The sequence below is a fragment of the Lissotriton helveticus genome, chromosome 3_1, assembly GCF_964261635.1.
Source record: "Lissotriton helveticus chromosome 3_1, aLisHel1.1, whole genome shotgun sequence".
NCBI classification, from domain to species: domain Eukaryota; kingdom Metazoa; phylum Chordata; class Amphibia; order Caudata; family Salamandridae; genus Lissotriton; species Lissotriton helveticus.
The window spans coordinates 1,256,278,535-1,256,350,623 of record NC_136061.1 but is presented as its reverse complement, the minus strand read 5'-3'; positions in this window follow the sequence as shown (position 1 = coordinate 1,256,350,623).

Below are 72,089 nucleotides of genomic sequence, written 5' to 3'. Positions count from 1 at the left end.
GTGACTTACACTTATGCGATAGTTAATGGTGCATGTCCCAGATTCCTGCCATGGTGCGCCATACTGTAAATTCAGCACATCCATGGTGTTTAAAATGATGCAGTGAATCACAAATCATTTTGACACATCCCTGCCGTAATGCAGCAATGCATCAGTTCCTGTAAATGAGGCCCTAAATCCATTGGACTCCTATGACAGGATACCTCTTGCGAACTTGGGATCATAATTCCCCTCTGAGTATGCTTCACATTTTCAACAGCGAGGGTTCTGTGGGTGATGTCCTTCTATACCAATTCACCATAACGCTCTCTCTGCTTAGACATGGGCTGCTCTCTGAGGCAAGCATGGGGAAAGGATGTTGCCTTACGGCTGGAGTAGTCGACCTCGAAGCTGGGGAACCGGGTTCGAGTCTCGGCAACGATGCTCAATATCCTGTGATTCTGGGCAAATCACTTAATCTCCCTGTGCCTAACAAAAATGAATGTGTCCTTCTGTAACAAAACTGGTGCTATGTAAAGCGCTCTGATACCCGAGGTCACGGGCCTAGTTCGCGTTATATAAAAAATTTTAAAACAACATTTTTAAAAAGCATGGGGCCAGGCCCAAATGCTTCTTCCAGTGCAGTTGCCGAGAGTTTGGGGACTCTCGTCTACGTATCCTAGCTCAACACTGAAGTGCTGCACACCGCCAAACTCAACACATGGTGCTCCTTGGTAGGTGAAGGGGGCTAGTAGTGTGATGTATTCCTATAGGTTCTGTATCGATCCCCCTATTCCTGACCCTATTCTGGTTAACAAGTTAACTAGCAGCCATCCCGTGATGCAGAAAGCCCCCATGATGCAGGAACCGTTATCTGATTAAGCCACACTAAGGCACAGGAACGTGTTATCTGATTAGGTCATAACGCTTGCCATCTAATTAGACAAGCGATATTCCTCCAGCCCCTGATAAGGCATACGGAGTTCTCAAAACAAATCAAACCTATGACAGACCTGGGAAAAACCCTGCGGCCATTGTTTTGATTTCACCGAGAACTTCAGCAAAAGAATGTGCTAACGACCAGGTCGTATGACATCCTTATTGACGTATCTATGTCCATCCTTACGTCAATCTCGGCACCTTAAAGGTATAAATATTACCGATATTGCCCTATGCAAACACACGCGGTGGTGACGAGATCGGAGCAGCCAGACTTGCCGAAGCCCAGAGCAGAGCAGACCCCGCTGGCGCAGCCCCGCCTTCCTGACGCGCTGAGAACGAGACGCTGTTTTCTCCTGCCGAGAAATCCAGCTCCGGCGCTTCCGGGTAGCCCTCGCAGGCAGCCTGGAATATCGAGACCAGAGACGAGAGATACCATCCCTCATTCATCCTAGATTCCAGGTACAGAACTGAATAACCCCTCACAGAGAATTCTTGAGTCAGTCACTTGGCAAAACAAACTTAACTTAAACTGCTACTTTCTACTCCCGCCCACGTATTAGGCTTAGGTCAGGTACATCTGGGGTAGGCGTAGTTAGAAACACCAGTTGAGTACGATTAGTCAAATGTATATGTGTATGTATCTATTTTATCCATTTTAAACCATCATATGGCTTAGAAACCATATCAATGTTTTTACAGTATTATTTTATACTTCTGCTTTTAATGTATGCACTTTACTTAACCATAAGTATTGCAATAATATCGATCCATTTCTCTTGTATGAGAAAAGAGACTGATCAATAAATAACATCTTTTATTGAACACGCCCGTCTCTTCCTTTTCTCTACAATCTGGTGAGACTAAGAATGCACGTACTGACTGAGTAAAATAAGTCGTCTTTTGTTTTCACACGACTCTAGAGATACACTCTTGATTAGGGGAGAGCAAAGTTGTCATGTTCTATGGTTGTCAGAAACTAAATCCCTTCTTGTCTATCCAGGGAGGTTCAACTCCTCCTTGCCTATTCGAGAAAGTTTCTAGTGAACTCTGAGCTAGCTGGCAAACCCAAAACTTTAAGTCTAATATCGACAGTAGTAGACCTAGTTAACGTCTGGTCTAGGCCTATACTATTGAAGGTATTATTCCAATGCGCAGAGCCTATTGGGATAATAGGAACTACACTACATGGCGCCCAACGCGTTTGGATGGGCGATAAAACTAACGTAAGACATTTAGAGTAACTCAGTCGTGCTTTTTCACTCAGACCCCTTTTTTTCCCATAATACTCCAAAGACGTCTGGAGTGGGTGAAAGGTAATATCGCCAAACCTCGCAGGAGGAAACTCCTATGTATGGTCCTTGGTTTAGTCAACGTTGAAGGATACACTGTTCCAAAATATTGTGCATCTAATCTTTGTTTCCATAAGAACCTGATCTGCAAACAAACAAAATAACCTTCCTGTCGGTAAAATGGTAGACAGTGATGAAGAAAGAGAGACAGCTAGATTAGCAGCTGAACTAGTAGCGGCTGATAATACTATGCAAGACGCAGACCCGGATATAATACTCATCCCGGTCAACGTAAGAAAATCTATAACTTTAAAACTTATAGAAAATGGACTGACACCTAGAGGTGGCACAGTCATATTCGTAATTGAGGCACACGAATATCGGCAGACAGATGTATTCTATTCATGGATACACTTTCCAGCAGCGAACGCTGTAACAAAGCACTTCCACTATTACAAAACAGAGGATCCTCCTAATGAATACACTCCTTTCGAGGAGGTGGAAGTACCACTTAAATTTCAAGAGCACCTGCTCTTGTTTAATGGCGCCCTAAAACATAATAATCACATCACCAGGCTCGGTCCATTAGGTAGACCAGGAGCAACGTGGCCGGTCCTAGCCGGATACACACCACATCCAGACATTGAAAGAATGCCTGCACCAGAGCTTTTAACACAGCTAAAACAATTAATAAAAGTACATAGACAATTAGTCCAATATGTAATGCGGACTTCAACAATCCAACCAGCAATTAAAATTCCACAGCTGACCCCTCATCAGGGGAACACAAATAAAATTACACCACAAAACATACAGTCCTGCCTAGGTAAAGTACCAGCTAAACGGGAACGAATACCATTCTGGTTAGCACAAAAAATCACCCAAATAGAGGCGGTGTTTCCAGACACCACCCCGTTAGAAAAACACAGGATTCTGACTATCTGTCTTCCAATGGGAATCGCACCACACGTGGAGGACTGTGACACTTGGGGTACAGTCTTTGCTTCCATCTACACAAAAACGCACGGTGTTCCATCCATTTCGGTAATACCAGATGTGCTAAAACAAATTCAAGACGAATACGGTCCAGAACCCGCTTTAACTCTTGGTATGAAATTACTGAAAGACTTCAAGCAGGTCTCGGCTATATTATTAGCCAACATAAAGGGAGAAGCAGCAAACGTGGCGATCCGCCAGAGGTTAAAGGAGACAGATATAGCAGACCAACCAGCTGAAATTGCCAGAATTATAGAAAAATCCTATGAGGAACTAGGTAGAGATAGTTTAGGTGGAATACCAGTAAAACCACAACTGATTGAAAGTCCTGAAAAAATATTTTTTAATAATAATTCAACATCACAAAAAAAGAGCTGGGATGGAAACAAACAATACAATCCTGAAGAAAAGAAATTCCAGTCCAGAGGAAGGTCTCCTCGGCGGAGAGAAAAATCTCCGAACCAAAGACACAGGTCACCCCAAAGTGACCCCTCTGGGAAAAGATATAACCTTAGAAATAGGGATAATATAAAGAAGCCTGATAGATATCAAGACATTGATACACGTCCCTCTCAATCTTTTCAGACTTCCTCGCAGAAATCGGAAAGAAGAGGACGATCAGAACAAAGAGAAGAGCACGCCAAGTCCAAAGACAAGGAACCTACTCATCTAAAAAAGAAACTACAATTTCCAAAAAAGAAGGTAGCCAGTATCAAGGTAGTTAACAATGCCGAGAATACTGAGGACACAACTGAAAAACGGAGAATGGGCTCAGACAATGCTAGACAGCGCAGCAGAGGTGAGCATAGCTCGCAAAGTCCTTATGAATCATCTGGAGACAGTGGACACGAATGAATATCTTCAAGTGGAAACTGCAGACACCAGAGTTAGCAAACCTCACAAAATATATGAAATAACTTTACGTATAGAAGGGGATAAGACTAGAAAAATAAGGAGCCTTTTTTGGGATAATCTCTCCAAGGGCTATGACATCCTTCTAGCTGAAAAAGATTGGCCACCAGAGTTTGTCAGGGAGTGCCCACATGGCGAAGAAATAATTATGCCTGCCTTCTCAAATCATATTCCAATTCATAAAAAATATACACTTGCAAGAAAGTGGGCAGTAGCTCTAGCTCCTGCTTTATATAAAAATCATGTAGGATGGGATGAGGACTCTCCTCCTCACAAAATCCAGTTAAAATCACAACCTACTGCACAAAGACAGTACCCAATTAAGCAAGAAGCTAAAAAACAGGTAAAAGAAATCCTAGATCAATTAGAATACCAGGGGGTGATTGAAACTTGCACCTCACAAATGAACAACCCTTTGTTTCCGGTCTCCAAACCAGACAATTCATATTGTCTAGTTTTGGATTACCGACACCTTAACTCATGTTGCAAAACTTTTGTAGTGCAAAACTCGCATAGTGCTGCACTAATGAATAACATAGTGCGCAAAAAATACAAAACAACATTAGACATCTCTAATGGATTCTTTTGTCAAAACATAGCACCAGAGAGCAGATATTTGTCTGCGTTCTCAATAAATGGCACTCAAAAACAATTCTGTTGGTTAGCCCAGGGGTACAAGAATAGCCCAGGGGTATTCTCAGCGAGAGTAACAGAATTACTACAAACATATGATGACGAAGCATTATCTTATGTCGACGACATATACCTAACAGATGATGACTTGGATACTCACTTGAAGAGAGTGAACACCATAATACTTGGATTCGCAGCAGAGGGTTACAAATTCAACTTTAAAAAATCTAGAATTGCCCATCTAACAGTCCTGTTCTTAGGATACGAATTATCAAGTGAAGGCAAAAGCCTGGCTGACAATTTCCTAGAGAAATGTGCCGTACTCCAAGCACCTAGAACACTAAAAAACCTACAGTCAATTCTAGGCTTCCTAAATTTCGGAAGAACATACATTGCAAATTACGCAGAAAGGGTCAAACCCCTTTATGATCTAATAAAACCAGATTTTAAAAGAACCAATTGGACTCAAATACACACAGAAATTTTGAGATCCTTACAAACAGACATGTTAATTAAAACAAAATTAGAAACACGTGATAACACACGCAATCTTGTGATTCGAGTCATCCCAGGAAGATGCGGATTCACATACCTGACCTCTAATGAGGGAGAGAAGGTACCAATTGCATTCAAATCACACTTGTACACTAAGGCTGAAATGAAATTTAGCCCAACGGAAAAAATTCTTACTGCAACACAGACAGCTATAGCAAAAGAACGAGCCCTGGCACAAGGTAAACGAATAATAATCGTGACACCAATACCAGCCCTAGAGGCTGTAACAAAAGCAAGCATTCCAAATGCTAAAGCGCTCCATCCGAGATGGATACAATGGGCTAATTCTCTTGCTGCAACAGACGTGGCATACGAATTTGATCCTAACTTAAAAACACAAGAATTTCTCCAATATGAATTTGAATGTCCTCCGCCGACCGAGATTCTGCCTCTAGAACATTACGGCTGTATAATATATACAGATGGATCAGCACAACCCGCAGTAGGGGGTAAACAAGCTTACAGTGCTGCGTGCGCGATTGTTAAAGGTCGCTGGCACGAAGGAAAATTCAAACCAGCTATCACTAAGACACAATCTCTAGGAGATTGTACAGCTCAGCGAGCTGAACTACTGGCGTTTAAGATGGCGCTTGAAAATACCGATCGAGAATTCCCCACACTCATAGTGTGCGATTCGTATTACTGCGTTCAGTCTTACAATGAATACTTGCAGATCTGGCTTCAGAATGGCTTTAAGGATGCAAAAGGAGGCACAATCAAGCATAAGATGCTCTGGGAACAAGTAGTTCTATTACAAAAAGAACTACCAAAGACTCACGTGATACATACGCTGAGTCATCAATGTGATGGCGTTCACGTTGCAGGGAATTCATTGGCTGATGAGGCCGCGAAGGCAGCTGTGCAAACGGCTTCCGTAGCTGCCATCACACGGTCAAAAACAAAAATAGACAGCGAAATATTGCAGGCTGTCAGCGCTACAGAAAAGGATTCAATAGAAACACTCCCGAAAGGCTTTCCAGTAAAATACTCATACATAACTGATGCAAACAATGTTCCTTTTGCTCGAATCCCTGGAGTGGGGGAAAGGGCAATTCCAAACATGGAACATAGGTTAGGACTTATAATAGCGGCACACGAAGGGCTTGCTTCTATACATGCTGGCGTCTCAGCCACAGTATCATTATTAAAACAGAGATACTGGTGGCCACAAATGAGAAGACAAACAAGGAACTATGTTTTAGAATGTGAAATATGTCAAAGAATGAAAGTATCAACGGTGAGACGTCCAGCGCAGACGCCCCTTCTAATCTCGGATAAACCATTAGCCTGTGTTTACCTAGACCACTGTGGACCCTTACAAAGGGATGGTAACTATAAATATATCTTGGTTGCAGTGGACTCATGCACGAGATTCATATGGATGTGGCCCCAGCGAACGGCTGACGCCAGAACTGTTATAAAAGATTTGCGAGTCTTTATCGGCACATACGCAATTGGCATGCTGCATTCGGACCATGGTCCTGCTTTTAGCTCTAGAGCTTATAAGGAGGCCATGGTCAGCATGGGCGTTACATTGCGGTACTCTTGTCCATTTCACCCTGAGGGGAACGGAATTGTTGAAAGAAAAAACCGTGACATAAAGCAATCTATAACGGCAAAGGTATTAGGTTCGGGAGCTGGGTGGGTCAAACACCTAATAAGTGTCCAACGTAGTCTAAATAACCTGCCAAGAAATTCTCTGAAGGGATTCAGTCCGTACGAATTATTATTTGGAACTAGGATGTTAGTCTTAGACCTCGACAGTCAGACTTCAGTGGTGAAGGAAAAATGCTTTGATATCAAAGATCGTTTGGCTATTTTGCAGGACTTAAACGAAACAAGAAAAGACCTGAGCAACATAAAGTTGAAACAGCAGCCAACAACCACTGAAGAACCACCACCTGTCCCAGCAAGACCTGTCTGGATTCCAAAAGTCGGGGATCTAGTCAGAGAAAAGATCGCGGTAAAGAAGGAATTTGGGCCTTCTTACAGAAAAGCAGTTCCTGTCTTGTCTATCAACGGGACAAGATCAGTTGTACTACCGCCGCTTGCTGGTAAAAAAGAGAACCGAGTTGTATCCATCGACCTGGTAAAACCACAATCATGTGGCCGATAACAAATAGTAGGCCAAGTGGACTCCCGATAAGTAGTAGAACACCAAGATTTGCTACAAACACAGAGGTTCAATCTAAGAGGCTAATCACATTCGAAACGCCTACAGAACTACAACAAGGACTAAGCAACAATGCAATGGAACTTAGACCTCTGAAAACCCAAATAAAAACATTTAGCAGAAACACACTAATCTATACTGAAGTAACAAACGACTATGCAAGAAACAGTAATCCTGAAACAATTGGAACAATTGACAGAACTGCATCCGGCTACTTCATAAACTTCGATGATTCCTCTGAAGGCTTCACTGAATCAAAAACACAGCCATCAACAAAAACCTTTAAAGATGAAGTTAAAGTTCTTTTGAAACAACTGAAAGAAACTTATCTGATTTCTCCATGGATTGAATTTTGGGTGGGTTTTGGTGCATTTATCCTCATACTTTGGATCATCATGGTACTAACTTTGGGACAACTTCACAGCCAATCCTATACCGGGTGGGGTAGCATGGGACAACACTGACTATGAAATGTATGGTCCGGTTGAAATCCTGAAATATCCACACCAAATTAAGATCTCGTTGAGTGACTTTGTAAAACCAAGCTCATTTGCTGATGATTGGGACTTTGAAAGTATAAATAATATGATGTCTGACTTAGTGATGTCTGCTAAATTTACCAAACATGATTATTTGCAGGGTTCGACAAATTATGATAGTATGTACTGTTATAACCACTATGGTAACCATTTTCTACATAGATCTGCACAACCTAGAAATGTTTTAAATTATAATCAATGGGAACATTGTGCAACCCCTCCAAAAGGAAGCTCAAGAACCGTTTATGACAAATATTCATACTATTCAGGTTTTAACACAAGTAATGCTGAAACATTTTATTTCAAATTGTCAAATAAGACAGGGACAAAGACCATGATAACAAACACGAAATTGATATATTCAGACTCATTTTTTGAACAAATGAATACTTTTGGTTTTGATTATTGGGACAAAAACGTTGAAGTAAAGAGTGTTTGGGGTACAAAAGAATGGCAAGTACAGGGTATAGAATCTTTGTTTAGAGCCTGCATGATCCCAGAACAAATTATATTTTTAAATGACACTGTTCAACAAACTACCTGTCTTGGACTAGCCAAAATCAAAGACTTAAATAAACCGTCTATTCCAAAACCAACAATGAACAGCAATAGCTCTACAGATGAAGAGATAGACGTAAATTATGTATTGAACCAAAACAGAACACATCCTGATTGGAAAAAGTGGTTGATCTGGCCCACAGATACTAATAACTGTCAAGACAGATTCCTGAACAAAACACAGGGGTTCAAAATGACCAGGCCAGACCCTAGATATTCCCAAAGACAACATCCAGGAATAATAACCACCTACAGTGTGTGCAAATTATGCCTTCAATGGCTAAAAACTTCCACACTGGCAGAAATTAAGCAACACCTAACTTTACTTACTGATGGTGCTGACTTGCGTGATTTCATTATGGGACCGCGCAAACAGCGTCAGAAACGTTTCATAGCAGCCTCTGTATATGCAGCATACAACGAGGCCTGGAAGGTGACTCAAATTGAGACAGCAGAAAGAATATGGGAAATTGACCGTATTAATTTGGAAAAATCACTTTCTGTAGTGGACAATGGGTTAATGACTCTGTCCTCCAGAATTTTTTCTCTGGACAGCATTGTGTCTTCAGCAATCGACATATTATCGCAAGACTTACTGTTGTTACAACACGGTCAGTCTCAATTGCGTTCTATTGTACAGCTAGGCTGGACGTTACAAAATCTGCGTTCAGGCTATGTGCCTTGGCGTTTAATCAACACAACGTCACTATTCAATATCTTTAACCTTACTGATAAACAAACCAGTATGGCACAAAAGGGTGCTGATTATACAATCCTGAGCATTGAGAAACTCGAGAGATTACCAGTGACAATGTCAGAACGACCTGTCAGTGAATGGATAATACATGGGATAATTAATATTCCAATATCAACCTTCAGGTTTCAATACTGCCAAAAATATATACAGGCTGGCATGTACGAAAAATTGGGAAAAAGGTACATTAAAACAACATGGAACTTGCCCTATTCACATGCATGTGTCAGTAATAAAGGACAGAAAGTGTTTCTTAGTGGCAATAATTGTGCGATGTCACTAAGCGGTACACTTCTGTGTAATGGAATTAGTTTGCATGGAGCCTGTGAAGGGAACTCAAATAACCTTTCATGTCACCAGCTAGGCGCACCTGCAACAGAGATAGAACCATTCTTTCAAAGACTCTATAATGGGAGTTACATTCTAATTGTGGACCGCAGATGCTGTAGTCTTATGCCCGGGACTCCTTATCTCGTAACTACGACTGCGAAGGTCAAGTGCTGTGGACGCTTATTGTTCCCCAGCTCCTTTCCAGACAGGGAGGCAAGGGCATGGCCCAACTTGAAAATTACTTCTATTCGAATAGATACTTTAAGCAGAATGAAAACAGTGCTTCTTCAGACGCCGACAAGGCTCACGTCATCAAAAGAAACGTATGATCTCCTAGTCGCAAGGACGACTGCAGAGATTCATTCATTGTTATCAACTAATTCCCCCATACATTTCGCAGAAATCCTGAATGAAATCTTAAATATTTCTAATACCAGTGGAGTCTCAAAAGTATTTAAGACAGTATTTTCGATGGCATTAACACCATTCAAAGCCATACTGGGTATTTTTCCAGATTTCGTCCATTCGATTTTTGGCGGACTTCCCCTCATTTTGGGACTAATTGCAGGAATCCTATTCTTAGTCCTAATATTTCGTTATGGCAAACCATGTCACAGACAAAAGACCTGCGACAAGGGAAGAAACAATCCTAGCCATTGGATACCGGGACCGGATATCAAAAATCCTGGGACTATCCCGGCTTAGAGACCTGAACATGACTTGGTTTCTTTCTTTTCGACCAATGTGGCAACGATGTGTTTTACCTGTATTGCGGTGCTTGCTATGCGGAGAAGAATGCGTGTTAGACACCTGTCTGATGCTACAATCAGATGCGCCAATGGATGCAGAAACATTGTTGAGTCCAATAAAGGCTCATGCTTTGTGCTGCCCTCAACGGCTACCAATCCTGATGACGGCATTCGTGGAAGCTTCACCACTACGATTAAGGGGTAGTGAAGTTCAAGATGAAAGCAGCATTGATCAGGTACGACCTTCGGTCAGCAATACTAATCAAAACGTCAATGGAGACAATCATGCGCACGAATGCATGGTTACATCTTTTTCCGAGTTAGTGGAACTCTCCCAGGAAGCTGTTGACAGCTTTTTCGACAGTCTAAATGATATGATGTTCTCACCAGAGCAGAAATAGAGACTTTTGAGCAAGCTCGCACACGGCGTTCCCTGAATTTGGCCTTCAGCTAGAATATCAAATTTACCATGAACAATTTCCCTCCAGTTCACGGACAGCAATTTTTTTCAGCAGCCCAAAATTTATTTTTACATGTTTTTCGGGACACTTATCTTCTGCTTAAAGTAAGAACTATTCTTAGAGAACTAAAATTTCTTATTTTAGATAGTTTATAGACATTAGCTGCCCGCTGGTATGTTCATTATTATTTTATTCTGTGATGGAATGGTCTCGAACCTTTTTTCTGTATTAAGAGCCATTTCATGTGTAAATTCTCGTGATTACTTTAGCATTATTCTACAGCTTGAGTGTATATATTACATATGAATGTTTTTTCCGTATATTTGATAATTTCAAAATGCATTTATGTATTTTGGGGTGGTAAGGTATACACGATACTCTACAGTATGTTTTACTATGCATAGATTCGTAAATATGTCCATAGTTAGCGTGGAGTGAGTGTGATGTATTCCTATAGGTTCTGTATCGATCCCCCTATTCCTGACCCTATTCTGGTTAACAAGTTAACTAGCAGCCATCCCGTGATGCAGAAAGCCCCCATGATGCAGGAACCGTTATCTGATTAAGCCACACTACGGCACAGGAACGTGTTATCTGATTAGGTCATAACGCTTGCCATCTAATTAGACAAGCGATATTCCTCCAGCCCCTGATAAGGCATACGGAGTTCTCAAAACAAATCAAACCTATGACAGACCTGGGAAAAACCCTGCAGCCATTGTTTTGATTTCACCGAGAACTTCAGCAAAAGAATGTGCTAACGACCAGGTCGTATGACATCCTTATTGACGTATCTATGTCCATCCTTACGTCAATCTCGGCACCTTAAAGGTATAAATATTACCGATATTGCCCTATGCAAACACACGCGGTGGTGACGAGATCGGAGCAGCCAGACTTGCCGAAGCCCAGAGCAGAGCAGACCCCGCTGGCGCAGCCCCGCCTTCCTGACGCGCTGAGAACGAGACGCTGTTTTCTCCTGCCGAGAAATCCAGCTCCGGCGCTTCCGGGTAGCCCTCGCAGGCAGCCTGGAATATCGAGACCAGAGACGAGAGATACCATCCCTCATTCATCCTAGATTCCAGGTACAGAACTGAATAACCCCTCACAGAGAATTCTTGAGTCAGTCACTTGGCAAAACAAACTTAACTTAAACTGCTACTTTCTACTCCCGCCCACGTATTAGGCTTAGGTCAGGTACATCTGGGGTAGGCGTAGTTAGAAACACCAGTTGAGTACGATTAGTCAAATGTATATGTGTATGTATCTATTTTATCCATTTTAAACCATCATATGGCTTAGAAACCATATCAATGTTTTTACAGTATTATTTTATACTTCTGCTTTTAATGTATGCACTTTACTTAACCATAAGTATTGCAATAATATCGATCCATTTCTCTTGTATGAGAAAAGAGACTGATCAATAAATAACATCTTTTATTGAACACGCCCGTCTCTTCCTTTTCTCTACAATCTGGTGAGACTAAGAATGCACGTACTGACTGAGTAAAATAAGTCGTCTTTTGTTTTCACACGACTCGAGATACACTCTTGATTAGGGGAGAGCAAAGTTGTCATGTTCTATGGTTGTCAGAAACTAAATCCCTTCTTGTCTATCCAGGGAGGTTCAACTCCTCCTTGCCTATTCGAGAAAGTTTCTAGTGAACTCTGAGCTAGCTGGCAAACCCAAAACTTTAAGTCTAATATCGACAGTAGTAGACCTAGTTAACGTCTGGTCTAGGCCTATACTATTGAAGGTATTATTCCAATGCGCAGAGCCTATTGGGATAATAGGAACTACACTACAGTAGCTGGCGTGGATAATGGTAGGAACCAGTCTCACAGTAATTTACAGCATTAGGAGTTGAGAGATCCGAGCAAGTACCACCATAATTTTTTGCCCCCTTTGGGTTTACATTTCATTCTTTAAAGGAATGTTAATGGCAAGAAAGGGAAGGCCAGACAGCTGAGCCTTGCAGCCTTCTTTGGAGAGAGCCTCTCCTCCAAAACACACTTCAAGCCTCAAACGACCCTATGTCAATATCTACACGATAATGCCATGCAGGGCTTAGCACTGACTTCATTAGAGTATTAGGCCATTTTTAGCAAACAGGGTAGGGTGCACCAAGTAACAAATATGGAACAATTTATTGGTTCAAAAGGGGCAGCACTTTTCACAATAGAAACGGTAGTATACAATGTTTACTAGATGAATGAGACTCATCAGGTCAGTGGATAATTGGGAAATTTACCTTTATGCAGATAAGCTTTACCTGTGCAGAATTTTATGGTCCAAATTGTAATGATACTCTCCTCTCAGCATTTTAGGCTTGAACTTATTAGATTTCCCATCCCCAGTTAAGATCAGAGGAGATTTCAAAAACTTGGAAATCAGTGAGCTAGGTAGTTCAACCAAAAGCCGGTTGGCCAATACCTTCAAGCTAGGGAAGTCCAAAGAAATCTGATGCAGGATCTTGGTCTGTAGGATGCCTGGAGTAGAACACCTGATATAAATAGAGGATAGGTGTTCTATTGTAAAAGAATAGACCTTTTTCTCATAGACAATATCCTGGTTCCTAAAATAAAAGTAGGCCCGGATGAAATTTTTTATTCCGCTTGAAGACTTGGAGAAATTTGGCAGCTCTGTGTTGCTCTTGTAACATAGAGTCCCTGCCAAATTCCACCAATTGCTGCAAGGCAAATGATCTTCTCATTCAAGCAATGTGATGCCAGGATGTGGCATCTTCTAGTGCAATTTCTGTACATAGTAGAACTTCTTGAGTGATTTTCAGATGCGGCGGGTCGTGAGCAGTCACATTCATGGGGCTGCTTCTCAAGTAGATTTTCTACTCGAGAAGTGGCAAAATCAACTGGCCACATGCTTGCACACTGTGTTATGCCATTTGCTCTGATTCTTCAGTTAGGAACACACTACTGGCACTAAATCAAAGTGCAAGCAGTGCAATATGCATTTTCCACCCATTAGCAGCACTCATCAAATCTCACTGAGATTTGCTGTTACTGCAAAGATTTCCACATAGTGAAATTCTGCAAGTTCCACCCAGGCCTAAAGAAAAGAAGTCAGACATATACCATCACATTGTTTGGACCACTTAGATATCTCAATATCACTGCAATTCACTGAAATAGGGATTTCGTCTAGATGGGCAGTAAGCCAGACACTTCTTCTGGATCCGGAGGTAATATTAGAACTGGGGCAAAAAAGTAAACAATACTTCAGGAATAATTCTTGGACTGCTCCCCCAACAAAGGTCTTGGATGCCTTCAAAGCATATATACATAGGACACTTTGTAAACAGGGATCAATTAAAGCAACAAAAAAAAAGACACAAGAATTGGATCGGAAGTTGGAGGAAGGAATCTGTGAGCTAGTAAGGGATCTATTGGAGTCAAGTTAGATGAGGAAATGCATGCAATTAAGCAATAATGTTGGAGAAACAGGAAGCTTTCATGCAAGTTTCGGATCGTAGGTATTTAAAAAAAAATATTGTTTACGTTTTTAATTGAGGCTTCAACATAAGTACAATAATACTTACAGTTCAGCATTGTCATCAATCTGTTACAGAGGGTTTAACGTACATTCATGGCACATTGGCAATTTGGCGGAATTAGAAATGTTTCTGAGATGTGCGACAGAATGAATCAGATCACACATAGTGGAGGTGGTAGTTCTGGGAAGGCAAATAGAGACATCACCGTAATCATACATGTGGATTACCTCATGTTCCCATTCTTGGCATCTGTCGCCCGCGCAGAAGTGGGCTCCGGTGTATTTACAGGGGTGTCGTGATCCAAGGTGTCGTCTGCTAGGCTTTGTAGGTATGTGACTAGAGGTCCCCAAATATCGTGCGGCCTACTAGCGCTCGGCATAAGATTCCAAAATGATGTCAGTTTTGTCTGACAATATGCTGCATCGGCAATCCAAAGTTTGAGCGTCGGTGTCAGTCTTCGCCCCCAGTGTATTGCCACTGTACGTTTGGCCATGACCAGCAGCATTGCCACAAGGCTTCTGTAGGTATTGGGTACCGCCCTGACGGAGCCAAGCAAAGAAGGGGATTAGGTGTAAGGGTGATCGATTTGATAGCACTAATGGATGCGCACACTTCCAGCCAGTAGGCAGTCACTTTAAGGCAGGCCAATGCTAAATGTATAAACGAGGGGCCTCATTTATGAAAAGTGACGCATCGCTGCGTGAAAACAGCGATGCGTCACTTTTCATTACGCCCTCCTTGCGACACCAATGATGCGTCAAATTTACAGTATGACGCATCATGGCACAAGGAGCTACAGATACGTCAGTATTTTTGACGTATTTGTATGGTGCAAAAGTGATGCATTGCTGGAGTGTGTCATAAAAGTGACGCAACTCCAGCAACGTGTCCTTTCACATGGGGCAAGCCCCATGTGAAAGCCCCATGTGAAAGGGCCTGCGTCAGTCTTACGCCTGCTGTGAGGCAGGCGTAAGAAATTGACGCATTTACGTCCTAGAAGTGGCGCAGTGAAATCTATAAGATTTCACTGCGCCACTTCTATGATCCTTTCCTGCATCAGAACGCCCCCCCTGCATACGGTTTACAAAGTCACGCATCTACCTAGATGCGTCACTTTGTAAATTTGGTAAAACAAGGCACATTTTTTACGCTGCTGGTGTGTCACAAAAAGTGACGCACCAGCGGCGTAAAAGTGACGCACGGCCTCATAAATGAGGCCCGAGGTGTCGGGCGCCACGCAGCGCAGGCAGGGTGCATCAATGGTGAGGCCCATCCTGCGCAGCACTATTGGAGTGCTGTATAGCCTATGGAGGAAATTGAAATGTATTTGACTGATTCTGTAATTAGGGGAGAGTTTTTCTGTTTGTGTGCAGTACTATTTCCATTGCTCGGGTGTAGGGCTGTCAAGCAGGTCCGCCCACCATGGCCCTCATGCCAGTTCGGCGCTAGTAGATGTAGCCTCCAAAGATAGTGAGTAGAATCTGGTGGCAAGCTTACAGTGTTTAGTAGCTGTGTGGATATATTCTAAAGCCACGTTAGGGGAGGTGGCACCGGGAATGACTTGTTAGCGCTTTTGCATGTCGCCTGCATCTGGTGATATAGTAGGCTGTCTAACAGCCGCGGTCGGCAGTGGGAGTACCTGCCGAGCAGTGACGTTGGGAGGGGCTGGGTGGGGGGTAGTAAACTATGGATTACCGAGGTTTACAGGTAAGTAAACATATAAATAAATAAAACTAATTTCGTTGCGTGCACTGAATCCCCATATGCGATGCAGTATGCATAACAAAGTTCATTTAATATATTTATATGTTTATTTACCTGTAAACCTCCGTAATCCATAGTTTACTACCCCCCACCCTGCCCCACCCGCTCCCCATGTCACCGCCCGGCAGGTACTCCCACTACCGACCGCGGCTGCTGTCTAATAGTGTGAGTGTTCCTGTGCCGGTGGAGAAAGGAGAAAGGGGGAGAAAGGAAACAGCCGTATGGGTATAGATCAGTATTTATGCTGATACTGAGAACTTTCATGCGGCGCACCATGCCAATGTTTTGTAGCGGGGGAAGGCAGAATTTGCAGCAAGTTGCTTGGATTGAGCATATAGGGTATCAGTGCCACTGTACTTACAGAGTCCCTCCCATGCCCAGTGCAAGCATTCAGTAGTATTTTTCTCTTTCCGGGGATTCTTATGGGACAGGAACAGTGCAGTGCTAAGCGGCCAGGTGGTGGCCAAATCTGCCTCTACAGCAGTGTGCGGCTGGAATGTCATCAGGTGTAGCCAAAAATGCAAGAAACAAGCCTGGGCACTGTATGCGTATAGTTGCAGGTCAGGGGCCCCAAGCCACCACGTGCAAAAGGGAGCATCAGGATATCATAGGCTATGCACGGTTGGCACCTGGCCCATGCCACAGATATTAAGTTGGATCGGAGTCTGTTAAAAATGTGCATGGTGAGCAGGAGAGGTATATTTAGGCACAAATATAGGAATTTTGGCAAGACAATCATTTTCGCAATTGCGATACGACCGAATAAGGAGAGTGGCAATTTATTCCATATTGGAATTTTAGCTTCCAGCCATTCGATGGCCCTGCCGTAGTTAGCGGGCCAGAGGTCATCAGTGCTCCATTAGAGCCAGACGCCCAAATATTGGGTTGGCTCACTTGCCCATTTGGGCGGAAACTCGGTTGCGCCAGGTTGAGTGACATCTGTTAAGAGGAATAAAATGGATTTGCTCCAGTTCACTTGTATGCCAGAGAGTCCCCCAAAGCATATGACCTCACTGTTCATAGGGTCTAAGTTCATGTGCAGCTCTCAGACAAATAATGAAATATCATCAGCATACATAGAAGTGACCAAGGTGCAGGCAGATAATCCAATACGCCGGTGTGTATGGTGCTGGCGGAGCCGTGCCGCCAGGGGTTCCATGGCAATGGCAAAGAGCAACAGCGAGAGTGGGCAACCTTGCCGTGTGCCCCTAGTGATTTTGATGGGGTTGGTGATCTGCCCGTTAAGTTTGATGCGCGCCATGGGGAGAGTATAGAGCAGTTTAATGTTCCGAATAAAGCCCGCGCTGAGGCCCAGGCGAGCAGGCGAAAACAAGAAAGGCCATTCAAGAGAGTCGATCGCTTTAGTAGCATCAAGAAGTGCGGCGAGTGGGGTTAATTTGATGTATCAATGAGAAGATGGTGTGGAGAGTTTGCGAAGTAGCGCAACCAGGAATAAAGCAAGATTGGTCCGGGCGCACTATTAGCGGCATGAGGGTAAGCAGCCGATTCGCCAACACCTTGGCCTGTATGCTATTGTCCGTATTGATAACTGCCTTTCTTATACCAAGTCTGTAGCCCCCACACTCAAACTGTACAGCTGCAAGGTAGTGAGTAGTGTCCTTTATGGGGCAGAACTGTGGGGTTCAATAAATGTATACACTCTTTCAACAGTGGAAAACAAGTTCCTTAGGAGCTTGGTATCACTTCCCAAAGCACTCTCCTTCTCACCTTGAAACTTGACCTGGGTGTCAAGTCTATTAATGACCAGGTGAGCCTATGCCCACTGTTCTACCCCTGACCTGGCCCCCTATGCCGCTGCTTTCACCGAAGTTTCTGCTTTGGACAAAAAACATAAAATCGGGTGGATTAAACACAGAGACACCATCTGGGCAGGCACAGGCGTTCCTAAGGAGCTTGATGTCTCCCGTCCACATACTCTAGGGATCAATAAAAATTTCAGTATTGGGTATGTTTAGAACAGAAGAATTTCCTGAAAATCCAGCAGGGCTGCTTAACTGATGTTTTTACTGACATGAAATCCATCAGCCGGCTAGAGTGCTATCTTGATTTTATTAAGGTGCCAGCAGCCAGGAAACTACACGGAATTCAGACATGGTGGTCTATCCATTAATGCCTTCACTACTTCCTGGCTGACAAATAAATCACAGCCCAAGGGCTGTCCCTCCTGTTCATGCCTTATGAAACACTAGGCCATGTCTTTTGTGTTTGTGTTGCCTATGCTAGACCTAAAAGGAACTGGCTAGCTCCGGTATGTAGACAACTTGGTACACACAACCACAAAGATGCCCCACACATTGTAAAAAAACAAAAATAGAATGCCAATACTGATATAAACAATTTAGACCAACAATGTGCTAACCTGAACCTGAAAAGACAATTCAAGGACGGGAATTGCTAGTTAATAGCTTTTTATTTGCAATATTTTTTAGAAAGATCAATTTTTATTTTTTCAAATGATATAAGAAAGGCTTATTTACAAAGAAAGGACAAGTACAATTAGGAAAAACGAAACATTTGTCTTCAATCATTCACTATTCCACCCATATCACAAGCATTCAACACACTTTCATACCATTCAGGAGAAAGACTATAGAAGCATACAAAATATTTTTTAAAAATATATATACATTTGCAAATTTGCTTCACAAAAGAACAGAATGCCACAACCTGCGGGCAAAATACTACATCAATAAACAGAACGTTTTTTTTGACAAAAGTACATTCGTCTCAAATGATTATGTGAATAAACTTTTCAAGGTTCTTAGTAATGTACAGACGGGTTGGAAAAATAAATTAAGTAACCAAGCCGTTCTTCGCAGGTAAAGTGTGGCCAGGAGCCTACGCGTTTCGAATCCCAATTGTTTTCATAGGATTCTCTTCAGGGCCTCAAGCAGTATCTAAACAGGGCACAATCGGGGGTTAAAACACAAAAAATTAATAACTCAAACATACCGTGTGACAACAAAGAACAACTTAGGCAGATCAGGGTTTGGCTTTTAGTCTTATTTTAATTTTAATTTGGACCACTTGTCAAGAAACCCAACCAGGCTGACCATCCCACACACACTCCGGGGCTTACCAGTTGGTGAAATGCTCCAGGATGGAGGGAAGCAGAGAGTTCGTTTCTACAGGATTAAACAAACAAGTTTTAATTGGGTGTATTCGTGGGAGCTTATTTTAACAGGCGACCTCTGCGGCGTGGGTGATACTTGCCTTAAGTCAGTTGTGGTGGTGTTTATTAGTTGGACTCGAGCAGCGTGGTAAGTGCATTCAAGGTGCAGCTCTCTGTTAATGTAAAGAACTGAGAGTGAGCATTTTAATTTTGACATGCCTTTACGCAATGTAACTAGACAGTGTGACTGCTTAAAAACGGGCTGTCGGTGACGACCTCCGGCGGGGGAGTAAAACTCTACTAGTTGCCCTAATACCCAGACGGGGCTACATACTTTTACTCACCCAAAGGCGGATTTGCCGCTGCTGGCAGTCGGGCGGGAGCCGGATCGCTCGCGCTTGTATTCCGTTTCTCTCACGGCAGAATGAATTGAATTTAAGGGCCGAACTTAAGCCACCTTGTTGAATCCTGTAACAAGATGCAATAGTGGTTTGAAAGAGCAGCGCTGCACGGCGAAAGACGCGACTAGGTTATGCCTTTAGTATGGATGCTCACCATGATATATATGGGTTTCCGGCCAGCTGGCTCAATGGAGACCTTTGGGCGGCTCTTCAGCAGTTACTAGACTAAATAACAGAGAGGCACATTTTAGCGTATCTATTCTTGTCAAGTTAACGGCATAAAAGTATATGCCGCCGGCTCACAGTACTTACTTTGCTCTCGGGTCGGACGATGTAAATCAGCTCGCGTTCCAGTCGGCACTAACTTAAAGGACATGCGCATAGCATGCCGAGGTCAGACACTAGCCGGTATTTAAAGGGGCAAGCATGTGCACAGCCGCCTCCTTCTTAAAGGGATGACGTTAGTCAATAGATGATACCGCTTCCTAGGGAGGGAAAATGACCTACAACACCCACAGGGGCTACAATCTCTCACCTGTTTGTCGACCTCTATGAGTGAAAACCACAGATTTCACATGTCTACAATTACAAATAGACCAAGTGCTAACACGGAGTCAAAGTTCCATTTAGATGGAATGATAAATGAACTTGGTGTTTACAGTTTGAAAATTTCACTCAATTCATTGAGGCCAGAGATTGCCGTGTCAAATTTTACAATTAGAAGGGCTTCTCGTTTTGAAAGTTGTAGATCCAGATCACCTCCACGGGGGTTCTTCTCAATTCTTGAAATCACAGTCCATTTGAGATCACTAATTGCATGTTGCATTTTTGTCCAATGTAGGACTAGAGGGGCGTTCTCCACTTTATTCTTCAGTCTCGATTTATGCTGAGAAATACGTTGACGTACCTCTTGGCTAGTTTTACCTATATACAACTGTAGACAGGGACATAGAATTCCATAGACGACTTGCTTGGACTTACAGTTACTGAAGGTGTTGTGTTTCCAGTAAATCCCATTATGCTGGAATAGGGAACCCTCAATCGTGGATTCACAGCACAGGCAGGTTCCGCATTTATGATGGCCAGTTATGGGCGGTAGTCGCATCATTTGGCGCAATGAAGGTGGACTCGGGGTGGGCATCGCTGCTCGAACGATATGATTGGCAATATTGTTCTCCTTTTTAAAGGCAAACAAGGGAAGATCTTTAAGGCTTTCATCTAGATTCTTGACTAGATGCCAATTTTGTCCAATAATTCGTTTTAACTGGTTTGCGTTGGGGCAAAATGTGGTAACGCATACCTGACGTTTCATACTGTGTTTTTCTTTTCGTTCTAGTAAAGCCTCACGTGGGGTCCAACGTGCTCTTTTCATACAGTTTTTTACTAGTTTTTTGGGGTACCCCCTGTCGCATAGCTTGGATATTAGATTGTCAGCATGATGGTTGAAGTCTTCTTTGAACGTGCAGTTCCTGCGTACCCGCAGGAACTGCCCGTACGGGAGATTTTCTTTGAGACTTCTGGGATGGTTGCTGTCGAATAGTAAAGATTTATTGCGGTCAGTTGATTTTACAAATAATGTAGTAGCCAACTTCCCGTCTTTTGGAAAGACCTCAACGTCCAGGAAAGCGATTTTGCTGGTGGACTGGGTTAAACTGAAACTGACCGCAATAAATCTTTACTATTCGACAGCAACCATCCCAGAAGTCTCAAAGAAAATCTCCCGTACGGGCAGTTCCTGCGGGTACGCAGGAACTGCACGTTCAAAGAAGACTTCAACCATCATGCTGACAATCTAATATCCAAGCTATGCGACAGGGGGTACCCCAAAAAACTAGTAAAAAACTGTATGAAAAGAGCACGTTGGACCCCACGTGAGGCTTTACTAGAACGAAAAGAAAAACACAGTATGAAACGTCAGGTATGCGTTACCACATTTTGCCCCAACGCAAACCAGTTAAAACGAATTATTGGACAAAATTGGCATCTAGTCAAGAATCTAGATGAAAGCCTTAAAGATCTTCCCTTGTTTGCCTTTAAAAAGGAGAACAATATTGCCAATCATATCGTTCGAGCAGCGATGCCCACCCCGAGTCCACCTTCATTGCGCCAAATGATGCGACTACCGCCCATAACTGGCCATCATAAATGCGGAACCTGCCTGTGCTGTGAATCCACGATTGAGGGTTCCCTATTCCAGCATAATGGGATTTACTGGAAACACAACACCTTCAGTAACTGTAAGTCCAAGCAAGTCGTCTATGGAATTCTATGTCCCTGTCTACAGTTGTATATAGGTAAAACTAGCCAAGAGGTACGTCAACGTATTTCTCAGCATAAATCGAGACTGAAGAATAAAGTGGAGAACGCCCCTCTAGTCCTACATTGGACAAAAATGCAACATGCAATTAGTGATCTCAAATGGACTGTGATTTCAAGAATTGAGAAGAACCCCCGTGGAGGTGATCTGGATCTACAACTTTCAAAACGAGAAGCCCTTCTAATTGTAAAATTTGACACGGCAATCTCTGGCCTCAATGAATTGAGTGAAATTTTCAAACTGTAAACACCAAGTTCATTTATCATTCCATCTAAATGGAACTTTGACTCCGTGTTAGCACTTGGTCTATTTGTAATTGTAGACATGTGAAATCTGTGGTTTTCACTCATAGAGGTCGACAAACAGGTGAGAGATTGTAGCCCCTGTGGGTGTTGTAGGTCATTTTCCCTCCCTAGGAAGCGGTATCATCTATTGACTAACGTCATCCCTTTAAGAAGGAGGCGGCCGTGCACATGCTTGCCCCTTTAAATACCGGCTAGTGTCTGACCTCGGCATGCTATGCGCATGTCCTTTAAGTTAGTGCCGACTGGAACGCGAGCTGATTTACATCGTCCGACCCGAGAGCAAAGTAAGTACTGTGAGCCGGCGGCATATACTTTTATGCCGTTAACTTGACAAGAATAGATACGCTAAAATGTGCCTCTCTGTTATTTAGTCTAGTAACTGCTGAAGAGCCGCCCAAAGGTCTCCATTGAGCCAGCTGGCCGGAAACCCATATATATCATGGTGAGCATCCATACTAAAGGCATAACCTAGTCGCGTCTTTCGCCGTGCAGCGCTGCTCTTTCAAACCACTATTGCATCTTGTTACAGGATTCAACAAGGTGGCTTAAGTTCGGCCCTTAAATTCAATTCATTCTGCCGTGAGAGAAACGGAATACAAGCGCGAGCGATCCGGCTCCCGCCCGACTGCCAGCAGCGGCAAATCCGCCTTTGGGTGAGTAAAAGTATGTAGCCCCGTCTGGGTTTTAGGGCAACTAGTAGAGTTTTACTCCCCCGCCGGAGGTCGTCACCGACAGCCCGTTTTTAAGCAGTCACACTGTCTAGTTACATTGCGTAAAGGCATGTCAAAATTAAAATGCTCACTCTCAGTTCTTTACATTAACAGAGAGCTGCACCTTGAATGCACTTACCACGCTGCTCGAGTCCAACTAATAAACACCACCACAACTGACTTAAGGCAAGTATCACCCACGCCGCAGAGGTCGCCTGTTAAAATAAGCTCCCACGAATACACCCAATTAAAACTTGTTTGTTTAATCCTGTAGAAACGAACTCTCTGCTTCCCTCCATCCTGGAGCATTTCACCAACTGGTAAGCCCCGGAGTGTGTGTGGGATGGTCAGCCTGGTTGGGTTTCTTGACAAGTGGTCCAAATTAAAATTAAAATAAGACTAAAAGCCAAACCCTGATCTGCCTAAGTTGTTCTTTGTTGTCACACGGTATGTTTGAGTTATTAATTTTTTGTGTTTTAACCCCCGATTGTGCCCTGTTTAGATACTGCTTGAGGCCCTGAAGAGAATCCTATGAAAACAATTGGGATTCGAAACGCGTAGGCTCCTGGCCACACTTTACCTGCGAAGAACGGCTTGGTTACTTAATTTATTTTTCCAACCCGTCTGTACATTACTAAGAACCTTGAAAAGTTTATTCACATAATCATTTGAGACGAATGTACTTTTGTCAAAAAAAACGTTCTGTTTATTGATGTAGTATTTTGCCCGCAGGTTGTGGCATTCTGTTCTTTTGTGAAGCAAATTTGCAAATGTATATATATTTTTTAAAAATATTTTGTATGCTTCTATAGTCTTTCTCCTGAATGGTATGAAAGTGTGTTGAATGCTTGTGATATGGGTGGAATAGTGAATGATTGAAGACAAATGTTTCGTTTTTCCTAATTGTACTTGTCCTTTCTTTGTAAATAAGCCTTTCTTATATCATTTGAAAAAATAAAAATTGATCTTTCTAAAAAATATTGCAAATAAAAAGCTATTAACTAGCAATTCCCGTCCTTGAATTGTCTTTTCAGGTTCAGGTTAGCACATTGTTGGTCTAAATTGTTTATATCAGTATTGGCATTCTATTTTTGTTTTTTGATAATTTGGCTCAGCCTTGCTGATTAGAGCCCACCCGTAGTTGTTTTCCAGTTATTATAGCGGGCGCAGGCCCGCGAGGTATTGTGTTAGTTTCATTCACTTGGAAGTGAAGGTTGAAGATTACTCTCCTTCTATCAAGTATCCACTTGTTCCATTCTGTGCACATGTGTGATTATGAGTATTATTTTTCTTTGATGTTATTATCACTTGGTTTATTGTTCTAATTTGGGTTGTCTTTCCCTTTTTTGTATTGTGAGCAAATGGCAGAGAAGGACACCTTTGCATATTCAGAAGACCACATCAGGAACCTTCTCAGTGACCCTCCCATATTCACATCGGTTACCTTGAGTGAGACTGCGACAACATCTAATGAGGCTGAAAAGCTGCTCCGCTTAAAAAAGAAACAGATCAGGACAGACCTTCACGGTCATTTCCTACTACAACATCTTAAAGAAGGTACGATCCCAGGTGGGTTGCAGATCAAAAATATACCGGTCATCTTTACAGAAGACCCTATCTTTAAAAAAAGGTTTCTCATTTATAGAAACCAAGTGCAGCAGAGACCTTATGGTCTTAACGGTCGAGACGGCTGTTAGAATTTCAAAAGAAGAACTTGCGGAAATTGCAAAATTAGAGGCTGAGATCAGTACCAATCCCACCATAGCTGACGCAAAAATTTTGCTAGAAAAAGTAGCGAAAGAGATACAAGAATTTAAAGATTACACTATAACACAGAAAAGTAATCAATTCGAAAAGGACAAAAAAAACTTTGCACTGGAGAATATATATCCGTATCTCCAGGTGGACTTTTATTCTAAAGCAGAATCACGACGTTTTCTACCTGATAACCAAGGGAGATCTAGGAAACAGTTCATTTCTTTCTCAGATACATCATCCTCAGGGACAGATAGTGACACTAGTGGCAATTACAACCGCCCAAGCCGGAATAAGAATTGGAACGCCAATCCACAACAACAGGGCCAACCATCTAACCCTCATTTTTTAGGAAGAGGCCAGACACGCCCGAGAGGCAAGTCGAGATATCAAATCCCATGGGAAATGAAAACTCGGCGCCAGCAGTACAAAAATTAAAAGCGTCGCCCATTTTCAATCTGTCAAAAAAGGTACTTACACGTGAAGAAGAGGACATTTTGGCAAAAGGTTTGTCCTTTGTACCTTCAAAAAGAACCGACTTCGTGAAAATGAAGTCTGAGTTCATTGAATTTTGCAGAAAATTACGGCTCACCCTATTTTTTTGTGATAGTTCCACACTAAGACCGGCAGAAGTCACGGGTTTAAGAAATAGATCTACGTTCTGCCCCCCTGCGAATAAAATTCCGAAAGAACTTGTAACTTTCGAAAGAAGTGTCCTTTCTGCCATTTCAGCCATGGAAAAGCAAAGAAAGTTCGTGAAATTTAATACCACCAAACAGCAGATGACTGCATTAAACAATCTAAAGAATGACACCTCGGTAACAGTCAAACAGGCCGATAAAGGTGGTGCAATAGTGATATGGGATACCAACAATTACACCACCGAAGTAATGAGGCAGCTAGACGACTGTAATTGCTATCGCAAGATAGGTAAAGACCCCACCACAGACCTTCAAAATGAATTGTTTAATATAATACAAGAAGGATTTGACCTAGGATTTGTTGGTCCCAAAGAGTTGGAATACTTAAAGATCAAGCATCCCAAAACTCCGATGTTCTACGTATTGCCTAAAATTCATAAAGATCAGAACCATCCGCCAGGCAGGCCCATCGTGGCAGGATGTGGCTCCCTGCTTGAGCCGATTGCAAAATACGTGGACTGTTTCTTAAAAGAATTTATGAGTCAGGTGAGATCCTACTTACAGGACACCACGGACTTCATAAATAAATTGGCCAACATGAATTACCGTGACCACAGTGATATTTTAGTCACCTTAGACGTGACATCGCTGTACACACAGATTCCACAGGACGAAGCGGTAGCAGTCCTGTCACACTTCTTGGACCAAAGATCACGTCCTATGCAAGTACCGACTGAATTCTTGATAAAACTTGCATCTTTCGCCCTCAAGAGAAATTATTTTTGTTTCAATGGAGAATTTTACTATCAAATCAAAGGGGTGGCGATGGGCTGCCCCTTTGCGCCGGAGCTAGCAGTTCTCTTCATGTCCATGTACGAGGAAACATACATACATTCCAACAACCCGTTTCATCAATATATCGGAGCATGGCTCCGATTTATTGATGATGTGTTTATGATCTGGACGGGAGATGAGGACACTTTAACATCTTTCCATCAATGGTTAAATTCAAGGACCGCTGACATAAAGTTCAGTTTAACCCAGTCCACCAGCAAAATCGCTTTCCTGGACGTTGAGGTCTTTCCAAAAGACGGGAAGTTGGCTACTACATTATTTGTAAAATCAACTGACCGCAATAAATCTTTACTATTCGACAGCAACCATCCCAGAAGTCTCAAAGAAAATCTCCCGTACGGGCAGTTCCTGCGGGTACGCAGGAACTGCACGTTCAAAGAAGACTTCAACCATCATGCTGACAATCTAATATCCAAGCTATGCGACAGGGGGTACCCCAAAAAACTAGTAAAAAACTGTATGAAAAGAGCACGTTGGACCCCACGTGAGGCTTTACTAGAACGAAAAGAAAAACACAGTATGAAACGTCAGGTATGCGTTACCACATTTTGCCCCAACGCAAACCAGTTAAAACGAATTATTGGACAAAATTGGCATCTAGTCAAGAATCTAGATGAAAGCCTTAAAGATCTTCCCTTGTTTGCCTTTAAAAAGGAGAACAATATTGCCAATCATATCGTTCGAGCAGCGATGCCCACCCCGAGTCCACCTTCATTGCGCCAAATGATGCGACTACCGCCCATAACTGGCCATCATAAATGCGGAACCTGCCTGTGCTGTGAATCCACGATTGAGGGTTCCCTATTCCAGCATAACGGGATTTACTGGAAACACAACACCTTCAGTAACTGTAAGTCCAAGCAAGTCGTCTATGGAATTCTATGTCCCTGTCTACAGTTGTATATAGGTAAAACTAGCCAAGAGGTACGTCAACGTATTTCTCAGCATAAATCGAGACTGAAGAATAAAGTGGAGAACGCCCCTCTAGTCCTACATTGGACAAAAATGCAACATGCAATTAGTGATCTCAAATGGACTGTGATTTCAAGAATTGAGAAGAACCCCCGTGGAGGTGATCTGGATCTACAACTTTCAAAACGAGAAGCCCTTCTAATTGTAAAATTTGACACGGCAATCTCTGGCCTCAATGAATTGAGTGAAATTTTCAAACTGTAAACACCAAGTTCATTTATCATTCCATCTAAATGGAACTTTGACTCCGTGTTAGCACTTGGTCTATTTGTAATTGTAGACATGTGAAATCTGTGGTTTTCACTCATAGAGGTCGACAAACAGGTGAGAGATTGTAGCCCCTGTGGGTGTTGTAGGTCATTTTCCCTCCCTAGGAAGCGGTATCATCTATTGACTAACGTCATCCCTTTAAGAAGGAGGCGGCCGTGCACATGCTTGCCCCTTTAAATACCGGCTAGTGTCTGACCTCGGCATGCTATGCGCATGTCCTTTAAGTTAGTGCCGACTGGAACGCGAGCTGATTTACATCGTCCGACCCGAGAGCAAAGTAAGTACTGTGAGCCGGCGGCATATACTTTTATGCCGTTAACTTGACAAGAATAGATACGCTAAAATGTGCCTCTCTGTTATTTAGTCTAGTAACTGCTGAAGAGCCGCCCAAAGGTCTCCATTGAGCCAGCTGGCCGGAAACCCATATATATCATGGTGAGCATCCATACTAAAGGCATAACCTAGTCGCGTCTTTCGCCGTGCAGCGCTGCTCTTTCAAACCACTATTGCATCTTGTTACAGGATTCAACAAGGTGGCTTAAGTTCGGCCCTTAAATTCAATTCATTCTGCCGTGAGAGAAACGGAATACAAGCGCGAGCGATCCGGCTCCCGCCCGACTGCCAGCAGCGGCAAATCCGCCTTTGGGTGAGTAAAAGTATGTAGCACCGTCTGGGTATTAGGGCAACTAGTAGAGTTTTACTCCCCCGCCGGAGGTCGTCACCGACAGCCCGTTTTTAAGCAGTCACACTGTCTAGTTACATTGCGTAAAGGCATGTCAAAATTAAAATGCTCACTCTCAGTTCTTTACATTAACAGAGAGCTGCACCTTGAATGCACTTACCACGCTGCTCGAGTCCAACTAATAAACACCACCACAACTGACTTAAGGCAAGTATCACCCACGCCGCAGAGGTCGCCTGTTAAAATAAGCTCCCACGAATACACCCAATTAAAACTTGTTTGTTTAATCCTGTAGAAACGAACTCTCTGCTTCCCTCCATCCTGGAGCATTTCACCAACTGGTAAGCCCCGGAGTGTGTGTGGGATGGTCAGCCTGGTTGGGTTTCTTGACAAGTGGTCCAAATTAAAATTAAAATAAGACTAAAAGCCAAACCCTGATCTGCCTAAGTTGTTCTTTGTTGTCACACGGTATGTTTGAGTTATTAATTTTTTGTGTTTTAACCCCCGATTGTGCCCTGTTTAGATACTGCTTGAGGCCCTGAAGAGAATCCTATGAAAACAATTGGGATTCGAAACGCGTAGGCTCCTGGCCACACTTTACCTGCGAAGAACGGCTTGGTTACTTAATTTATTTTTCCAACCCGTCTGTACATTACTAAGAACCTTGAAAAGTTTATTCACATAATCATTTGAGACGAATGTACTTTTGTCAAAAAAAACGTTCTGTTTATTGATGTAGTATTTTGCCCGCAGGTTGTGGCATTCTGTTCTTTTGTGAAGCAAATTTGCAAATGTATATATATTTTTTAAAAATATTTTGTATGCTTCTATAGTCTTTCTCCTGAATGGTATGAAAGTGTGTTGAATGCTTGTGATATGGGTGGAATAGTGAATGATTGAAGACAAATGTTTCGTTTTTCCTAATTGTACTTGTCCTTTCTTTGTAAATAAGCCTTTCTTATATCATTTGAAAAAATAAAAATTGATCTTTCTAAAAAATATTGCAAATAAAAAGCTATTAACTAGCAATTCCCGTCCTTGAATTGTCTTTTCAGGTTCAGGTTAGCACATTGTTGGTCTAAATTGTTTATTTCAGTATTGGGATTCTATTTTTGTTTTTTGATAATTTGGCTCAGCCTTGCTGATTAGAGCCCACCCGTAGTTGTTTTCCAACCACACATTGTAAAGTCAGATGCAAGACCACTCTATGCTTGTGCAGCTGCAAAATTTCTGGGCCAGGTTTGGGCCATTAGAAGGAGAGCTGTAACTATTTCCCCGACTGGCATGGACAAAACAAACTGAAATCAAAATGATCAGCCGAGATGGGTGTGTATTTTACACTAGTACATTGGCTTGTAAATAATTTGTCTTTATGTATTCTCAGTGTGCCAGGCTGAGCCACATGAGCTTGATAGAGTCAAAATATTGTTGAAGGGAGTCAGGGTCCTCTACAGAGCCCGTGGTATAGAGTTGGGTATAGAAACTAGTGATTGTGTTTATGATATCATCCAGTGTTGTGATTCTGTCTCCCGAGTCGGAGCAAATCTCCGTTGTTAGAAATGGGATTTCTGGTTGACTGAGGCTTGCGCCAAAGCCAGGCAGAAACCACCACTCTAGTTACGGCAAGGAAGTTACAGTCCCAAAGATAACCCCTGCTCACCCCCTTAGCAACGTGACACGAGCAGCAAGGCTGATCCTGGAGGCAATGCAAGTTAAGTATTTGGGCACGCACCCACCAACAACAACTTCCCAGGCCCCCCTCAAAAGGAACTCCACACAAGAATATATGTAAAAATAGCCTTTGTATTATACCAAACACATTAGATAATGAACACACAATGTACACTGTGCCACTGGCACGGGTGGAATGTACAGGGGCTTAATATACATAGGACAGAGCCATATGGACCACTGTCAGGAATAAGCACTTAGTAGAGCTAGCAGTTTGTAGGAATAGCTCTTTGTAGGAATAGCACTTAGAACATAGAATAATTGTAGCATTAATTAGCACTTGTAGAACACAACCAGTAATTACTGGTAAAAGGTAGGTACACACTATGCAACCCTAACCACCTTAGGCATATATCACTCAGGGACCCATGAAAATACTAGCATAACTATACTAGGTAACACAACCTCCTAGGCAGGATAAACACATGTAGAGGTATAGGAAAAAAGACATTGCATATTATGCAGAAATCACATTAGGCCATAAATTAAATTTGCGCAGAAAATCACAGAACTGACCCCAGGCCAACTTGGCATCTTTGGGGCTCTCAGGCCCAATGTCCAGAATGTCTGGGCTGGCTGCGCAGGTAGCCAAAGAGGATTCGCAAGGCCTAAACGTAGCAGCTTCCCACTAAGTGCTGGGCAGCTGGGGAACTGAGCCTGTCACCAGTGTGCCTCCTGGCTCTTCTGGGGGCCCTAAATAAACACTGCCCAAAAACAACATAGGAGCCTCGTGGGCTCTATGAATAAACAACTGGGCCCTCAGGAGCTTCGTGGGCTCAAGAAACAAAATGCCCCCTTTGAGCCTCGTTCTGCTCAAGAAACAGAATGCCCCCTTTGAGCCTCGTGGGCTCTAGAAACAATGCTGCCCACTGGGGGAACGGCCCGCTGCCAACCGGGGCCGCTCTACCCTCTGCAATGCCCCCAAACAATGTTAGCCCGGAGTGATGACAGCACATGCAGGAGTGGAGGGGCAGGCACCGGCAATGTGCCCCGACGCCCTCCTCTTCAAAAATAAACACAGGGGCCCTACTCACCGGCTGCTCCAGGGGCACTCCTTGTCTTGGATCTCCTGTCGTGGCTGCTCCGGGACTCCTCTGGGAAAACCACAACTGAGAAGCTACCAGAGAGCTCCCGCTCCTCGGGGGCTCTCTCTCCTCGGTACCACGGCGGGGGCAGGCATCACACCACGGGGCTCTCCCTTATAAACAGGAGCCCCGGCCGCACCTTCTTGCCGGCTGCACTCCATCGGCCGGGTTCAGTTTCCGTCTCTCTCTCTCCTGCTCACAGGAGCGCGGGGTGGGCTCCCGGCTGCTTCCTGTCCCCGTCCAAGGACTTCCGGGTCTTCGTAGGCAGTGCGGCGGCCCGTGGGGGCGGCTAACGGCGGCAGTCCGGGGTAGGCTCCCGGTTTAAAATACGGAGTCCCTGGCGGGGTCGGCACCTGCTAGGGACATTTACAAAAACACACAGGCACAAGGTCCCTGGTGGGGTGGGCACCCACATAAACTGGCAGAAGTGCGGGGCAAAATGCAGGGGGGCACCTGTTTCAAAAATCAGCAATGGGGGATCCCCACGCCGGGGAATCCCTCAGGAATGGAATTGCAGCTCCGTGCTGCTGTCCAAAGAGGGAAGCACTGCTCAGGGAAGCACAGCGCTCCCCAGCACCATACTCAAGCGCTCCCAGGCGCTACCAGGACAAATAAAGCGCTCCCAAGCGCTAGGGTCCCCCAAAGTCCCGAGAAAGTATAGCAAAGGTTCTTAGGGCGGCAGGGGGGCAAAGGCTGGGCCCAGGGGCCACCTCACAGGGCCCTCCAGGCAGGGAGGCAATGCCCAGTGGCGGTCCTCCTGGTGCCCAGCAGCAGGCCCCCCTCAAGTTAGGATCAGGAAGAGAACATTTTGCGTGGGGTCACAGCCCCTTCTTATACACAGAAATCCTTTGTCTCAGGCTGCAGGGTTAAGGGAAAACCAGACGCATCTGGTTTTAGAGCACTCTGTTGTGCTCAGCCCATCTCCCCATTCACTGGACAGGCTAGGGTCATCAGTCGCACCACAGGGGGCGGAGCCAGCATTGTGTAGGGAAAACCCAGCCCTATTCAGGTCCCAGGTGCACCCCTCCCTCACATCAACATGCAGATCTTTCCATTCACCACCGAGGCAGACCCATCCTGACTCCTGGAGCCAGGCACACCAGCCAGCTCCAGTCAATCACAAGCCAGTCAATTCATCTTTATTACACAGACATGCCAACTTCTAGAAGTGGCACTTCCACACTAGACACATTAAAGCCGCACACATCATCGTGCAGCATTCACTCTCACGAGTTCGCACATACCAAACTCGAGCCTGCATGCCCCACACATCAGGAACAACCATGGACACATACATTCCCCATGCATTCCTATGGGAGGGCAGGCCTATCTCACAACATGCACTCAGAGTGTGCACGCACTTTACACTGGGACACAGTGTTAAAGTGCGCAGAAGCCAAAAACAACCAACACCAAGTCACATATAAAAGCAAAAAGTTAGCAAAAAGTTTAGAGGTGAAACTGCCAGAAGGGCCAAGTCTAACATCCGTCAAATAGGAAGACACGTGGGCTTATGTAGCAGGGTAGCCAAAGTTCTGCCCGGATGCTCACCCTGACCATACCTACGAGCAGTTGCTTCGCGACCCAAGTAGCTAACTTCTGGTCTGCCTCCGAATGATATTCAGACGTTTTAGCCCAAATGCTAGCAAGAATGTCTGGGTTTGGGTTGGAGCAGTAGTACCTGTCTAGGGCTGAGAGTTCCGATTCCAAGCACTGAAGAGTGCCCCTAATGGCCTGAAGGACCCTGGCCTGTTTTGCGATACACACCCCTCTGAACACCACCTTAAAAGATTCCCAGAGATCCGAGGGGGAATTGACTGAACCAGAGTTAAGCTCAAAAAGGTCCATGATGGTGATGCGCACTTCTTCCTTCAAAATGGTGTCTCACTAGGCATGGATTGGCAGGTACCAGGAGAACATGTGCTGGTGGGTCAGCGGGATCTTTAGTGTGAGGCGGACTGGGGCATGGTCAGATAATGTGCAGGACATGTGCCTACTCGATATTGTCCAGTTAGTGACATCACTGGTTGCTAGCCATAGGTCAATGCGTGACCAGGAGCCATGCGTTGCGCATATGCAAATGCCCTCAGCTTTTGTGGGATGAGTGTGGCTCCATGAATCCACTAGGGTATTGTCCTGTATCAGCGTGTGGAGGGTAGCCATGGCCTGCGGGTACTGTGTGTGCCTGCCAGATCTGTCCAATGTGCTGTGGGGTGCTATATTAAAGTCACCAACCCAAATAATAGGATGCGAACCACAGGAGATCAGTCTCCATACATTTAAGAAAAAGTCTGGGTCTTCGAGATTAGGGCCATAGATGGCTGCCAATATTAGAGGTTGGAAATAGAGGGGCCGATTCACAGAATTAACTTAAGACAAAGTCCTAAACTCACTACTTTTGGTATTCACAGAAGTTAGGATTTTGTCTTAAGTTTGTCTTAAGACAAACTTAAGACAGACTTAAGACAAAATCCTAACTTAAGTCTGTCTTCAGTCTGTCTTAAGACAAACTTAAGACAAAATCGTAACTTCTCTGAATACCAAAAGTAGTAAGTTTAGGATTTTGTCTTAAGTTAGTTTTGTGAATCTGGCCCAGAGTGTGCCCACTAAAATGACGTATCTGCCTGCAGAGTCTATGTGGATATGATCAGTGCTCCATGGCAGACCCTGTCTAATTAGAATAGTGACCCCTGTAGCATAGTTTGAGTAGACGGCAGAGTGAGACTCTCCCCAGTGGCGGGCTTGAGCCTGACAGTATTGGTCGAGGCAAGGTGTGTCTCCTGTAAAAAGCATATCCGGGTGTTGTGGCAGGTTAGGTAAGTATGGATAAGCCTAGACTTCCAATGATCATTTATCCCCCTGATATTCCAGGTAATGAGGTTACCTCAGCCATACGAGTGTGTTATGTCTGGTGTGTGCGTTCTGTAGTGACTATAGCAGCCAATATACAAGCGTGGTGCCATTCTACCCGTGCATTGTTGTTGATTGTGACTGTAAACAACAGGTGGTGAACAAGCTAGACGGTTAGAAAAAACATGGTCCCACAATGGGGGCCGAGAGGTGCGCCCCATGGAACAACAATCCAAACCCACTCTCCACTCACTCCAACCCCTCCAAACAGGTTGAGAAACATTCCCTCACCACCCCCAGCAAAATATTATGCAGGAACAGGCAACCAGTGGGAATCATTCCAAGTGTGAGCGAGGGCTCATCCAGGCCATCCCACCATCAGAGACGGGGTGCACGGGCGAGGGCAGACAGTACTAGCAGTGAACCCATTTAGCACAGTCAATTTCCCTGTGGGGAGAGCAATACTAGCATTGAAACAGGAGAATAGTAACATCAACCCAAGAGGGGAAATTAAATGTACATGACCCCAGTGCGCTCGGTATAAGCAAAGAAAGATGGGGGCTTAATCATTGTCACTTAGCTGACCAGTCTCTCCCTCATGACGTTGAGACCGCAGACGGTCCTTGTTCAGTTGTTTGGCAAACAATGTAGCTGCCTTTGGGTCCGTGAAGTAGCAGGGCTTGCCATCAATGTCTATTCACAGTTTGGCCGGGTAGAGGAGGGTGTAAGTGCTGTTGAGCTGTTGCAACAGTCTCTTGGCCAGTAGGAAATCTCCCCTGGCATTTTGAACATTGATGGTAAAGTCTGGGTAAATAGCAAACGAGTTTGCCCTGATGACACATTTCCTTCATCTATCTGGCCTTTCGAAGGATGGTATCCCAATCGCGGTAGTTTAGGATGCTGCCAATTTTTGGCCTCGCCGCGGCCTCAGGTGGAGGTCACGCAGCAAGCACTCCAAGTAGTCTTCAACTCTTCCCATTGCTGTGGTTTCCGGAATCCCTGTAATACGGAGATTGTTCCTCCGGGATCTCGTCTCTAGATCTTCGTTTTTGGCACATATGAGGTCCAGTATTTTATCCATTTTAAGTAGTTTTTGTTGTGCTTCAGCTATGGAGTCGTCAGTATCAGACACTCGGGCCTCCACGTGTTTATAAGTGGTTGTCGTGGCCATCAACGCGTAGCTTTACCTGGTCTAGACATATCACCAAGTGGTCAATTTTAGAGTCAATGGTCTTTAGGCTATATTTTACATCGAGGAGTATCAATTTGATATTGTCATCCTGGGGGGTAGGTGCCTCGGAGTGTGTGGCCTGATCGCCCGCGTCCTGCAATGCATCGGCGCCGCGTCCAGTGCACCTGCTCTCAGAGTTCACTTTGGGTTGTCTTTGGTCAGTTTTCCTCATGGCGAGCAGAAGGCAGGGGGGCAGGTGTAGGAACATAGCGGGTATATCACACATCCCAGGGTTCAGTTCCAGGGTAGTAGGGGTGATCCAGACGGGGGCAAAGAGCGTTCAGTATCCAGCTCTCCATGCCGCCCAGGTGACACCCAAGACCAGCAGATGTGGGCACAGTAAGACCAGCATCTCGCCCCAGGGCCGCAAGCGCAATCTATTAAGGCATATTCCGGCGAGGAGGGGGGAGGACACTAATGCACCACTCCTCCACAGTCACGAGGCCCTCAAAGTTAAAGATCCCATGTGGTCTGGGGGGAAATCCCAGTGAATTGTTGTACAGTGAGGCTCCTCAGTAGTCACCAGTATCACCAGCCACAGGGAGGGATGGCCACCCTCTCTCACAGGCAAAGTCAGTAGGAATGGCTAGTGAGCCGCACCTCCCCTGACAGCAAGGCTAGCAGATCATAGCGTTTAAGTGAGGCAGGAGGGACCAGGAAGGAGCCAAGTAGAGGCTGCTACAGGTGTGATCGCAGACTCTCCAGCGTCAGTTCATGGGAGGGTCCAGGCACTGCACTGCATGGGGCCCAGTGCAGGAACAAACCACAACGGGCGGCACAGTCTGCGATCCTCAGCAGTGGGCCACCTGGACACAGATGACACGCGGCGGCTCCGGCCTGCGATGTTGTCCCACCTGGGTGCAGGCAGCCCATCTGCTGCAGCACAATCACCTCTGCATGGAAACCAGTAGGACTCACACAGGCCCGGCGACCTGAGAAGAAGCTTGAAATATATTGCATAATCCCGATTAACTAGAGGCATGCATTTAATAAATGCTTGAATCATCATATACAGACACAAGCATGTTAGATCCTCCATGCCTAGGAGAAAAGTTAAAATAAAAACAATTACCAACCCAGGTAGATGCAGAGAAACAACTCCTCTTGGGGGAAATTACAAAAGAGGAAATCCTAGTGCAAATTAATCAATCTAGTAATCGAAGGCAGCCGGGCCTGATGCTCTTTTATTAGAATTTTATAAGCCTTTACAAGCAATCATAATTCCTATAAGGAATGCCCACTTTCCCCATTACTCTTCAACCTTTATATTATGCCCCTTGTGCAGCCTCTTAGAAGGGATAAAGGGATATTAACCTTTAAGAACCAGACTTTTGTTTGATATCTGTTTATTGAAGTACCAGAGCTTTGAAAATAAGATCACCTTGTATAAATACTATATCACATTGTATAGTAAAGACCCAAGTAAAACGGTACCCAATATGGAAGAAACCACCAATGAATTTGGGACCTTCATAGGTATTTGGTAAATATATCTCAGACTGATGGCTGATTTAGATCTTGGCAGACGGGTTACTACGTTATAAATGTAACGGATATCCTGTCCGCTGAAATATAAATCCCATAGGATATAATGGCCAAAATGTAAATCAGGCTCTTAGATATTGGGTTTGAATCTAAAAAACACTATGCGCAGTTGCCAATACAAAATCAGATATTTGGAATTTACAATGAAACATAAATTAGAGGAGATACCCAAAAAGTTATTTGATTAGGCTAATGAAAGAAATCAGTAACTTACTGAATAAATGGGGGAATATTCCTCTTGCAATATGCAAACTGACAAATGTATTGAAATTAACATACCTATTTGACATCATCCTGCTCGCCTTTCCCAAGGAATTCATTAGTAAGATACAGGGCAAGCTGGGTAGTTTTATATGAAACAAACTTGGTTGGAAGAAATTAAGAAAACTTGAAAACGGCAGCCTGGCATTTCTTGACATTCAGATGCATTGCTATGCTTTCCAATTTAAGAACTGCATAATACTCCTGTCAAGGGCTGACAACTCAAGAAGAGGAGTGCTATATGCCTCTATAATATGTTCTGTAGGGCACAGTAGTTTTTTCTATAGATGTTTGGTGCCCCCCAGATTCTTTAAATACGTATGATTGAAAATACTGCAAGCATTCCTAGAAGTTTGGTATAACTTAAGAAAAAGGCATTGAATATTATATGTATATATCATACACCATGCCCCAATTTGGAATTCCACAGGCACTCCTGCCTTCCTGGAGGATAAACTCAGTCTTCCAGTGATAAAAGCAGGTCTAGTACACTGCCGGCAGATGAACGAAAGACTAAGGGGTCGATTACGATGGCGGACGGACTGGAGTCCATCCGCCATTGTGGTGGTGACTGGAATCGTCTGCAATACATGCAGCGGTTCTGCACACCAAATTAGGATGCGACCGCCCCCATGGCGGTCGCATCTTGCATTTTAACATTGTGGCGGGTGCTCCTGACATCAGCACCCGCTTTTAAGTGCACAATGTGGCATGCACCACACAGTGCCTGCCACTTACTGCACTGAAAAGTTTGGGGGTACCATGGGTAACCCCCAGTTCACATACACCTCCCCCAAACACATTGGTGGCCCACAACGGGCCCCCAAAAAGAGCCTCCGCCAGCCTTTTCATGACAGTTTTGCTGTCATGGAAAGGCTGGATCAAGCCTGCATCACAATATGGTGGACGGTGCCTGCTATGCACCAACACCATATTATGCATACAGACCGCTCAGCCAGGCAATCGGTCCGATTTCCTTTGGCGGATCCGTGGCGGACGGTCTTTGAGTCTGCCATGGTCGCAGTGTGGATCCACCCGCCATCCTAATCTGGCAGGCGGACAATCCACGTTTGATGGCGGAGGGATCACCACCGCACAGCTGGTGGTGGCAGTCCTTCGGGCATCTTAATCCAGTCTCAAAGGAGGCTCTAACTAGGGCAACAAAATGCTCAATCTCCAGGTTCCAATACCGCCAGTTGGTATCCTAGTGGTCAACACAGAATTGTAACACATGGAAGAGCTGGGAAGAGAGGACACAAGATCTGCATCCATTAAAAAGAAGGTATTTACAGGGTACTGCGCATTAATAAAACCAGATATGAAGAACCTGAAGATTCCTCACAATCCTGGAAAGGTATTTTGTCATTGACTAAGCTGCAAAACTTATGGCAAATACCTTTGGACCAGATGTACTACCCGCCAATTAGCGAGACACTGTTTGTGATTCCCAATGGGGTCGCAAATTGCATGCCTTATGCATATTAATGAGGCTGTCGCAATTTGGGACCCCATTGGGAATGGTTGGAATTCCCAGGGATGGTGGCCTGCTGGGGTCAGCAGACCTGCATGTCTGGGACAGCTTTTAAATAAAGCATATTTTTTTTTAAATGCAGCCTGTTTTCCTTAAAGGAAAACGGGATGCATTTAAAAAATAAAAATGAAACTTTTCAGTTTCATTTTTTAAGGGCAGGCAGTGGTCCCTGGGACAACTGCCTGACCTTAAAAAATATTTGCACATGCATTCACAAATGGGAAGGGGTCTCTCACGGACTCCTTCCGATTTGCGTGTGCTTTTCCACCCTTCTGAGAAGGTCGGTAAACTGTGAGTGTTTTGCGACCGCAATTGGTGTCGCAAAGCATTCTTACATAGGTTTAAGAGTCGCTATTAGGAAGGAATACCCTTGGAACGCCCCTTCCTAATAGGGAGTCGCTAATACTATTTTGGAGTAGCAAATCAATTTGCGAGTCACAAAATGTGATTAGTACATGGGCCAGAGGTTTCTTACGGTTTCAAATGGGTCTAAAACCATATCTGTCCAGGGAGAGAGAGGGAGCCTTAGCACACATTCTTTATTATATGGAGTAATTCCTCATGAGGCAAGTTTGACTGTTCAATGAAATTCAATATCAATTCAATATAAACTTAAGGATTATATTAGGATGAAGGACCAATCTTTGCTCGTCATTTGAATCAGCTGCCTCTATTTTAACCCAACAATAAAATACCTGAGTAGCGTGCAATGGTCCATTCCAATCAATAATATTCCATAGTCCCCAATTAATGGGAATCCAGTTGCCATTTTATTGGCAGTAAGAATTGGGTGAACATCTTCCTGTACCTTAACCACCTCTAATTCAACCTCTTCTCACTCTCCATCCTTTACTCCTAAATACACAATCACAGTATGGTGCTAACAATACAAGCTGATCCTTTGTATCTGTTAAACACTTAACACAACCCCGTAATAGAAGGAGAAACATTTTCTCCTTTAAGAATTTATTTATTTAGGGTTCGGTCCCCTCATGGTCCCTTAAAGCTCGAACTTTACTGTCTTGGGCGCCATGTAATGACCCACCCACTTTGGGGGCTCACCTGGTTAGATCACCTTAGTCCCAACAATAAATGCATATATATATTGTACCCTCTTCAGACAAAAGGAGTACTGGCAGGTGTCTCTCCTCTTTAGCAAGTTCTCCTCTTTTAGACTGGGAGTGTTAAGAATTTTTATTTATTTTTTACATTTGTATGGCGCGCAGCTACCCAACAAGGGTTTCCCGGCGCCGATGGCAGAGCTGAATCGATTGAGGAAAGGTGATCACATAACAAGGTGGTTATTTCTGGAAAAGCCAGGTCTTCAGGTGCTTTCTAAAACTGACATAATTGTCTTCTTTGCGGATGTGGAGAGGGAGTTTGTTCCAGAGCATGGGCCCTAGGACAGAGAAAGATCTTCCTCCCATTCTCGCGAGTCTGAACCTCGGAGTCATAAAATTTGCAGAATGTTGAGAGCGCAATGCTCTTGCCGGAATGTAGGGGGTTGCAAGGGCTTGTAGATATTTAGGTGCGGTGCCGAATTTGATCCTGAACATATAGCTCAGGGCTTTGAACCTGATGCGGCTCTCTACCCTGAGCCAATGTAGGTCTTTCAGATGTTTTGACACACTGGAGGTTTTTGGAATGTTGCAAAGTAGTCTTGCCGCTGAGTTCTGGACCAGTTGTAAGCGGTTAATGACGGCTTGGTTTGAGCCCAAGTAAAGAATGTTGCCGTAGTCAAGACGAGATGTAATGAGTGCATGGACTACGGACTTTTGAGTATCAGGGGGCAGCATCCAAAGGATCTTTTTTAACCATTTCAAGATGGTGAAGCAAAGGCCAACCACTTTGTTTGCCTGTTGCTTCATGGACAGGGCGTTATCAATGGTAACCCCCAGATTTCTTACTTGGGTGGCTGGTGTGGGGATGGTACCAAGCTCGGAGGGCCAGTGGGTTGCGTTCCATAGGTCTTTATTTTTCCCCAGGAGGAGGATTTCGGTCTTATCTCCATTTAGCTTCAGCTGGTTTGTGGACATCCAGCTGAAGATGTTTTGGAGACCTTGTTTAAGACGGGATGGGATCAGTGGGTTTGATTCTGACAGGGAGAAGATGATTTGGGAATCATCTGCATATGTCATGAGAGTGAGCCCTGATTTATCAGCTAAATCAGCCAGGGGTCGGAGGTAGAGATTAAAAAAAAGTGGGCTCAGGATGGAGCCTTACGGTACTCCGTGGGAGGCGCTAACCGTATCGGAGCAGGCGATCGGGGATGTGATTTGGAATGTTCTATGTGACAGAAAAGACTCAATCCATTTTAGCGCATCCCCCTGATGCCGTTTCTCCCAAGTGTGGCCAGGAGTTTGGAATGGGAGATGGTGTCGTAAGCCGCACTCAGATCTAACAAAATGAGTGCGACTGTCTGACCATCATCTAGGAGTTTCCTCATGTTTTCGGTTACTCCTAGTAGGGCTGTTTCTGTAGAGAAACCATCTCTGAAACCAGACTGTGATGTATGAAGAAGGCAGTTTTCTTCGGTAAAGAGGGTGAGGGCAGAGTGAATGTGCCTTTCCAGCAGTTTTGAAAAGATGGGGAGAAGTGAGATGGGTCGATAATTCGCGGGGAGTTCCGGGTTGGCTGTGGGTTTTTTTAGGAGTGGGCTGACCATAGCGTGTTTCCACAGTGAAGGCACTGCGGAGTGCTGGAGGGAAGAGTTTATAGTTGCAGCAATAATGGTCAGGGAGGGGACATCCAGTTTCTTGAGAACAGAGACAGGTATCGGATCACGGGGGGAGCCTGATTTAACTGTTTTGAGGGTGGAAATGAGTGATTCCAAGGTGAAGGAAGGCCAAAATTCAATGATGTTAATGTCACTCGACCAGGGGGGGGATTACTTCTACAGGGTCATGGATAGGGAGGTTGCTCCTGATACCCAAGATGATTTTTTCAATTTTCTCATTGAAAAAGGAAGCGAGATCTTGGCATTGTTTTTTGTTCCATGGGCGAGCCGATGCAACCGTTTTTGCCCCTGCGAGGTCCTTTACTGTGTTGAACAGCATTTTCGCTTTGTTGGGCGCTGTATTGATGGTATTAGCCACATACAGGGCTCGGGCTTTGGTACAGGCTGAGTGGTATTCGTTTCTGGCTTTGTGGTATATGATTTTTTTGTCGTGGGCATAGTCTTTTCGCCATTTTCTTTCGAGGGTTTTGCATTTTGATTTAATGGTTTTCAGGGACTCATTAAACCAAGGAGCTGGGGGGCAGTGAGTATTACTTTTTACTCGGGATAGGGGGAGGCATTTTTCGACGGCATTTTCTAGCCAAGAATGTGTGGCCAGAGCTATACTTTCTATGTCGGTGTCTGTGCCTGGAAAATGCCTTGCTAGAGTGTGGTTAAGTTTCCCAATGTCGAGAAGTTTCCAGTTCCTTATCGTAGATGTAGGCCAGGTAATGTTTGTTTTAGGAGGTGTAGGTTATTTCAGGCAAAAATGAACAAGATGATGGTCTGACCAACAAATTGGGATCGTGTCTAGTCAGTTAAGTTCGGGAATATTTGTGAAGATAGGGTCTAACAGGTGACCCGCCTTGTGGGTAGGTCCAGAGTTAAGTAGTGTTAGATTCAGAGCTGCTAGATCGTCAAGTAGATTGGTGCAAGCCGCATTTAAGGGGTCGTCGAAGTGCAGATTTAGGTCTCCCAGAAGAGAGAAGTTTTTAGAGGCGAGGTGGAAGGGAGTAATGTAGTTCGCCAGATTAGCAGCCCAGGAGTTGGCATACCCAGGGGGCCTGTATATTAGGATGCCAGATGCCGTAAAGTTAGGGTTAAGGGTGATTTTAAAGGAGGCTGCTTCGCAGTCAGGGATGTGGACGGGTTCTAATGTACATGTGATTTCTCGATTGAATATGATAGCGATTCCTCCTCCTATTGACCCTCTCTGTCTCTCCTGACTATAGCATAGTCAGGGGGGAGTGTGGTTGCTATGTCAGGGCCTGCGCTCTCATGCAGCCATGTTTCTGTTAGAAAGAGGGCGCTGGGTTTGTTATCTAGTAAAAGATTAAAAATGTCTAATTTGTGCTGCGGTAAGGATCTGCAGTTTACGCTATAGAAGGAAAAATCACGAGTCTTTGGTTTTGCTCGCTGTTTTGGTGTTGGCTTGCCGGGTTTGGGATCAGGGTGGGGCTGGAAATTGGAAAGAGTCAAACTGCAATTACAGCACGAAGTGCTGCTGGTAAGTGTAGGCAGTAGTACAATACAGTCTTTGTGTTTTTTTGGGCGTAGGCTTTTGAGATAATCAGAGCTCATACCTGTATGTTGCAGCACTGGTAGGGTATTGCTTCGTGCCCCATGCCCCGTACTGTCCCGGACAGGCCCAGACGGGCTGGTCTTGGGCTCGTCTTTGGCGCGGCTATGGCGCGGTCGCAGCGCGTATTCGCTGCGCGTCATAGGGAACGTCAGGCTTATGTAGAGGACGGGCTCTTCAGCTCCGCCTCTACCCGCTCAGCCAATCGGTGCCTGCCTCGGCCGGGAAGCCGGAAGAAGGAACCTCCCTGCGCCCTCCACTCAAACAAGCCTAGCGCTTGCGGTGGACCGGGGCTGCAGGAGTGATATAAGTGGTGAGTGAAGCAAAGTACAGAAATTACAAGTTACATATTACACAGTGCAAATTTTTAAGATCAATCGGCGCAGTGTATTTTAAAATGTAAGTCGCGCTTCCTAAACCAAAGTCGTTTAGTACACGCTACTCAGAGGTGCAGGCAAGAACATTATTCAGTGGGCGATGCAAATCGTATTTCATTCACACAGCCAGACTAGTCCACTCCAATATCGTTTCACCAGTTTCCTTCGCTCAGAATCAGCCAATCTTGCCAGAGTGTCTCTCATCTGCAGGAGTTATTTATGAAGCAGAGCCCCACCTAAGGGGCATATTAGCAAGAACCTCGTTAAAATTATTGCCGATTTAGCAGCAGAAAACAGCCGCTAAAACAGCGATAATGGGCTTGCTAATATGCGTTATAGAATTCCAATAGAAGCCCAGGTTAGATGTCCTGCACATCTAACCCTTGCTTCTATTGGAATTCTATAACGCATATTGGCAAGCCCATTATCGCCCTTTTAGCGGCAGTTTCCTGCCGCTAAAACGTGATAATTTTAACAAGGTTCTTGCTAATATGCCCCTTAGTTCCATAAAAATGTAGACCTACAGAATGATTGTTGTTTTACTATCATTCATTATTTGTATTAGTCAAACTGTTCATTTTCCAGGCCCTAAATCTATTACACGAATGTGCTAATAATGTGTGCTTATAATGTATTTGTGTGCTCATATTGTCGTATTTGTAACATGTATGCGCTACAAGAAAAGCCCTGCCACACACACACCTCCAACACTTCCCCTACTCTTGCAAAGTCTGGAGTGCCAATAGTATATCTAATATTCCCAGACTTCAATTCTTTTTTTAATATTGTTTAAATATATATAATATTATTATTTGTTTACATTTATAGCATTTGATTGTATATATAATTAAATAATTAAAAAATATATATGTTTGTTAAATGTCCTTTTTTGTTTTTTTAAATTTAAATAATTTGGTGCTTTAGTTAATATTTTGCATTTGATTTGTTAATAATTTTATGTGTTAAATTATATATATATATATAATTTTTGGGATATATATATATATATATTCACTGAAAAAACCATAGGTTATAGACCATATATAGTTAGGAATTAGCATTTAAAAAACCTTATTTTACTCACACAAAACCATTGAAATTCCATATATAGTTAGTTGCACTAACTATATATCGCGCACCCGCAATCCACTGCTGATGATGTCACATATTACATCATTCATGACATGGTCAGTGACATCACTGATGACATCACTGATGACATCTCAAATGACATCACTGATGACATCATCTAGTGTCTGTGTGTTTTTGTAAAGTTTAAATACGTTTTACATATTGAAGAATGAGTGGATGTATGGAAGACTGAGTGTGTGTGTGGCTGGCTGGGAGGTGTGTGACTCTGTGCATATCAATGTGTACTTGTATCAGTGATTGTATAAGAGAGTAAGCATGTGTTAGTATATGTGTGAAAAGTATGGTGTTCTGTGTTTAACTATAGATGAGGAAATCGAAGTGTGATTGATTCTTCACAGGACTGACTATGTGTATGAGTGCATATGATAGTGTTGTAATAATGAGTGACTGTATGTATGAGTGATTGTATGGGTGAATGAGTGAATGTGTGTGTAGACGTAGGAATCAGTGAGTGCGTATGTAGTAACTGGTATTGGTGTGTCATGATGTCATCAGTGATGTCATTTGAGATGTCATCAGTGATGTCATTTGAGATGTCATTAGTGATGTCATCAGTGATGTCACTGAAGTATGGTGTTCTGTGTTTAACTGTATAGATGAGGAAATGGAAGTGTGATTGATTCTTTACAGGACTGACTTGGTGTGTGAGTAACTCCATGGATGAGTGGCAGTGTGTGACTGTCTGCATAGGTGTATGAGTGCATATGATAGTGTTGTAATAATGAGTGACTGTATGTATGAGTGATTGTATGGGTGAATGAGTGAATGTGTGTGTAGACGTAGGAATCAGTGAGTGCGTATGTAGTAACTGGTATTGGTGTGTCATGATGTCATCAGTGATGTCATTTGAGATGTCATCAGTGATGTCATCAGTGATGTCATTTGAGATGTCATCAGTGATGTCATCAGTGATGTCACTGACCATGTCATGAATGATGTAATATGTGACATCATCAGCAGTGGATTGCGGGTGCGCGATATATAGTTAGTGCAACTAACTATATATGGAATTTCAATGGTTTTGTGTGAGTAAAATTAGGTTTTTTAAATGCTAATTCCTAACTATATATGGTCTATAACCTATGGTTTTTTCAGTGAATTTTCAAGGTTTTGTAAATGCTAATTCCTAACTATATATGGTCTATAACCTATGTTTTTTTCAGTGAATTTCATTGGTTTTTTAACAGCTAATATCTGTAGCTGTAAAATGTATTCTTCTTTAAATCCCAAAATATATTTTATATTTTTATTAATAATTTTTTTTTTTAATATTTTTTTTTCTTTGTTCCCGCTTCGCGAATCGGGAAGCTTCCCGTTAGCTGACCTTGATGCCGCGAAATAGACCACGAGCCGGTAAACGTTCCTTTACCGCAACTGCCGCGTTAGAAAACAACATCGTGACGCCTCCCGTCCGCATTACGTTTCGCGTTGTCGCGTGATACGTCATATGACGTGCTACGTTAGCGAACTGGTACGCTTACCGAGGCGCAAAGCGCAGGTTTCTGGAAGCAAACCGGGAGGCCCTGCAAAGCGCGTAACGTAAACACAGCAGGTCATGTGACTTGGTAATAACACTTTTCATTGGTTCATTTCACTTTTGGTTTCCTAATGATGTAAGACTAGGTCATATAATCTAAAATGAACACTTTTCATTGGTTGAGAACTATTGTTTTTCCCAAATGATGAAAATCCCTCCTTCTTTCCTCACTCTGACTTTCATCATTGTGAGAGAAAGACCCTTTGTTACCAGTGAGCAATGGCTTCTTTAGTAGCTTCAGCTGGTGCTTCCCCACCACCTCCACCACATCCAAGGAAGAGTGGACCACCTGCTGAAGTTATAATTCAGCAAGAAGAGGAAGAAGAGGAACAGGAGGAAGAGCACGAAGAGAGGCACTTTTTGCCTGAGGAGCCCAGGACGTCTCACCGGAAAGAAAACTTCATTTGGCAATTTTTTAAAATTCCCAAAGGTCAGAAAAAAGTAAATGCAAGATACGTAACTTGCCTTATATGTCAAGATAGACTGTCCAGAGGGACCGACAAAAAATACAGTTTCGGAAACTACACAATGCATCGCCATATGACTAGGTGGCATCCTAACAACTACAGTGCTGCACAGTTTCGTAACGACCTAGATAATCTCCCTATTATGGCCAGAAGATCTGTTGTACCGGAAGTAACGGGACCAGAGGGCAGGGAGATGGTGCCAAATATACAAACGAGATTTCGTGAAGTAAAACAAGTCTGCGTACATTGCAGTGGATTCATTTGCTACGGAGAAAGTAGCATCACTCTGATCAACAGAGCTATTGACTATCATATGCAAGTTTGTACGAAACGCCCCAAATAATAAATTCTTTTTATTTTTTTGTTGCTCCTGTTGCGCCCTTTACAATGAATCGTTTTCGTTGCCCCCTCCGAAAAAAAAACCCAAAAAATATAAAACTGTTCAGAAAAATTCAAAAAAAGTAAAAAAATGTTCAGAAAAATAATAAAAAAAATATAAAACAACAAAAACAATAAAAAAAAAGTTCTTTTCAGAACTACCTCCCCGTTATTAAAAAAATGGTACAATATTTGGAACTGTGCCAACCTCTATTTCTCTTAGTTCGCTTCCCAGTTCGCTCGCCGGTACGCGAACCGGAAGCGAACCAAATTTTTTTTTTTTTAAAAAAGAACAGTAAGTATAAGGGAAGGAAACAGACAGTTATGTTAAAAGAAAGACAGCTATAGGGGAGTAAACTAGAGATACTATTACCCGTAATCCACTGCTGATGATGTCACATATTACATCATTCATGACATGCTCAGTGACATCATCAGCAGAGGATTGCGGGTAACAGTATCCCTAGTTTATTCCCTATAGCTGTCTTTCTTTTAACATAACTGTCTGTTTCCTTCCCTTATACTTACTGTTCTTTTTAAAAAAAATTTTTTAGATCAGTCAGAAACAGTGAAAGTAATGAAATATAAAAGACTACGTAGAATATGAGCACTGTATGCAACAACTTTGACACTTACAGAAGCCTCACCTTCTCCATGCCTCCTACACAGTTCTACATGTACATCATAAATGCAAACAGAACAGAATTAATTATACATGTTAAATGGTTTATTTTTGCTGTTCTCAGAATGTATCAAATTTCACTAAAACAGTGACTTGAAGGTATTCATCATATAACAGCGGGGAAAAAAAACCACAATCAAAATGATTGTGTTTAAAAAACCCATACAACATAACAAATCAGAATTCAGAACTCCTTAAAGTTAACTTACTTTCCATGACGGCCAAGGATGTCCTATGAACAGCTTACACTCTGTTGTGCTGTTATTACTTTCAACCCGCCACTTTCTGAAAGAAAACCTCCATCGTTTTCAAAAACATGTTACATACAATAAATGACTTCTCGCTCTCTACCACACGTTTCCACAAGGCCAAATCGTGTCTGAGCCATTTATAACTCTTAGAATTCTTTTAAGCCAATCCCGTCATGTTGTATTTCCGCAACTTTCACAATTAAAATGTTGAAGATCATTTTCACAATCCTGGACTACTAATATCTTCCCCTTCTTGCTCAATCATGTTCTACATTTCCTATCACACTGATACTGCTTACTATGAAGCAGACTTACACTACCTTTATGACTAGTACAATTATTTAATTCTCTACATCACTTTTAATCACAAAGCAATGTAAAACAGTAGACAGCATTGCAGACTTACATTCCCTCTACTCCATGTTTTGATTGGCTGCTTCAATTAGCTTATAAAAAGAAACAGTTTTTCTGAACTCATTCAAAGTGCACGTATTTCTCCATGACGTCCAGTGTTATGGTAAGAAGTTATGTCTCTGTACTACACTTATCCTCAAGGCCAAATCGTGTAGGAGCCATTAGAACTTCTTGAAATTCCTCAGAGCACATCCCGAGATTCTTTCCCTAAAATTTTGGTTTTAAAAACACCAGGTAAGAGTTTTTAAGGTCATACGGCAATTTTTTTTTGAAAATTAAAACAGAATCATTGCAGAATGACCAGCCATTTCTACACTTTAAATAAGCTGTATAATGTCCTGATGTTATTGAAGGACCATCATGATATATAATTGCTACAGTTACAAAAGTCCTTCCTGATATTGACAACTGTGAAGCCACAAAATTTTTAATTAAAGTTGTCAATTTTGTTCTATCAGGCCTACATCGTTGGAACATTAAAATGACATACTGGCCATATGTTCGTATAAATAATGTGGACATCATTTCAGATTTACATTGGCTACACTCCATGTTGTGATCAGCTGCTTTTACTAGCTTATTAAAAGAGACTGATTTACTGTCTGGCAAAGTTAAATATATAAATCTTTCTGAGTCTACACTAGTAGTACTTGATACCCTACAGTTCTCGCAGTCATGCTGCCATTGATAAGAAAGCCCAAACAGGTGATCTACATCTACACCTTCATCATGCAATACATGAAGCATATACATTAAAAACTCCTGACAATCTTGCTGACTATTTTGAGAGAATTGTGTTTGGCCTGAACATCTGTCTAACAGATTTCGAATTTCAGACACACTTTCTATGTTTCTTCTATCAGTGCTACATTTCTCTAACACAGAATTTAACAAACTGCAAAATCTTTGATCAGAATTGACCACAATCTCTTCTTTTACATTTTCTAGAGAAAATAAAACATTAACCACTACATTAGCATAGCAGTTGACACCAGAACTGTTTTCAAATTGAAAACCAACAACATCTTCAACAGAATCCTTTTTGTTTCTGCTTATAATTTCAGGTTCATCGACTTTTCGTCTTTTTGCTACAACCTCCCCAGTATTGGTCACATTTCTTCGTTTCCGGCCTACCACACGTTTCTCAAACAAAGGATACTGAGGCAAATGTGGCGCATACTCTCTTCTTAACCTATTGTATTCCTTAACACAATCTAGATCCGCACAAATGTTTGTGACATCACACTCAATCAAGTACAATTCCGATAAAGTTCTAACTCGTGACAATGCCACATATGCCATACCCTCCTTGAACACAGAACTGCCAATATTCACCAATGCACAGTCTACACTTAAACCTTGCGATTTATGGATTGTCACCGCATATGCCAAGCAAACAGGAAACTGCTTACGACGAACATATAAGTCTTTTACAAGCAAAAATCTAGCAGAACAACGACCAATTAGCTGTACTTCCTCAATGCCATCAAATTTAATTTTTAAAAATTCAATTCCATCTCTATTTCTGTATTTCACAAAATCAACAACATTACCCATTGATCCATTTACCAGACCTCTTTCAACATGTAAATTCCTTCTTAAAATTATACGGCAGTTCAAGCACACATTCAGAGTCTTTTCAAAACCCGCAGTTTTAGATATACTCTTCTCTAATGAATCCAATTTTGTTTTCAGATTCTCAGACAAAATAATTGTTGATCCCATATGCTCTACTCTGTCAATAGCTTCCAGTTTCACAATCTCTTGCTTTTCTAAATGCAACATTTTGTTGTTGAATTTGGCACATTCTGCAAGAGTTGGCATCAAACATATTCCAGATTTTTTCTCAGTAATTTTCTGAAAAATATTCTCAGGCACAACATCTTCGTCTGGATATAAATTTGTCAGTAATCGTGCATGTAAAGCTTCTTTCCCATGCTCGGTCACTTTTCCAATTCTAACATCTTGTAGAATAGTCTTGTAAACTTCATCCTTTGCCTGACGCATATTTTCATGCAGTTCAGCATAATTGAAGTTTAACCATATATTGACGTTGCCAATGCTCCCTAAGCACTTCCTGGTATCTTCATGCGTGAGCATTTTGAACACAGGTTGCCCTTTCACTGGTGTCAGCTGCAGAAGATCTCCGAAAACAATGATGTGTTTGCCACCAAATAACACATCATACTCTGTTTTGAGAACTTCTTGCATTCTCAAATGCACAAAGGCAAGCATGACATTGGAAACCATGCTTACTTCGTCAATGATAAGAAGTTTCATTTTCCTCAAGACTCTTGAAACTTCAAAACAAGCATCTCCAGATAGCTTGTGATATTCTAATTTGTTGTCATGCTCCACTGGCAGCATCAGTAAACGATGTAAAGTAATCCCTTTAATGTTATGTGCTGCCAGTCCAGTTGGAGCGGTGACAACACAAGACAGCGATGACTCTGTCCTTTCCTGCAAATAACATGAAATTGCTTTAATAAGGAAACTTTTTCCAGTTCCCGCTTCTCCACTCACGTACAGTCGGACAGGCTTCAACGACGTACATGAGCACTCTTTCTTGTCATGACTTAATCCATGATCAATTTGCATGGTAAGTTCGTCATATATTTTCCTCTGCTCAACGTTGAGTTGTCTTTCCAACTCTTCTAAGTTAACCGCATCCTCCTGAGCATGTGCCATGGCTCTTTCCACTTCATTCATAGCAGTGGCAGCTTCATTTTCGATAAGAGGTCCTCCTAGTGGATCCTGACTCAATGAAGCAGAACTCTGACTGTCCTGAGAACTGTCTCTGGCAATCTCGGCTGCAATCGTTGCTTCCTGCTCAATTTCCACATTCAACATTTCTACATATTTGGGAAAAGCAGGACATTCTATGGTCTCCTTGGCAGCATTGAATGAGTCTTCGTAACAAAGGAAATCTCCAAGCAGTTCCTCTTCTGCACGCCAAGGCTTAAAAAGTTGCAAAAGTGCTAAATAGAAAAACTCCTTTTTTTCAGGAGATTCGCCACTCAATTTTCGATGGTTTATCAAGTGGCATTTTCTTTGCTTGACCAGACATCCCTCACTTCCTATTACAGCATACACTCCTTTCTCAGTATCTTCTTTGATGTTCCTCTTGAATATGTAATTTTGCAGAACCTCATACAGACAAACATTCTCGAGGTGACTGCTTCGATTTGGATAATATGTATCCAACATGTTGCTCTTCAAAATGTCGGTACTGTTTGGCTCCTTTTCCGCCAAATACTCAATTTCCCGCACAGGTTTGAGAACTCGATTACGCGTTGCAGCAAGACCAACACTCGCCCAAACGATACTCCTGGACTTGGCATAGAGACTTGCTGAAGACAACCGGTCAGAACATTCGTAAGCTCCAATTTCTCGATGCGACAACATCTTCAGACTGAAACTGTACAGCTTCTTGCTGAGGCTCTTTTCATGGGAAATGTCCTCCCACATATCCTTCAATTCTGTCTTCTCTTTTTTGGTGATGTAAGATGTCACATACCGAGCCACAGCCATACAGTTATCAGCCACAAACTGTATATCCATGTTAGCATTCCACATGGACAAAATCACCGGGTTGTAGTCGTTGATGTACTTAGACTCTTCGTTCCTCTTCAAATTGTATGTGTTTTTAGGTGATTTCTTCATCACATTATGTCGCAGCGAAGACATCAAACTGTTCACTCTTCCTTTAGAAATCACCGGTCGTGGAAAGCCGAAACGACATTTGGTGTAGAACTTGTCTTTGTTCCGGAATTTACGACGACAGTACTTTCCACATCGATGGCTTTGGAAACGTAGAACTTTTTCTCTTAGGCTTTTTTTCTCCTTTGCGTTTGGAACAGCACACGTAGAATACTGTTCTATGAAACTCATCACTGAGTCTTCTGCATCCGTTCCAAATTTAGGTGCATCCTTGATCCACAGCAACATATGTATATGAGGAGCACCTCTTGCTTGGTACTCCTTCCTCCAGAAGAAATCCAACACCTCTCCAAGAGGTGGATTCTTCTTATTCATGATGAAAGACATCATACCTTCAAATCTATGATTGAAGTACCTACATACATTGACTGGATCCAAAGAGCACAGTTCTCCGGGTGTCTTGAATTCGATGTTTTCTACGTTAGCATTTGCCTCTCGTAGAAATTCAAGTAAGTCTTCCCAGCCATACTCAGCACAGCTCAAAGTGAGGAACCATGTGGGAGTTCCTAAGTTCCTCAGCATACATTTTAAATCACCATGACGACGGTACCAGTACTCATTAGTACCACGCTGACACGCCATGAGATTAATCAGGTGAGAATCCAAAATACTGTCTTGGACATTGACTTTATCCATAAAGTCACTTGCCGAGATGTTTTGCATGTGTATACCACTTTTCAAGATGTGGTTCACTGCATATGACAGTCCAGACAGATCGCTTTCAAACAGGAGATGAAACAAATAAGGAATGCATTGTCGAAACCTAGGATCTCCTGCATACAATCGCAAAGTCGGGTATTCAGAAGCAGGAATTTGATGAGGTCGCTCATCATATCTTCCTCCCTGACCTGTTGGAAAAAGCTGTGGGAAACACCGAGCTTCCAAACTTTCCTCCCAAACACTAATGGGACTCCCTTTCGCTTGTTTCATTTGAAACAACTCAATAGCATTCCCCATGACTTCCTTGGAATGCAAAGGATGAACACTATAATGTTCATATATTTCTTCACTAGTACAGGGTTCTACTTTCTCAATTTGACCAGCACACAAATCGCTATCCTCTTCCTCACTTACTTCCTCTTCTGCAACATATACATTTTTATAGTATTTATTATATTTTTTCAAATACAATGTTGCCCTTTTTACTTTCCTAACATCTACTAAATCTTGCCATATTTTCTTATTCTTTGTCGGAACCCCATTAACTAAGATAACAAGAGGTTCCTCTTCCACTTTTTCTACTCCAATTGTGTTAATGTTTTTCTTCAAATCTAGAGGCAAATAAACAACTCTTCCCTTTAATCCTCTCTGTAAATCTGATGGAGGCAATTTCCCTGTCTTTGGCTCCATTCTTACAATAGCCTGAAAGGGATGGATACTTTGAATCAAAATAGATTCATAAGTATTTAAATCCTTCAATTCAGAAGGAATCTCAACCAATTCCAGAATATTATGAACTGCTCTAGCAGGCATCTGGTTTTGATTTAATTTGTTACAACAATAAGTACACACACGTCGATCCAATCCCAAATCAAAACAATTTTCTACCATCAAGTATGTTCTAAAATCCTTCCATTCACTATTATTTTCCCGTTCACTTTTTCCATATAAATCCACTAACTTAGTCTGATTCTTATAATAAGTGCGTCGACAACACACACAAGTGAAATTTGGCCTCTCACTTGATTTCACCTCAAACGTCGCAATTTCCCTCTGGAAATTATCTGTACTGGAAAGCTGTACACTATCTTCCACATTACTCTCTTCTTCTTGGTCAATTTCAACATTCTCCTCTTTACTTCCAAAGTAACGAAACTCAATTTCTTCACATATATTCTTCACATCTATTTCAGAACCATGCAAAAGAGCAGCGCATAATTGTTTAAGCATAATTGCTGGACTCTTAGCATAATACAACATTCTAACTAATTTCCTCACTTTATTATGATGCACTGCTAGCATCCTGAAATGATGAAAAACACTCTGGCATACTCTCCTGGAAAGACAAGCCAGTGAATGACCATGCAAACCTATCACTTCTCTCACTCTGCAAGGATCTAATTCTTGCAACAACTTCATTTTCTGCTTCAAACTTTTCTTATTAAATGACCGTATAAAATCACAAAGCAAATTGATGGAATCCTGTCGTACACTGCAAATACTACTACACTTCCAGGTGTACACAGGACCCTTAGGACGTCTCCCTAAAACCTCATTACCTAACACCTCTTCTATCTCTGTTGTCACAAGTTTTTCTTTTTCAACTGGACAACCATCTTTCACTTCATAAGCTCGACCACTGGTGTCAACTGCATGCACCAAATCATTATCCTGGAAATAACTCTCCTCATTAAAAAATGCCTCAGAGCTTGAACTATGCATCCATTCTCCAGAAAAAACTTCACAAAAATTACTACGATTAACTATTCTCTTCCATCTACTATTTCTTTTTAAATCATAAATTGCCTTGTTTAGCTTCCTAATTCTATTGATTGTCAAAATAAATAACTTACGTTTAATTTCAAATGCCTGATCAATAACTTTCTCAACTATTTTTTTTCTCTTATAAAAAACCACTTTCTGTTGACCTTTCTTAATATTTTTTAACAAATTGCCAATTATCCTGTTGCGGAACATTCGTTTACGAATGTCCCTAAACTGTTGTTTCCTTCTACTTTCATGCATAGAGTTATCTCTTACTCTAGCAGTAACATTTTTCATTGGCCTTTCCTTACCGTTTGAATTGCTTCTCCTTTTCTGGACTGAAACATTTTCTGTAGTAATATTTTTTTTACTACAGATATTTCTTATGAATGTTTTTGTACTCTTACCCGGTGCTTTCTTGGTGACTTGACAAATCTTTTTGTTAGAGGACTGCTGCTTTTTTTCATTCACCTGCTGTCTTTGACGTTTTGCAGCCTTTCTCACTCTTTCTTTGCTTGGCATCCTAAAATCTTGAAATAATCTGCAGTTGAATCTGTGGTAAAATATGATAAAAAATGTTATTAACCACTATTACCCAACAGTAAATTAATAACAGTCATCAAAAACTTAACACATTACTTAACATTTTTACATAGAACATTTTTTTGTACATGGCAAATTTAGAATACAGAAATAGCAGAAAAGAAATGGAATTTATATTCATTTTACCTGTGCTGTTTTATATATGAATCTGATCTAATATTTTATTGAAGACACTACACATAACCTGTTTTTGAAGGTGTCTTTATTTTTAAATTAAACGGTTTAAATATTTACTTTTTATTTATTATAAATTTATAAAATAAATGTTTATAGTTCCATAGGCTCAAGCACGTCAGCTTCCCATCCTATGTCATACAATTCTGACAAATCTGCATCCTCATCACGTTCTTCTTCATCCTCAGGATTGAAATCATCCAAGGGATCAACATCCACTGATGTTTCAATTACGAGTTCAATGATGAGGTCGAAATCAACTGATTGCTGATTGTCGCTCATGTTGATGTTGTCTTTATCTTTAAAGAAAGATAACAACAATGAGATGTTGCAGAGTAAGAGACAAATCTCAGAGATTATAATAGTAAAATTGTTTAACAAGAGTAACGTTTTGCAGCTATTATTTAACCATGTCCAACGATGCTGAGAGGAGGTGAAGCCTATCTCCAATTTTTCACTGAACAGGACTCATCTCTTCTTAACCTTGGATAAACCTCACCGACTCTGTGTCCCCTGCACATAATTAAATGTAAAGGGGCAGATTTATATTAACTAGCACATCCCCAGGGATGCACCAGTTAACGTGCACCGCTGCTCTGCCACCCACGGTGTGCCGCATTTACAATCAGATAGGACAAAGCTGCATCAAAACCCTGCGCCTGCTTGAAGCAGGCATAGATCTTGACGCAGGTAGGCTGAAAGCTAAAGCAACAACTAAGTGTCGTGTGCAGAAGTTGCAAAAAAGGAAAAATGGCGTTTAAACCAGTAATGAGCCCATGCTAACTTAACACAGTGTAAAGATATCAAGGATCTACATCAGTTTGGGGTTCACGAACCTGGCAGGTACAAGGCACTGAGGCTTTGCACCGTGCATGTCTCATCCCAAATCATATGTTGTTTGTGAATGAAACAATTTCCCAGACCAAATGCTTTGGATTGGCTACTTCTAAAAAATTAAACACCCCTACTATCCCGGAGTTAGAGGAATATGATGGTTGGAGTAATTTTACTCGGTTGTCCATTAAAGATTTACAGGCCCTACTCCGTAATTCTTCCTTTAACATTTCCAGTATAAATCCAAAAGGTTGGCTGCTTTGGCAACGTGCCTTATCCACGGTTTAATAACGCTGCCTTTTGCTTTATATAAGTTTTCAAATTGTATGAAATATATACCAATAGGTCGTTATGAACCTTTAGGTAGTGGTTTTCTTCATGAGGTCTGGTCGCTTCCATACACATACAGATGTTTCAAAGATGATCAAGAAGTTTATCTGAATGGAGAGGAATGCACTAAGACGCCAGATCATTCACTAATGTGTAGGCACATACAGTTACACGGTTCATGCAACAAACACCGACCAAATATGGCTTGCGTGTTGCAAGGCACGCCAGTTCCTGCTATCATCCCCACGTTCAAGTTGTTGGAAAATGGTAGTTATTTGATGCTCAATAATGAAGATTGTTCTGGGTTAATTAAAAGTATTCCTTTTATCGTAACAGTAAGTGAACGGGTTATTTGCTGCAGAAATGTTCTATTTCCTCCCACACATGAACATAGGGAGTTTTCAATCTGGCCACAAATACCAACCTTGGGAGCAGATTTCAACGGCATGACAAGAATAAGAGCTCTTTTGTCTCAGAGAGAGGTGGCCTTGAGTTCGGCCCGTGAAACTTTCGTGCTTCACATAGCGAACACCCGTACAGAGGTGCAGACCCTTTTAAATACTGATTCGCCTTTGCATTTCAGCGACATGGTTCGGACTATCTTTAACGCGTCCTCCACAAAGGGCCTGGCGCACTTTTTTAAAGTTGTTACCAGTGGTCTCGTGACTTCATTTGAGAAAATCTTTGGAGTCATCCCTGCTTTCTTTCATTCTATTTTTTCCACTGTGCTTGGTGGATTCCCATTTTTACTTGCATTACCAGCGGACGCTCTTGTGCTTTTTTACATTTTTAAATATGGATGTCCCTCCTGTGCAAGCTCCCGCCCTGCAGCTGCTGACGCTGTTCCGCAATCGCATGCTTGAATATTATGGCACAATGCCGTTGGCGATATTAAGCACGGCATATGGATTATCTTTTCGATTCTCCTACTTCACCTGTGTCCAGCCTGTATTTCACTGCCTGACCTGTGATTTCGATTGGGCCATTGATTTGTGTCTCTGCGGACCGGTTTCTCCTGACGTCGACTTTAATCAGCTGATGAGTCCTATCATTACTCACGAGTTGGTTTGTCCTGGCGAAAGGATTATGGCTGTGGCATTGATGCATGGACTAATTGGTCCCTGGAATTTACTGGCGGCAACACAGTCTTTCTTGGAACAGAGCTTTCTTGAAAACCCACCGAGCTGTCCTCTGATGGTGATAGAGGATCCGGTGCTGGGAGAGCACGTATGTTCTTTTCCGCTTTTAAATTGGATGGCTGAACTCTTTTCGGATGAAGACGGTGACTTCCTATTAGAGGCTGTTGCAGCTTATTTTGCATACACAGTTATGTCATAGACCTTTTTCATGTTTGATATGCTGAGTACTAGCATTTCATTGACAATTCATTGACTTATTTGTCAAGTTTTTATTATTTAGCTTGCCTATTGGCTTAAGCCTCGATAAAGTAGTTGGCTGTTTTATTTTTCTTTAGCATTAAATTTTCCTAGTTTTTAATGTTTTACCTTGCGGACCGTCCACATATAAAGTTGCAATCTGCTCTCATGAGATGGCACTTCTATTATCTTATTCAGTTCGTTTCCGGATCATGGGGAGGTGTCATCTAGATCCTGGATATCTTTACACCGTGTTAAGTTAGCATGGGCTCATTACCGGTTTAAACGCCATTTTTCCTTTTTTGCAACTTCTGCACACGACACTTAGTTGTTGCTTTAGCTTTCAACCTAATAGTTCATCGTGATTTACATGAGAATAATATGTTATTGCTCTACTATCTGCTTTACTTGTTAAACTATATCTGTACAGCGAGTGCTGAAGTTTCAAGAACAACACGATACAGAATTGTTATGAGGTCTGATCTCCACGACTTCATACTCATAACATAAGTGCAGCTTCTGCCAATTCTGGGCATGAGGCGGGTTTTATATTGCTTTGCCGAACACACATACACAACACTTGATGCGGTTCACATGAAGAGAGAGCTGGTGTATGCTGATGTGATTCCTTCAAATCTAAGACACTAAAGTATGGGCACGCCCTAAACCAACACAAAGAGACCTTCTTAGCAAATAATATAATATGTGTATTAGGGAGGGTGAGATATAAGCAGCCGCGGGCCGTGGAGGGAGTTACGGTGGGGCAGGGAGGCGGGGAGGGGAAGGGGCAGGGTGGAGCCCTCTCCACCCTGCCCCTCCCCCTCCCCGCCTCCCTGCCCCACCGTAACTCCCTCCATGGCCCGCGGCTGCTTATAAGTGTTGCTAACTCTTATTCATTTACAGCATGTTAACATACTGTCACCATTCGCTTTTTATGTACTAGTAACTATGCTGGTAATTTTGCTACTGATAATATGTGTACTTGTATTATCTAAGATACTACGCCTGAGAAGACGGCATTAGTAAATAAACATTTCAAATACACATGTGTTCTTCTTAACTCCATGTTCTGGTTTCTAAGAAATATATAACGACCGAGTGTTCATGAGTTCCACGTATCCTGAGGTACTATAAGTTCATATTCTGGATTGTCTAAACATTGAGAGTTTGTTATATCCAATGTGACACTGTACCTAGCTTGCTAAGGGGTTTTTGATTACTAAGGTGAGTTTTGGGACACCCTAATTCGCCGAGGTTCCAATCCTCTGTCCACAGTTCTGTGTGAGAACAGAAACCCTGCGACAGGGGCACCCCTGAGCCTTGCTGGAGCTTCATCACACTTGCGATACAACTCCAGCAATGCGCCACCTTTACGGCACAGATACGTCACGCATCTGTGCTGTTTTTGCCCCATGATGCGCCGCATTGTAAATGCAGCACACCATAGGTGGCGGAACAGCGGCACAGAAAGACTAACACATCCCTGGTGATGCGCCAGTCATCATAAATCTATCCCTATGCTTCTTATCTTGTTAGAGATGAACCGCCATATGTATCATCAAAGTTTTTTGCATTTCCTAAATAGCGAACTTTAAGGAATAAATAGCGATTCTTTACCATTCCTAGTTTGCGATGAGCTATTTGCTAATTACAAATTACCCATTCATTTCCATGCAGCAGGAGGCCCATAGGAATGAAGGTGCAATTTGCGATTAGCAATTACCTCATCGCAAATTACGAATTTTTCCGAGGGTGCAGGGGTGTCTCAAGAACACCCTGCTGCACCCCTGAAAAAGAAATTTGGGGGCATATGGCGCACATAAATTTTGAAAACATTCCTTTACCTCAAAAACGATTTTCAACTCATAATTTGAAAACACTGCACATGGGGAAATGACTTAAAATGTCCTTAAGACACATAAAAGCGTTTTTTGATTGCCTTTGCAGCATGTTTCAGTCACCTTTAACATGCCTATGTAACGCAAACATTCAAAATCTAAATTTGCCATGCACAGGTGGGAGCATATTTACAAGCAATTTGCTCCACAGACAAACTTCTTACATTGAAATGGGAAAAATAACATCAGAGACTCTCAATTACCTTATAAAGAAGCAGACACCATTATGTCCTTGTCATCAATATTAAAACCATTGCTTTTCCTCAAAAACGATTTACAAGTCATAATTTGAAAACACTCCACAGCTCCTATGCACATAAAAACCCTGTCAGTACTAATACTTCACATTTTCTCCAATTACAATTTCTCAAAGAAACAAAATCTATTTGTAAAACACTTGAGACAAACCAACATTTGAAAAACACAACTTTCTTCATAATTTTCTCCTTAAAGCACACTATTTTCTATCTAAATTAAAGAAATCTTTTCTCACCTTAGCAAATACTTTGAGTTTCAAAACAGTTTCAGAAACACACCAATTTGTCTTCAGCAGAGTAAAAGGTATGCACTCCAGAGTCTGCAGCTATCAAAAGCACAGAAATGCTGTAATTCTTCACACATATCTCTCATGTCACCCAATCAAAACTCTTCCCTCACTTTTTTTCAAATCAAAACCCTTCCCCCCTCTGCCCCCTCTCTGCTTTTTCTGCATAGCAACCACCTCTTGCAAGACCTCTGGTGTTTCCAAGTTCACACAACAATGATTCAATTGAACTCTGAACTCTCAGTGCACCTGCATATCCAGTGCAATCTTTCATTTAATGATTTTTTCTTCGCCACTCAAAATACATCTTTCAACGAACTCATCCATGCACCCTAACTTTCTGTTTTCAGCAATCAAAATCCACCAATCACTCTTACTGCTTCATTAACACAGAAACTCCTCAGTTTTTTTCATTTTACACTCTCATTTTTTCAACTGCCATTTCATTGCCACACTTCATCTGACTGCAGGAGAACCTTCTCTCGCCATGTTTTCTGTCTGGATTGTTGGACATAGTTACATCTATTGGGCTCAGAGGTACGCTGAAAACAGGAATTTACCTAACCTCAATTTACAAGATGTGGAAATTAAGTGGTTTGGCCACAGAGGATTAAAATGTCACCAATTGATACCATTGGTGAAAACCTTTATGCATTTGCCAAAACCTGACCTGTTAATTGTGCACTGTGGAGGTAATGATTTGGGCACTTTGACTGGGGTAGGTCTGGAAATGCTTTTAAAGGACACCTTTGAGCAATTGATGGCACTTTTTCCTCAGACTGCCTTGGTATATTCAAATATATGCCAAAGACAAAAATGGAGGTGGTCGAACCAATTTTGTCCACAAATTGAGAAATCGAGGAAGCATGTAAACAAATCTGTTTCAGCTTACATGAGAGACCATGGAATGGGCTCCCTGTACAACAATAACTTGCGTTACTACATGCAAGATATCTACAGAGGAGATGGAGTTCACTTCTCAGATGAGGGCAAGAGAATTTTCACTCTGAATTTAAGACTGTGCATTGGTACCTACTTATAAGTACCTAAATGTACCATAAACCCAAAAGCTCTTCTCAGAGCTACCCTACATCTGATCACTCACAATTATTATTTTACTCTAACTTTTTTCACTAATTTTCAAGAAAGTACGCTCCCCAGAACGCTTCCCGGTTCGCGAACCGGGCGCACTCCACGCAAAAAAACTAAAAAAACGATATTTTTTTTTTTTTGCCCTGCGAGACCCTTTTAAAGCCTCCACATCAAACCTAGGGGGTCAGGGAGGATCTACTATGCCCCCTTATGGTCATTTGCCCCTTCGCTTTGGCCTCCTCTTGTCTCTCGATCCTACCGAGAGACAAGATGGCGGCCGCTACGGACTGTTTGGAATGTTTACAGACGCCGAAGAACCAATCAGCTTCGCAAAGCTCCGTAACGCGAAAAGTACGCGAAGCGGAGCGCTGTTACAGATATATATCTTTTTTTGAACATTAATTTCTCAAAATCCACTAGAGCACATATATTGAGACCTAGCAAAGGCACATCGGGCTACCAGTCCCTACAATTTTGCCAATTTCGTGCAAATCCATTCAGCCGTTCCATTATTATTATTTTTTTTTTTTTTGCCCCGCGGGGCCCTTTTAAAACCTCCACATCAAACCTAGAGGGTCAGGGAGGATCTACTATGCCCCCTTATGGTCATTTGCCCCTTCGGTTTGGCCTCCGCTTGTCTCTCGATCCTACCGAGAGACAAGATGGCGGCCGCTACGGACTGTTTGGAATGTTTACAGACGCCGGAGAACCAATCAGCTTCGCTTCACAAAGCTCCGTACCGCGTAAAGTCCGCGAACGGGAGCGCTGCCCGGTCCGCTGTTACAGATATATATCTTTTTTTGAACGTTAATTTCTCAAAATCCACTGAAGCACATATATTGAGACCTACAAAAGGCACATCGGGCTACCAGTCCCTACAATTTTGCCAAGTTTCGTGCAAATCCATTCAGCCGTTCGGGCTAAAAGTGAGGCCAACCGCCCTATGGAAAACTCAATGTTAAAAACACGTTTTGGGACCCCCCTTTTTTCTCGGCCCCCCCTTGACGAACCCCCCCAAATTTTCAGGGGCTGCTCAGAAACAAAATGTGCCATTTTCCTGAAAATTTCAGCCAATTCCGTCCACAAACGCCAAAGTTATTAGACATAGAATTTTCAGAAATCCCATAGAGAAAAAATCCTAACTATATATACCTACTGGCGACCGCCAGTAGGTAATATATATATATATATATATATATATATATATATATATATATATATATCCCAAAAGAGACAGCCCAATGATGCGTACACTCGGAGGATGATGAAGCTTTGTGCAAAGTTTATTTCTCAGTTGCTACGCATTTCGACAGATAAACTGTCTTGATCACACAGTGAGAGTTGCTGAAAAGTGCATTACATAGATGTGGGGAGACATGGACAAAGGACTCTCGATGTGGACCAGATCACCACAAGAAAATAGCTGGCAGCCATCTTTGTACATGTTACAATATAAAGTAAACAGAGCAAATGCAATGCATGTAACGATAAATGCGGCATCCCATGAGCAATAGAAATAATTAGTGAGTATGCATGTTAGTATATCACAGCATAAGCATAACCATGAGCAATCACGGCAGCAATATGACCATGAAACAAAATTAAATTAAAAGAAAAGAAATTAAAAAGAACCCCATGGGCATGAACAAGGGTAAATGGCAATGTATTACTCCAGACAAGTTATAAAGTGGGCGATCATGTAGGGCTTGTGCATAGATTCCAGAGCGAAGCTCCAACTGAAATTCTTATCTATGTCGCAGTGCACCCCCACTGCCGGGAAAGAAAAGGGTAGGGAACCCATGAAGTGTCCGTCTGCGTACGGTGGGTCCCTTCTTTTCCTCCCGTGAAAAAGAGAAAAATAAAATATGTTAGTTAAAATACGAATTACATGTGTAAACACATGAGTGCACAATAAAACGAATTTTACATGAAGCATGGAGGAAGAAACACAGAGAAAGCATCACAAAGACTGGATCTGCTGTAGATTCTGTTAGTCATCCTGTAAGTGTGTTGCAAATTCCTCGTCAAGGTTGTGTCCTGCAGGATACATGGTCTCAAGGTCAAGAATCCACTTGGATTCTCTTTTGCGCAGTTTCAGCACCCTGTTACCATCCCTGGGGTCCGCCTGTACCTGTATAATGGTGAAATAGCGCAGAAGGGAGCTGTTGGACAAATGGTAGTCCTGGAAATGTCTGGCTATAGGGTAATGTTGGACCCTAGATGTTCTAGTACTCTTTTCTTGGCCATCAAGGTCGTACTGCCTACATACCTCTTCATACATGGACACTCAAGGATATATACCACGAAAGTGGAACTGCACCATGGAACTATTGCGGCACGCCTTGCATTGGCCGCAGGGGTAAAAACCTTTCAAATTGTGCATCCACGCATTCCAGGTTTCGGTTATGTCTCCATGTACTAGGATGTCCCTAAGGCTACGGCCCTTCCTGTATGTAAATCTGAGTCTGTCGCTGAGGGCCTGTCCCACAGTGATGTCGCTTTTAAGGATATTCAAACTATCCGCCAAGATCTTTGTATTCTATTGGAATCCCTGTTGTACGTGAGAATGATTCTCATGACAATTATTGCACAGGAGCTACCTGCTCTGCTCAGACTCACCAGTTGACAACCAATGTATTACTTCTAAGGGGCGTAACCTGCGTGCCCCGCAGCTGGTCAGTAATGACTCCTGGGGAGAAACTGGGAGTCCCAGACCCTAGCTCGCTGCCCCCAGTGTGCCATGACTGTCAGAGCCCGACGAAGCGCCTGCATTACAGCGCTGATCGGCGGAGAGACTGACATCCTTCCGAGTAGGAAAGACTACATTTCCCAGATGCCTCGGCTGAGGCTACTTTAGACGGTGTGACACGCTTCCTGTTGCGTGTTATTCTGGGTTCTGATTTCGAGCAGGAGAAAGGAGGTCGCTTCGGCTGTGTTGTGTTGGACTCTTTTGGATTACTGCCGTGGTGAGATTCAGCAACCAGGTAGGAGCGGCTCTCGCCCATTCTCCGTCCGTCTTTGAGCGGAGCGTTGTGGTGCATCCCACGCATTGCCGTTTCCAATGTGCGCAGTGAAGGAACTGTCGCGCATTACATTTGTTTTGGGATTTGCCAGTGTGTTTAAGCCTTGTGGTTCTTTCCACACGCTGCGTTTGCAAGACTTATTGTCAGGAGTACAATTCCCTTTGTTTCAGGAAAAAGAGCGGAGCGGAGTGGAAGGGCTCCACACGCTGCCGTGTCTTCTTGTTTTTTGTGTAACTTTCTATTGCCCAACTTGTTTCTATGCTACATGGTGTAGGTGGTGCACGGTGGCGGTTGCAGCTCCGTGTATTCAGCACAAGCGCTTGTTGTTGTGTGTTTAAAGAGGATTACATCCACTCGCGGAGCGCAGTGGCGGTCGCAGCTACGCGTTGCAGTGAGATCCTACTGTCACATTGTAAGGAGGTTGTGCTCTTATGGTATTAGCCTATGTGCATGCTATTCAACAGCCTTCAGTTATTATATGTTTGGACTCAATCGTTTCATGTACCTGAGGGCTACTAGGTGACTTGGGGTTCCTTCCTAGCAGAGCGGAGTGCTGTGGTTTTTGCGTCCCACGCATTACCGTGTTCTGTACTTTTCCACGTTTGCTCTTACACTTCATCCCCTCAGTTCTATTACTCTTTCATGTGGTACCGCACCCCCAGAATCCCTTATTGGAAAGGCTTATGCTAATCTTCAGGTATGATAGGAGGTTTCTTGTCTGGTTCATGGGTGTCAGTGGTTGTCATGAGATCAATGCTAACCTATGTATGTTCCATATAGGTCTCGAGTTTAACAAACTAGAGGGGGAACTGAGACTATCTTTTGCCAAGTCCTGCATTTACTTCACAGGTATCTAGTCTCTTATACAGTATCGTAGATATTGTCGGTGCTGCATGAATGGTGTTCTTACCCCTGTACGTTCTGTCGTTTCAGGTACTTCCCTTTCCCTGCTGTCCCCTTCCTTCCCTTCCCTGTTTATTATTTTACATTTCCCCTCGCCTAATGGCTCAAACCCTCTGTTGATACATATCAGAGTGTTTGTGATGTTTGGAGGTGGGCCTTATATTCGGCTTCCGGATCCTGTGGAGCGTACCTGACAGAATAACACGCCCACGAATTAAGCTACACCCGATCCGGGTGGTGACTATATGGCTACCTTGGAGGATGTGCTTCAAGCCTTGGTATTGGTGCAACAAGAACTCGTTGCTTCCAAGGCTGAGGCTACTGCCCTAAAAGAAAAAGTGGACAGGTTGAGTAGGAACCCTTTTGATGCCTCTCCCTCACAAATTCAGGTTACCGTTCCACCTCCTATACCCCTTGCTAGCCCAGAGAGATATTCTGGGGATCCAGCAAAGACACAAGTCTTCCTGACACAAATCATGATGCATTTTTCATGCAAACCGGCCTCCTTTCCGACCAACCATTCTAGAGTGGCTTTTGCCATTTCCTACTTGATTGGAGATGCGGCTAATTGGGCAGTACCATTGGTGCGCAATGATGACCCTGTGCTGAACAATTGGACGGCATTTAGGGCTGAATTCGAGCGAGTGTTCGACCGCAGGGCCACTACCTTCAGTGCAGACAGAGAGCTACTGACACTCAGACAGGGAAAGAGAGACCTGATATCCTATATGACGGATTTCAACAGGCTGATAGCTGAAACTGCTTGGCCCGAGGAAAAAAGAACGTCCCTATTTTACCAGGGTTTGAGAGATGGACTCAAGGACGTCATAGCACAGATAGACCCCCAGCCAACTACCTGTACAGACATGATAAACCTGACCTTACGTCTAGATGGTAGGATGAGTGACAGAGGGGGTGACAGGAGACGATGGGATAGGGGGTACTTTGGGTCCGACTCTAACCCACGAAGAGCGTTAACATCAACAGAATCAGGTTCCGAACCTATGGAGATAGGGGCAGTCAAAGCCCCCTTGTCCAAAGAAGTAAAGGAACATCGGCGAGCTTTGGGTCTTTGCCTCTATTGCGGCAAAAAGGGTCATTACGTTAGGGATTGCCCTACTAAACCTAAAACAAGTGGTGTATGGAACCGTAGCAAACGGTTGGCCATCACATCTATGGGTACCATAGAAAAAGGAGGAAAAGCAGATTCTGCCCTCGGCATCAGTTCTCCCCCTTTCCAGATCCCTTCGTTGACGGTTATGATGCTGTTAGAGACCGAAACACATATACTCCTTCCCATGTGCTTGGAGAGTCAGTTGCAGAACCATCAGGTGAGAGTCATGATCGACTCTGGAGCCACTGGGAACTTCATTGATAGTGGGTTAGTAACAGCGTTGTCTTTAGAAAGAGTGTCAAGAGACGTACCTGAGGAAGTACTAGCTGTGGACGGAAAACCGTTAAAATCAGGAATGATTACCGAACAAACAGACACTCTGGTGTTGTCGGTAGAAATCCCGGAAGGACATCACCGAGAAGAATTGACGCTGAATATTATAGAGGCGCCTCAATACGAGGTAATTCTGGGAATGCCCTGGTTGAGCCACCATAATCCTACTATTGATTGGAGGTCAAAGGAGGTCCGGTTTGCGTCCGAGGAATGCAGAGAGCATAGGGTTTCCTCATGTGTGACGAATGCTGTGGTGTCTTATCTCCCATTGATAGTGGCTACAGCGGCCGAAAAGATGGTGGTTTTGCCTCCGCAATATAAGGCGTATGAGGAGGTGTTCAGTGAAAGTATGGCGGAACAACTGCCTCCTCATCGTCCTTATGATTGTCGCATAGACTTAGTGGATGGGGCTACTCTACCTTCTTGTCGTGTGTATGCTCTCTCGGTTCCTGAGACAGCGCACTTGAGGGAATATCTTGACCATTATGTGGACATTGGGTTCATCCGTCCCTCTAGATCCCCGGCTGCCTCCCCTTTGTTTTTCATCAAAAAAGCAAATGGGGAGTTGAGAGTGTGTGTCGATTACAGGGTATTAAATAAAAACACCATCAGGAACCGATACCCCTTGCCCCTGATATCTGTTTTACTGGATCAGGTGAAGGATGCTCGGTTTTACACTCGACTTGATTTGAGGGGAGCGTATCACCTGGTCCAAGTTAGAGAAGGCGATGAATGGAAGACTGCATTCAAAACCCGTTATGGCCTTTACGAATATACTGTCATGCCGTTTGGGCTGTGCAACGCCCCTGCGGCATTTCAGTATTTTCTGAATGATGTCCTGAAGGAGTTTGTGGATGTCTGCGCTGTTGTGTATATAGACGACATCCTTATTTATTCTGGCAACACCACACAACATCATGCTCAGGTATCTCAGGTTTTGCAGAAACTAGGGGAGAACAGACTATTTTGTAAACTGTCCAAGTGCGAGTTCAGTGTATCTGAAGTGGAATTTTTGGGTGTGGTGTTGAGTCATGCTGGTTTACAGATGTCGGAAAGAAAGGTGAAGGCAGTGCAAGAGTGGCCAATTCCGAAGAGTGTCAAGGATGTGCAAAGTTTTCTAGGGTTCTCCAACTACTACCGTAGATTCATAGCACAGTTCTTTCAGGTGGCTGCCCCTTTGACTAGATTGTTACGAAAAGGTGTTCCTTTCCTATGGACAGAGGACACCGATAGAGCCTTTCAGACCCTAAAAGCTGCATTTACTACCGCACCAATCTTGGCACATCCTAAGCCTGAACATCCTTTCATCGTTGAAGCTGACGCTTCGGATGAAGCTGTAGGGGTCATCTTGTCTCAAAGGAATCACCTCACGGGTCAACTGCATCCCTTATCTCTCAAAGAAGCTCAGCCTGGCAGAGAGAAATTACACCATAGCGGAGAAAGAACTGCTAGCTATTAAAAAGGCCTTTCAAGAATGGCGTCAACACTTGTGGGGGGCTGCGTTCCGTGTTACTGTGTTTTCCGACCACCGAAATTTACAGTATATGAAAACCGCCCGCAACCTCACTCAGAGACAAATGAGGTGGATGCTTTTTTTTCAGAATACGACTTTGTTATCACCTTTCGTCCTGGGGTTGACAACAAAAAGGCGGATACTCTGTCCCGACAACAGCAGGGGGAGATGTCAACAGAGGTTACCAGGCTTGAGCCCATTGTGGAACCTAGAAAGGTGTTGTGTGTGATACAAGCTGACTCGTTCTTGGACCGCATCAGTCGAGCAAAAACCCCGGGGGAGGGGGTTGTGTGGGCCACCCAGGGGAGAGGTCGCGCATTGAAGAAAGGACTCCCTTTTCAAAACACAAAGTTGTTCCTCCCAAATGAAGCTACCAGAAAGACTGCTTTTGAATGGTGTCACGATTCACATTTGGTGGGACACCATGGGGTGTGTAAGACTGTGCAGTTGTTACAAAGATATTTTTGGTGGGACACTGTCAAGAAAGACGTTGTCGCCTGGGTAAAATCTTGCAGCGAATGCGCTATGGCAAAAAATGAAACCGGGAAAAGGAAAGGGTTGTTACTTCCGCTACCTACTCCAAAAAGACCATGGCAGACTATTAGTCTAGATTTTGTTACCGGTTTACCCCCGGATCAGGTTATGACCGCCATTCTAGTGGTGATAGACAGCCTCTCCAAATTGGGTCATTTTATTCCCTGCGTGAATCTGCCTACAGCAGGACAGACGGCTCAATTACTGATGTCCAATGTCATCAGGTTGCATGGGATACCGGAGGTCATAGTATCTGATCGGGGTCCGCAGTTCGTCGCCAGGTTTTGGAAGTTTTGGTGTCGGGCCCTGGGTATCCGTTCATCTCTTTCTACTAGCTTCCATCTGCAAACGGATGGACAAACGGAAAGGTTGAACCAAACCTTCAAAAAATATCTCCGGTGTTATGCTGCGGATGCTCACGACTCATGGGTCTCGTTATTGTGGATGGCGGAAGTAGCCTACAATAACGCCTGGCACTGTTCCTTGGGGGTGTCTCCATTTTGTGCCACATATGGGTATGACGCTAACATCCTTCCTCTTACTATTCCTGAAGTTGTAGCCAATCAACCTACTGTTTTGGGTCAGATGCGTAAGGTTCAGGCCGTTCACAAGAAAATCAGGTCACACCTATTAAAGGCAAAGAAGGAGTACAAGAAGTACGAAGATAGACACAGGAGACAAGGGCCATCGTACATGGTGGGTGATAAGGTGTGGCTTTCGACCAGGAACATCAGGTTTAAACTCCGCAGCATCTTTCACCCCAAGTACATAGGGCCTTATGTGGTGGTGAAAAAACTCAATCCTGTGGCCTATAAACTGAAGCTGCCTGGCTCGCTTCGCATACATCCTGTGTTCCATAGTAGTCTGCTGAAACCTGCTTTCTCGGACAGGCGCAGGGCACCCCCCCCGGTGTTGTGTGATGGGGGCTTTGAATATGTAGTACGAAGCATAAAGGATTCGAAGTATCGGAGGGGTGTGTTATGGTACCTAGTGTCATGGAAGGGGTATTCGGTTGAGGATGACTCCTGGGAACCCGTGACCAACATCCATGCCCCTGCTGCTATTCGTTCCTTCCATCGAAGGTTTCCTATGCGGCCTGGTCCTAGAAGGCGCTGAAGGGGAGGGCATACTGTCAGAGCCCGACGAAGCACCTGCATTACAGCGCTGATCGGCGGAGAGACTGACATCCTTCCGAGTAGGAAAGACTACATTTCCAAGATGCCTCGGCTGAGGCTACTTTAGACGGTGTGACACGCTTCCTGTTGCGTGTTATTCTGGGTTCTGATTTCGAGCAGGAGAAAGGAGGTCGCTTCGGCTGTGTTGTGTTGGACTCTTTTGGATTACTGCCGTGGTGAGATTCAGCAACCAGGTAGGAGCGGCTCTCGCCCATTCTCCGTCCGTCTTTGAGCGGAGCGTTGTGGTGCATCCCACGCGTTGCCGTTTCCAATGTGCGCAGTGAAGGAACTGTCGCGCATTACATTTGTTTTGGGATTTGCCAGTGTGTTTAAGCCTTGTGGTTCTTTCCACACGCTGCGTTTGCAAGACTTATTGTCAGGAGTACAATTCCCTTTGTTTCAGGAAAAAGAGCGGAGCGGAGTGGAAGGGCTCCACACGCTGCCGTGTCTTCTTGTTTTTTGTGTAACTTTCTATTGCCCAACTTGTTTCTATGCTACATGGTGTAGGTGGTGCATGGTGGCGGTCGCAGCTCCGTGTATTCAGCACAAGCGCTTGTTGTTGTGTGTTTAAAGAGGATTACATCCACTCGCGGAGCGCAGTGGCGGTCGCAGCTACGCGTTGCCGTGAGATCCTACTGTCACGTTGTAAGGAGGTTGTGCTCTTATGGTATTAGCCTATGTGCATGCTATTCAACAGCCTTCAGTTATTATATGTTTGGACTCAATCGTTTCATGTACCTGAGGGCTACTAGGTGACTTGGAGTTCCTTCCTAGCAGAGCGGAGTGCTGTGGTTTTTGCGTCCCACGCATTACCGTGTTCTGTACTTTTCCACGTTTGCTCTTACACTTCATCCCCTCAGTTCTATTACTCTTTCATGTGGTACCGCACCCCCAGAATCCCTTATTGGAAAGGCTTATGCTAATCTTCAGGTATGATAGGAAGTTTCTTGTCTGGTTCATGGGTGTCAGTGGTTGTCATGAGATCAATGCTAACCTATGTATGTTCCATATAGGTCTCGAGTTTAACGAACTAGAGGGGGAACTGAGACTACCTTTTGCCAAGTCCTGCATTTACTTCACAGGTATCTAGTCTCTTATACAGTATTGTAGATATTGTCGGTGCTCCATGAATGGTGTTCTTACCCCTGTATGTTCTGTCGTTTCAGGTACTTCCCTTTCCCTGCTGTCCCCTTCCTTCCCTTCCCTGTTTATTATTTTACATTTCCCCTCGCCTAATGGCTCAAACCCTCTGTTGATACATATCAGAGTGTTTGTGACGTTTGGAGGTGGGCCTTATATTCGGCATCCGGATCCTGTGGAGCGTACCTGACAATGACCCTTCTACCTGTTGATAGGTCAGGTGGCCCCCCATGTGAGTAGGGCGAATCTCCACCGCGGTTCCTGCATTTGAGACATAAAACATCCATTAGAAGCCCTGTCCCCCTCATACACCAATATATATTCTATAGAATGAGACAGGGGCTATCAATGCCCCCATGCTACCAAGGCCAAGCCTGATTGTCAGCAACGAGAACTAATATGTCCCTATTAATGCTCGTAAGGAGTTGGGTGGGGCAAGCATTTGCGTACCTCCAGCGTCAGAGGCAGTAGTGTAGTGTCGTGTCTTGCTACTAAGTCACTTATACAAATGCGAAGTCTGGAATGACCATTGCACATTGGTGTGTGTGATTTAGTCACATCTTGACTCGTCCCCTTACCATTCTACCCATAATACCTCCTCATCCCAGGCCTTCAAACTGACCTCAAAGTTCTCCTCCTTTAAGGACACTTCCAAATTCAACTTATGCCCTCTCTATTATCCGAAGGAAGACCTTTTATTACAGCCAGTTCTATTCTCCTTGACTCTTGACATGTCTTCCCAGTGGGTTCTTGTGGTTTGAGAGTCTGCCATATATTGCAGTATTATCCTTCTACCTGTGTTTGGAACTTGTTTGTGACATGTACACGTCACTTTTCTCTTGAACACACTGTTTGCTACCTCTTAACATTGTTTTTCCTTCTGGTACTTGCACCAGTGCCACCATTGCCTACGGAACGTTTGTTCTTGTGTTAGACTGCCTGCCATGTATTCCAGTATTGTACCTCTACTTGTACATTGTACGCTTTTGTAACTTGTATTCATTATACGTTTTCCTCCTGTAATGCACCCTTTGCTACTTCTTGTATTGTTTGCTCACGTTTGTCACTTTCCTTCATGTAACTTAACGTTTGCCTTTGAAGGTGTCCACTTATCGTGCTCTCATTTAACAGTTCTGTTCCTATTGAGAAGCGCTCTGACACCATCGAGTAAAGTCAGCGCTATATAAAGGCAAAATAAGAGTGAGTACGTGACTATGGACTGCAGTGGGCTGCGGAGCGGCAGTATAAGACTCAAACTCGGTATTTGCACCGAAAACCTAAACAGAAATTCCTTCCAAACCCACAAAGCACACTGAAATGTTCTGACTACTGTGGGTTAAGACCTAGCCCACCATCACTTTAGCTATCAATAGGCAACTTGT